This window comes from Nesoenas mayeri, assembly GCF_963082525.1.
Source record: "Nesoenas mayeri genome assembly, chromosome: 13".
Lineage (NCBI taxonomy): Eukaryota > Metazoa > Chordata > Aves > Columbiformes > Columbidae > Nesoenas > Nesoenas mayeri.
The window spans coordinates 13,504,264-13,567,413 of record NC_137550.1 but is presented as its reverse complement, the minus strand read 5'-3'; the positions used below and the strand labels follow the sequence as shown (position 1 = coordinate 13,567,413).

Sequence of the window (63,150 nt, the reverse complement as noted above, 5' to 3'; positions counted from 1 at the left end):
TCTGGAGGGGGATGCAATCAAGCATGTTTCTCTTCTAACTCCCTTAAATATTGAGAGCATCAACTTGCTTCTGCCTGAATGACATTTTTGTTGCTCAGAAGGAGGGAAGTAATAAGAGAAAGACTAAATATTATTTCCAGCCAAAGCTGTGGAATGGGCATGTTGCAGATGCAAGAGAGACACCTTGGTGTCCATGTCCTGAGTCCTCTCACCCATCCTGTAGACTGCCTATGGGGTCTTTGAGAAGTTGCTTGGTTTGTAAATAGTGACCCAAATTTCTTGTTTGCAAGGGCAAAAGGGGTCACTGACCTGTTTTGAAAACACTTTAGGACTTTTTTAATGGAAAACGTTAAGCATCATCATTATTTGTAGCTTAATTTCCAGCACCACTAGTGTGCAGGTTGCCTAGCATTGCCATGGCATCACTTCTGGCAATAATTTAAGCTAAACACATGGCAGGGCTGGCAGCTGAGCATTTCAAGCAGGTAATGAGAGGGCAAAGTCTGAGTCACCTATTCTAGTGGTAGCATGACCATCACTGTCACTGTGTTCTCTATGGAAACACGACAGCAAGTAGTCAGGAGATGTCAGGGAACAAATGCTTTCATGCTTTCAGTGGATTGCTTTGGGGTTTTTTTCAGGTCTAGTTAAATGCACTTGTGAAACGGCTCTTAAGTGGCATTTTGCTATGGGAGGTAAGCTAATATTTGGATGGGAAAAGAGTGAATTTAAGCAGAGATTGGGCTTGAGCTCGGAGAGGCTCTACATTCTTTACCATCTCCTGTACCTAGGCTTGCAGAGAGGATCTGCACTATGGAAAACAAGGCACTAAGATTCATCCACTGAAGCACGCTATGAGGTTTAAAGGTAGGAACCACCTTTGGGACAAAGCTGTGACACTCTGACCCCCACTTTGCTCCCTGCCTGTGCAGGACGGCAAGCACAGCTCCCTATGGTTCAGCTCCACAGAGGAGGGAAGCTGATGTCAAAGCTTTGTCAGCAGTGAACTGCACATCTGGAGGATTCACAGGGGACAGCACATCTGGCTCTGACAGCAGAGGCTGCATACATGGCCTGGTGGATAAAACGTCTGCCCTTGGTGGGGACGCAGGAGTGTCCTGTGGGTGAGTCCTGCTGCCTTGGACACCCAGCGCAATGAGAGACAGCTGCCACTAGACTAAAAGAGGTGATAAACCTCATCTCACTCCTCGGATGTTTCAGTGTATAGTTACTCCGGAGATGATAAACACTTCCAAAGAGGACGGTGAATGAAATGTCCCCATCACACCCAGACCCTGTCCTTTGCCCACCCTCTGCTCCCAAAACCAGAAGCTGCCTCAAGGCAAAATGCCACAGAATAAGAAGCTGACCCCAGGCAACACAGTTACCCCCAAGCCCATCTCCACAGCCTGGGGAGCACAGAGCAGAGCTCAATCACTCCTGAAGCCACCTTAGGGAGCATTCAGCCAAGCTCTGTCCATCCTTATTTATTGCCTCATAACCACAACACTAGTGTAACTGTACTATGATGGGCTGTGGTGTCAAAGTTGCTTTAAGTTTATCCTTTTCCTTGACATTTGGGACATTATATAAATCAGATATGGATGCAGTAGCCTGTGCTATGCTGAGCTGCAAGTAGCACTGTACCTTTAATGCTGAAAATTAACACAACAGCCTATAGGAGGAAGCACTGTCCAGGGGTTGAAGCACAGGAGTGGAAGAGACTTGGGGTTTTCTTCTGTCTTTGGCTGTATGGTACTGGGAGAATAATTTTAAAAGGACGATAAAGAAGAAAATAAAAACAAACAAACAAACAAACAAAACAGAAAAAACAACAAAACATATTCCCACCTAATGTACCTTGTCCTGCAATTCAATGTTTAGTCCATAACTAGTGACCTCAGATATAGAACTCCTTGAAAGTCAGAATCAAAATCAACAATAAAATATGTTTGTAAAAGCTCTTCCTTTTAATGCTGCTGCTGCAGAGCCTGCACGGTGCAAAAGAGTTGGGTAGATGTGGTCCCAGCTGGTTTTGGTACTCACAAACATGCTGAAAAATTCTCTCAAGCTGTTTATGGTCTTTCGTGTGTGTGTGTGTGTGTGTGTGTGTTTCCCATCTGGATTCAACATCTGGAGCTACATACAAAGACGAGATAAACGTTTGATCCAACATAAGTTATTATATAAACTGGGAAGAGGGTTATCACTCTTTTTCCCTATGTTTTCGTAGCTCCACCACAGCGAGGTGGTGATAAATATAATGAATACTAATAAACATCTACTAATTCAGCACATTTAGCCAGCTATTAAGATTTATTTTTTCTGATAGATAATCAGATTAATTAGATTAAATCATGTCCAGGAGGGGGGAGAGATATTTGCCACATAGGCTAAACTGGGAGTATAAGAATTGGCAGCTGGGAACCACACAAGAAACTGCTCCACTTTAATTCATCCATTTTTCTCCCTGCTGCTGTATATGGACTGGTCTGACTGGTCCAGCATCTTCAGCCTGCAGAAGCTGGAACCAGTCCTCCCTTATTCTGCTCCTCTGCATCCTCCTGGAAAGCCAGTCGTGACTAAAGCAGGGCTAAGTAAATCCTGGGCCAGCTTAAGAAAAGCTTGTCTGTGTTCCTGAAACGCACCCGTCACCTAAGTCTTGCTTAAAACACGCTGCTGTGGGAAACCCAGGGCTATGATTTTTCAAAGCCTTCATCAGCTGTAAATAACACCAAAAAACTCAGTTGCCACTTGGGCACGTGCATCCCAAAACAGTTGGATTGGAAGAAGTGGAAGATCACTGAACTGTATGTATGGTCAAGAGAGTCTCCCCCAGCAAACCCAGCATCACCTCCAGTAAAAGCTTCTGTAAAAAAAAGTAGAATATCCACTTCTTGTGCTGCTCCGAGTACCTTAAAAATCAATCTCCTTCTGAATACAAGATATACCCTGCTGTAATTACACTGGTGAAAAGCTGCCTTATTATATATTTTAATATCTAAGGTTGTGTGGTCTAATGGGTCACACAAGCCACCAGCAGCCTGGTTTGTGCTCTATTCCAGTTACAAGTCATTTCATTGTTGCATGACTTGGTTTCCTGGTTTATAAAATGGTGGTTATTCTTCTAATTTCCTTGATAAAACACCATGAGACTACCACCACAAAAAGCTGAGACTCACCATACTCACGTAAACACATCTGTGCCAGAGCACAGCTGCCTCTATACCTGTGAATACATACCCATGGTGTGCAGAGACTGAGATTAGCAGATTATTAAATCAGAGGGGACTGGAGTTAACACCTATAAATAGGCTGAGTCTAAAACGACTGGTGTACAGGGATCTACATTCTCACCAAGTGTGGAAATTATTCATCTGGCTGGTTGGGCCATCATAGGAAATGTCGATTTGTGAAAACTTTGGGGAATGAGGCTCCTATTCTGAAACCTAAGTAAGAGCCAGGCTGAAAATCTGAGTCCTGTTGTTGCTGAGCTGAGCGAAGGGAAATACGGCCCCAAGTGAATGCAGTCTCTCTTGGCTTGCTTGGAGAATAGGTGCCTTTTGCAAGTTTTCTCTAATGGGAGAGAAAAGAGAAATTATTCTGGGAAAAAATGATTAGAACCTCTTCTGCTTCCTTCCTGCTTTTGGGGTGAGCTGGTTTCATCTCTGTTCATGACATGTGAGTCCATTTACCAACTCTCTTCCGTGACTACTGCTTTAGGAGTTGTCCATAGCAAACGCCTTCAGTTACCAGTGCCCGCAGGCAATGCTGATGTCTCACCCAGCTTTGAGGCAGCTCCTCCTGGGAACTCCACCTGCCTGTTCTCCATCACCCCATGGGCTGGGACAGACCCCTGTGCTGTGAGACCAGAGCAAACAGCAGGACCAAGTGTCACCAGAGGCACCAAGCGAGCACAACCTGCTTGAGGGAGATGCTGCAGATCCCCCAGACAAAACTCATCCACAGACAAGCCCAAGTTCGTGTCTGTTGGAGAACGAAAGACACAGGGTCTTCACATCTATTGTGGCCAGGAAGACTGCCTAAATCCATGTGCCCTCTGCTGCTGGGCCAGGAGAAAATAGGATGGAATGAACTTTCAGGACATCCTCCAAGATAACAAATCCTTTGCCCCACATTTAAAGCCTTCTGACAGTAGATGGGCAGAGCTAGGCAGGTTCAGATCAGAGATCTGAAGGCCAGGCTGAACTTGGAAGAAGCTGGAGGAGACCAAGTCAGAGATGAATTTTCTGCTTAAAAGCAACTCCATAAGAGACTCTAATCTGTTCCCGTCCCTCGCAATCAATCGGCATTAAGTAAACACACTTGGAAATGTCGAGCACATGTAAAATGCCATTTCGTCACTCAGGTCAGGGTCTGAATGCATGGGCTTCTCCTGCCACTGGGATTTTGGCTACTCAAGCACAGCTCCACATGGTGTTCACTGTCACCTACTTAACCTTCCTCTGTCCTGGCAACTTTTAAAGGCTGAATTGACTGTTCAGAAAGCTCCTCTGCTTCTCCTGGCAGTTTCCATAGCTCTGTCCCCCTGACATGCTGTAGTGCCTCAAAAAGTGCTTGGGAGTCCCATGTGGCAGCCTTCAAATTCCCAGCAGGGCTCTGGTCTTCAAAACCAGCCTCACAAACTGGAGTCAGATCTAAGCAGCTGTGCTGAATTCAGTGCTGAGCTGCAAACACCATTTTAAGCACGAGGAAATCTCTCTTCTGAGTCTGTGTCTCTCTGCTGAACATGGGCACTACCCATGCACTCAAAGTCATGAGGCACGCAGGGCACATCGCCAGAAAAATAGGCCAACAACTTTCCTTGGCATAGTGCTTGAATAAGACCATGCTTTCCAAAATTGATTCTTGGCTCTCATGGTTGGCAAAGTCACATTGATGCTCTTGTGCCTTGGTCTTTCCATCTGCAAAATGGAAGCATTTCCAAGAGGGCTGGAATTGAACGCCCTCATGCTCTTAGGACACCTTGAGCTCTTGCTTTGTGCTAGCCCATGGCTGGTGGGTTGACAGTGGCAAATCAGGCAAGTCTCTCCTCTGTGCTTCAAGCTACTTGCAAAGGGGCAGAAGAGACATGACCTGTCTGAGGTAAAGGATGATGGCAGCATGAGAAGAAGTGGAAAGAGTGAACCATCCATCCATTTAGGAAGGGTCTCAGCATGATCTCTTTTAGCAAGAGTTGTGACAGTAAAAATCCTAGTCACTTCCTAGGTGAGATTTGATACATTCAGGAGAAGGTTTATATGATGAGAGTGGTGTGATAACACAGGCCAGGAGTAGATGACCTTGGAAGACTCTTCTAGCCTACATTCCTGGCAGATTTACAAGACTGCATTGCTGTTGGCGTGTGAGAAATGGTGTTTTTAGCAGAGACAGACCAAAGCTACAGAGTCTGATGCTACAGCCCAGTTTCCAAGGGGCTGTAGCATGTAGGCAAAGAGTTTTTCAAGCAGTCCCATGAACAGAAACAGCTTGGTCTTTCCTTCTCCTGAGTCAGGAGTGTTTGAGCCATTTCCTTTGCACCTCAGTTGAAAGCAAGCTTTCTGGTATGGTGAAGATGTTCCTCTTGTTCCTTCCTGATTTGCAGGGTGTCCTCACACCATGTTGAGTATATAGAATTTTTTTCTCATTTTCACCATTAATACAGTGCTAGAAACTTGTCTAAGCTGAGAGACATGGAAATGTCTGAGGTCAAAAGCTCTCCCATTTGCAGGAGAGTACAGGGAGGGCATACTCAAGAGCTTGCTTTGGGGTACTCTGGGTTTATTACTATGACTTGCTCAGAGCACAGGGCCAGCAAGCGCACAGGGCTTTTCCAGTGGTCCAGAGAGATTCACAACAGCTCACTCCATTCCAGGGCAACACTGGAGTGCTTCCAGGTCCGAGGCTTCGGAGGACAGATGGGCTGGCGTGTCTTGTTGTACTCCATGTTTCCCCACCCTGATTCACTCCCAACCCCAGGCTGGGATGTGACGAGCCGTCTGTCAGACAGGTTTGCAGAAACACTGGCTGTAATGCAGGCATGTGCTGAAGCAGATCCTCCTATCCCCCTCTACTTGCACCAGCACCATCCTCAGCCTGGCTGCTCTGCCAAGCCAGATGGCATCTTCACCCTGGGGCACCGTGTTGGCAGAGCCCAAAGAACAGACTGTCTGCAATGAGGCTGACATAGGTTCCTCCTGCAACCCGCCTGTCATCTACCTTGGTTTTGACTTGAGGTTTTCTTCTTATCACATCTCTCTGTTGTATGATGCATGCTTGGGTCTTACGGGATAGCACCTAAATATATCCTCTGTGTAAGAAAATCTAAGTATACATGGAAAGTTTTACAGCCCAGGTTGTTTCCAGCTCACTGTCTAAACGATCTGCATCCTAGAAACACAGTGGGCAGGATGTTTGCTTTTACAGAGAGTACCTAAGTACCTATAGGAGAGTGATATTGTGATAAAGCAAAGGTCATGGTAGCTGCTTCAGCAAAAGGTTGAACTGGATGGATTACCAGCTTGTACTGAGGGTGGAATTTGGTCTGGAGAATTCACTTGGGTCCAAAAAGTCCTCCAGAGCGATCCCAGTGAGTACAAGGCAGAGAAACATTGGGAGTGGTTAGTGTGCTGACGTGCCACTTGCTCAGAGGTGCTCTGCTGCTCTTCAGGAATTGCTTCTGCTATGACCAGCCATTCCTGACTCCCCTTCCCTCTGAGTCCTGAAAACATGGAGAAGTATTTCCAAACCTGCTCCAGCATCCTTCCCCGTTGGGCTTTTCTCCGACAGTTCTTGCCTGAAACACAGTGGCGTTTGCAGTCCTACATCATGATTTTAACTTCCCAGCTTAAAAGAGGTCATGAAGAAAAGGCTGCATGAGACATCTTTGCTTTAGGGATGAGTAGTTTCAAAGTGGCCATCCAGTTCCTGACTCCAGATGGTGAAATGAGATCAGTGAATACGCATGTTCTCGTTACTGTCAGCAAATATCGCACAGGATGGAAACGGATCTCCAATACGGTATTTCCATCATCCTTGAAGTCAGTGGTGATGATGCTGGTTTCATCACTGCCCAAGAGGGTCTTAGAAAATCTTCCTGTATTGATGACACTGAACCAAAACCTTCATCATCAGCATCTCCCACATTTTGGGAGGAGTTTGCAGCCTAGTCCTCATCCTGCTACTGATTTCTAACCATGCTTTGCTGCAGAGACATCTAAGCTTTCATAATGAAAAGCCAATTAAAGCACACCATTAAGCGCAGCCTTTTTCCTTCCTTGTCCAAACCTATCTGCCACAGAAAGGACACAACCACTGTAGTGCAAGTTGGCAGATGCTGCTAAAAATGGGAAAGATAAGATGCATAAGTAAATTATTGAAATGCCAGCCTGAAGTCTCAACTGGGACCATAGCAGACAAGGTCAGACATATGTGGCCTCTTACCCACTCAGTTCCCAGCGCTGCAAAGCCACCTGAGCTCCTCACCCAGCAGAAGCAGATTAACCACTTTTTATAGAAGCTAGTGGTGCCTGAAGTTTCCAGGCTGCTCATTCGGACACAGCGAGTCCTCAGCACAGAGAGCAGAGGGTGTTAGAGGAAGAACCGTTGGAGGATCATCACTTTGATTTAACTTCACATGTGCACATGTCTGGTGCCTACAGACAGAGCTTTACAGCTCCTGGAGAAGGGAGGTGAAGGAAGAGAGACAAAGATGTGTCTCAGTGATGTCTGTACAGGTTTGCTGCTGATTTATGGGCATCAAGAGCCTGCATAGGATCAGTGACTCAGGGGTGAGAGCCTCTTTGACCCTCCACTATTCTCATTGACACTCAAAAACCCCAGGGTGGGATTTTAATTAGTGCATAGAGAGGGAATGGCAAGAGGAAAGCTGAAAGAAGCACTGCACTGAGGAAGGGGGGAATGCAGATGGGGAAGAGAGAGGAACAGAGAAGCTGTAAAGGGTAATTTTCCTGCTGACTGATGGTGACACAGCTATAAGACCCTGAATGTATTAAGAGTAATGCAGTGCCACATAAGAGACTTGCAGTCAGGGCTTCTGCTGCCTTTTTAAGACGAGCTCCACTTTGTTTAAGGATGAAAGTTTCCTGCATTTACCCCTCATTTGTGAATGATAACAATGGCATAGTGGAATTTGAAACTGTGTGTGCTGGACCCTTCTGACATACACGAATTATGAGTTTTTTCCTCTAACAAATATTCCTCCCTCAACATGTATTTCTTCTTGTTATCTCTAGATAAGGAACTCATCAAGCAGATGTAGCAGTGTCGGGTCTCTGTGACAACATCCTTGCAATGTGATGTATCACAAGATCATCATCAGAGCAGGGTGCATAACTGTTTTTTTTTTTCTTTTTTAGCTGAGAAAATAATCAAACTATGGAAAAACTTGTGTCTCATTTTCAGTTTATAGCCATTTGCCCCCTTAAAAATACATATTAAAAGACCTTCCAAAGAGTTTTGGAGCGGTACAATGGGGATTTTAGCGAAGCTTATGGTCACTGGAGAGCGGGCAGGACTCCCTGTCTGAGGATGAGGAGGTCGAGGCACTGTGAGGTGAAGTGAATTGTGTCCAAGCTCAGAAAGCTTAACAAACTGGAAATAGCAGCCAAGAAGCTATGCCAGCACCTTCCTTGCAATCACCAGACCACGTTCTGTGTAATAACAGAGTGCACACAAGTAAACACACATTAAGCCTGTTCCTTCCTTCTCTTGGGATGTGGAGGAATCGTGTCCCACTGCTGCAGTTGATAAAAGCCTTCAGAAATCAGAGAGGGACCCAAATTCTTGTTTCATTCTGTTTTGGAAGAACTTGTAAAGGCTGGTTTATAAAACCTGTTGGCAACTTCTTCTGACTTTCCAGACCCCCTCATCACTTCTACAGCACCAATCAACCCCTCCTTCTCTGGAGACCACACTTTAAGTTGCCTCAAGACATGTCAGTAGTGACCTGCATGCTTTCCATCGCAGCTCATGAAAATAATTGCACCAATTCGAGTCTTGGTAATGCAGGTGATGAAGCACTGAAGAGCACAGTGCATTTTCACTTCAATGCAAGGTCTGTTGAAGGCACCAACGTTTCCCTGATGTTACGTCACACGATACAAACACAGGGGTTGGCATGAGAATTGCAGAGGGGTGAATTGTTGCTCAGATGACAGCGGACAGGAATTTGCCTGCAGAACAAGGCTAATCATGCTGAACGCCACCAAGAGAAGAAAGTGTTATCCAGTATTCATCTCTCCAGTCCAAAGGGAGGACGGGCAAGACGGTCTGAGCTTCCTCTTCCAAGATGTAGTGGCACAGACACAGGGTTAAAACATATCTTGATGTAGTTGCTACATGCCTGGAGCCCTTCATGGAGCACAGTTTCTACATGGCTTCCCAAGACCTCAGCACCAGCATCTCCCCTGCCATCCTCCTCTAACCATGTCTGTCCTGGGCTCCCACCCTGACTCTCAGTGCAAGGATGCACAGCCTCCAGGATACCTTTGCTGACCCCAAAATAGAGTCCCCATCCCTGCAGGTCCTGCTCTGAGCAGGGATACAACCTTGCCAAGGGCGCTGGGCAGAACATTTTCTGTGGGGAGCCTCCAACCAGTTGCCCAGGGGCACCTTGCATTTGTTGCCTTCCAAATGCATTATCAAATTCAGGTTATTTTTAGGCTCTTTTCCTAAGGAAACAAGAATAATACGATCACAGTGCAAGTACACATGTGTATACCATGTATGAAGTGTACCTCTGCATTTGTCTCACTCAGATATTTTGAATTCTTTGGGCAATTTCAACTAAGTTTGAAGGAGCACTATAAGGTGTTGGGGAAAACAGCCGATTGGACAGAGGAGAAACAATATAAGTACTTCCAGCAAACTCCATCCTGGGGTGGGTTAGAAGGGGGTGGTCAGTAGGTCAGAGAGGTTCTCCTGCCCCTCTGCTCTGCCCTGGGGAGACCACACCTGGAATATTGTGTCCAGTTGTGGCCCCTCAGTTCCAGCAGGACAGGGAACTGCTGGAGAGAGTCCAGCGCAGCCACCAAGATGCTGAAGGGAGTGGAGCATCTCCCGTGTGAGGAAAGGCTGAGGGAGCTGGGGCTCTGGAGCTGGACAAGAGGACACTGAGGGGAGACTCATTCATGGGGATCAATATGGAAAGGGGGAGTGTCAGGAGGACGGAGCCAGGCTCTTCTCGGTGACAGCCAGTGACAGGACAAGGGGCAATGGGTGCAAACTGCAACACAGGAGGTTCCACTGAAAGAGGAGAAGAAACTTGTTCATGGTGAGGGTGGCAGAGCCTGGCCCAGGCTGCCCAGGGAGGTTGTGGAATCTCCTTCTCTGCAGACATTCCAACCCGCCTGGTTCCTGTGTAACCTCATCTGGGTGTTCCTGCTCCATGGGGGGATTGCACTGGATGAGCTTTCCAGGTCTCTTCCAGCCCCTGACATCCTGGGATTCTGTGAAATAAAGGCTCCCCATGCACTTGCCTTTCCCGCACGTTCAAAGCTTTTTTGCCCTTGTGGGTGCTGAGAGGGAGACTCTGGGTAGCGGCGTTAGAGCCAAATCTGCTTTGCCGGGAGGTGAAAAGGGGCCCCCCGGGGGATCCCCTGGCACGGAGCTCCAGATGAGGGGTGGGTGCGGGGATGAGGGGGAGACCGATCCGGAGGCGGGGAGGGAGGGCGGGGGCGAGGCGGGTCCGGGGCCGGCGGGGGCCGGCGCTCGCCGCCTCCCCGAGGATAAAACGACAGCGCCAGAGCCGGGCGGGCAGAGCGGAGCGGTGGCGCGGACCGTTACGGGAACGGCGCGAACCGTTACGGGAACGGCGCGGACTGGACGGGTACGGAGCGGCCGGGCCGCCCTGCGGAGGTGAGGCGGGCGGCGGGGCTGCCAGCCCGCTGAGCCGGGACAGGCTGTGGGGAGGAGGGTCCCTTCGCTGGCCGGTGCGATGCTGGGGACGGCTCTGGCTCCTGGCTGAGCCGGTGTCCCCGCCGGTGTCCCCGCCGGTGTCCCCGCCGGTGTCCCCGCCGGTGTCCCCGCCGGTGTCCCGCTGCCTCTTTGCCCGGTCCGGGGTGGGGGGTTGCAGCTGCCAGCAACAGCGCTCCGTGCATGAGGCGGGCGGGGAGAGGCGTCTTTGTTGTTGTGTCCCCCCACACACCCCTGCAAACTCCCAGCCGTGCTCTGGGCAGCCCTCAGCCCCTGCCACCCGTAATAAAGGGACCTGTCTCCAGGCTCCTGCCTGGTCTTCTGTAGCAGGGGGACAGCGGCGTATGCATGTCACCAGAGAAAGAGACTCAAAGCCACTGCAGGAAAGGATTTGGGAAGCTGGAAGCCATGTGGACCTGGCTGATCCACTTTCTGATCCTTGGTAGAGGCTTGCCTGAGTCGCTTCTTGTTCAAAATCGACTTTCCCTGGGCGTCCCGATGAGCTGGGAGGAGGTGTGTGGCCATGAAATGCAGGCTTAGCTTTCCCCCATACCCAAAAGTGCCCACAGAGTTTTATCTTTGCCCTTTAGTTTCTCTGAAATTTGCATTGGGATCCTTTTGTGCTGTTCCTGTGAAGCTGTACAGCAGGACACAAGGATGGGCCAAGACTTAGTATTGTTTCTTGGCTGCAGGACCAGTTCCCGGGGGGTACAGGCAGCTACTGCCAACTTCAAAGCAGCCCTAGGGCTGCACTAACGTTACACAGGGGAGACGGCAGAGCTTCAGGCCAACCCTGCCCGGCAGTTGGGGACAGTGCAGGGAAAACCCTTTTCTCCATGGTCTCCTAAATCCCTGCATGAAGCATGGTTTGGATCAGGAGCCTGTCTGCTGTGCCAGGTTTATGTAAGCGCTGATTTGCGGTGTCAAGAGATGGCTAAGAATCAGCTTGCCTTTGGAAAATGTATAAATATATGGCATCTGGCCCAAGGCTGTACGAGTAGCCCAGTATTTGTCTTGGTCCCAACCCTTGGAGAGATTCTGCCATCTCTCACCTGCTCTCAGCTTGGCCTTGAGTCTCTATCGAGTACTTTCCAGGAGCAAGGATGGAGCAGGAGTGCCAAAAGGCACTGTCACTCTGTCCTTTTTAGTGGCTGCTTTTCTGGCAGACCTGTGGGTGCTCCCTGTGTGAGACCATAAACCCCCCTCCAGTGCACTGGTTCGGCAGGTGGCACCGCTCCATAATGCAGTCCTCCCCAGCACACTTGGCAGCTCCTCCTGACCGGCAGGATGCTGGGCCAGGCGGCTCACCGGTCAGACCCAGGGTGGGACAGTCCTGGCTTTCCTGTTGTTAACATCGGTACAGCATCCCTGCACCTTCCTTGGCAAAGGTGCCGAGCCCCAGCCCTGGGAGCTGACTGCTGGGAGAGCTGCAGGTGGAGATGGCATGTTCTAACCAGAGACAATGCTTTTCCGTTCTTGTGGCATGGAAGGGAAAGCGGCATTAGCTAATGCTGCTTATTCCAGGAACCAGAGATTAGGGAAGATAACTGACTTCTAGACTCCTGGAGAGACAGCGGCCTGATCCTGCACTGCTTGCTGCCCCAAAGCAAGTGCAGTCTGGCTTGGGATCGGTGGAACGGTGAGCTGCATTTGCTGGCAGGCTTAACATTGGCATGTTGCCGCTTTTTGTTGCAGGTGGGAAGGCAGCAGTAGATCATTATGGCCCTGGCAGACAACGGGGGCTGTGCCAAACCCAGCGAGGACTTCCCTTTCCCCGAGATAATTGAGCTCAATGTGGGTGGGCAAGTCTACATCACCCGTCACCCCACCCTGGTCAGCGTGCCTGGCTCACTCCTCTGGGAGATGTTCACCCAGAAGAACGTCCGCTCCCTGGCCCGTGACAGCAAGGGACGTTTCTTCGTGGACCGGGATGGTTTCCTCTTCCGCTACATCTTGGATTACATGAGGGACCAGCAGCTCGTGCTGCCTGACCACTTCCCAGAGAGGAGTCGCCTGCAGCGAGAGGCTGAATATTTCATGCTGCCGGAGCTTGTGAAGATGTTGGCCCCCAAGTTCAGCAAGCAGAACTCGCTGGGAGATGACCCATGCCAAAGCGACCCAGAGGAGATCTCCCCGAGCACGGATGCCACCCGCAACCTGACCTCTGCCAGTGCCATGCTCCCCAGCACTGTGGCTGGTGGCCCTGGGGGTGTCACCACTGGCATGGGTGCTGCCGGCACCGACATCCGCAGGGCAGGTTTCATCACCATCGGCTACCGGGGTACGTACACCCTGGGCAGGGACAGCCAGACGGATGCCAAGTTCCGCAGGGTGGCACGGATCATGGTCTGTGGCAAGACGGCGCTGGCCAAGGAGGTCTTTGGGGATACCTTGAATGAGAGCAGGGACCCGGACAGGCCCCCGGAAAGGTACACCTCCCGGTACTACCTCAAATTCACCTTCTTGGAGCAAGCCTTTGACAAACTGGCTGATGCTGGCTTCCACATGGTGGCTTGCAACTCCACAGGCACCTGTGCCTTCGCCCATGACCAGACAGATGACAGGATCTGGACCTCTTACACCGAATATGTTTTCTACCGTGAGTGACACCAAAAAATAAACACCTCGCAAACCAAACACCAACTCTCCCTTTCCTCTCCTGTGCTGGCTGTTGTTGACTAGAAGGTAGACAGACATCCAACCCCTGAATCCCAGCAACCCCCTTTTGCCTCCTTTTGAGTTTGTTCTTGGTTATTTTTCCCCCATTCCTTCCTCCACGTTGAACCTGTTTGACTCTTCCTTGTAGCAGCTGCTGACCAACAGCCTTCTTCCCTGTCTCCAACTTCGCAGTAGCCGCCTGTAGCTCCCAACCCTCCCTGGATGTGTGGACTTGGACTCTGTCGTGTACGTGTTTTGGGTGGGAGGGAGGGATACACTGAACTGTGCTCTGGGCTGGGATTCCTGCAGCTCCCCAGGTACCTGCTGCATATGCTGTATTTGATCTGCCAAGGGGTTCAAGTGGGAAAGTGTTGATTTAAGGACATGGAGAAAGGTGGGAAGCTGAGAGGAGGGTGGGGGTGGAAAGATGAAGCCTGGCAGCACGGATATATTGCCATTAGCCCATGTAAGCAGCTTAGCATTTAGACTGTCAGTGCTGGGGAAGGTTAGATAAAGATGCGCCCTGTGTTTGCAGTTCTGATTCAAAGCATTGCTGCTGCTCTGGGACGCCTTGGGGTTTTTTTGGGGGGGCACTGGGAGGGGGTGAATAGACAAATGCTCTGTTCATGCACATGTTGGGGGGTGGGGGGGAGTGGGGAAGGCTTTACATGCTCTTGGGTGTAAAATGCTTATACATCTCCCAAACTGGTTGGAGATCTGTCAGAAAAAAGTATCTTTATCTTTCCTTGAGAGTATGATAGCGATGTGGGCTCAGAGGGACAGGTTGTGTTGCTCCAGTGAGCGGCAGTTGGGCTCAGCCACGACTTCACAGGTTAAAGGGAATCTTTGCCCACCACTAAAATCTTTGCTATTTCAGCAATCTCTTGTGAAGGTCTCTGCAACCCCAGCTCTCCACAGCCTGCCTGTGGGCCTGGGGCTGGCTGCTGCTGCTTTGCCATGCCTGGGCAATGTGTAATAAAGGAACAAAACCAACTTGCCTCCATCTTCGTGTGCAAAGGAGGTAGCGCTGGGTGTGTGCTGTGGGCACTGAGCTGTTGTGTGAGCAGGAGAACAGCGCTGGCACATGGGCAGGAGCGATATGCCGTAGTATACAGATTCAAGTGAAGAGAAGGAAGGAGGACAAACTTACTGGAGCCCTCTTTCCCTACTCTGACCACCCCCCTTCTCTCTGAATCTTTGCTCCCATCCCAGCTGGGCTTAACTGCAAAGTTGCACATCCCTGATGAAATGATGTGGTCTAGAATTATCTGCTTGCTTGCAGACCAGCCCTGGGTGATACATTCATCCCCATCACTCAAGCAGAGCCTTGTGAGCTCTGGACCAAGGTGTCAGCCTGCAGATCTCTGTGCCAACACCTGCAGGAGCACTCATAGGTGACCTCCGTCCCCTGATGTCCCCAACCGCTGCCTGCTTGCTCTCGTCTCCCTCATACCCACCATCCATCCCTGGTCCTCCACCCCTGGTCCTCCACCCCTGGCTGCTTCCCCAGCAGCCCCTGTGAAGCTCTTGGTGCAGGGAGCTAAAGGATCATCTCACCAGCCAACAGGACTTTTCCTCTGGTCGTTCATTTGGGAGGAAGGCTTGCAGCTGGTTTCCCAAGAGGCAGGAGGGCTGCAGCCTTCTGGTATGCAGGGCAAGCAAAACTTCACGGTAAGGCAGCCCTTGAAGAAGGGGAAGGCGAAAATGGTATTTTTATAAGGGCCCGTTCCTCATTGCAACAGCACTTTGAAGAGGAAATGCCAACCAGCTTTAAAAAAAAAAAGGGAACTTGAGCTCGGTGTGGAGAGAGAGGCTGAAGGGCAGAATTAAAGCCTTTTTAAATAAAGGAAGAAGGGACATGCACTCCACGTTTGGTTGTATTTTTTTTTTTTAATTAAAGTTTTTCTGATCATTATTAATTAGGACTGACTGGAAAAAGAAATTACTGCCTTGTGAGAGACATGGGTGTTCGGAAGTTTGCTTTTCCCCCTGGAAATGAAATGAAAAATGGATCTCACAGGAGCAAGTGTTTTTCGTGAGGGAGAGACCATAATGGCAAAGTCGACATTTAGGTGGTTTTGATCTGCCAGGTTATGTGATCTGGGCCGTTAAAACCAATACACCAAGTGTAATATGATCAGAGCAGAAGAGTTTACTTTTGAATCATTTTAGAGTCTGATGACTTTCATGAAAACTGATACTTTGCAGAAAAAAATACTTTCATTGAGATCTATCTCAAAAAAAAACAACCAAACCAACAATTTTGGGTTGGTTTCTTTTCTTTGCATATGTATAGTAATGGACAAGTGTCCTTTTGCTGCTGCCTGTGGCTGGGAGGAGAACCTGGTCAATTTGATCCATGGTGGCATGGAAAAGCCGTGATTTAAGGTACTCATCCTCCGATCAATCGTGGCAAATCAATTGACCTGGGGAAAAAAAACAGCAGGGGATGGCTGAAGTGAGTTGTGAAGCTCTCCTGGTCTCCAGGGCTTCAAGGAGACGGCACAGAAGGCACTTTCCTGATGTCGCCTGTTTTGCTGGCTTTCCTGGAAACACACCTGCATTTCTGTGTGTTTCCACATCTCGAGGTGCCTGCTGGACCATGGTGCTCTGTCTCTACGTTGGGCTCATTTGAAGCACCTAGGCCTACTTAGCTACCCTTGAGCTTCTCATCTCCCACCATCCAGGATGTCCATAGGCACTCAGGGGTAAAAACAACTCTTGTTCAGTTTCCTTCCCTCCTGCATGTTGGTGATTTTTCTCTTCCCAAGGAGGTGGCGTGACCCTGCTCTTCAGGCACTAGTTTCTGCCAATGCACAACTGGTTTAAGTTGATGCTCCCAGCTAGCACAGAACCATGCACCGGGTAGAGGCGCCGGTGGCAGCACCCTGCTCCTATCTAGGAGCTGTAGGTGAAGATCCTCTGCCTGCATGGCAGGTCCAGGGCTTTGGAGAGGAGCTGGCTGCCCCCAGATCAGCCATGGGTGGCTTTGCTCCAGTGTAGGAGGGCTAGCACCTCCAAGGACAGGCACACGGGCAGTGCACACCACTAGGCAAGCCAGAATGGGTTTCATGTGCATTGGGGGATCACTTACATTGTCTGCAAAAGCCCAGGGCCAGGAGGGATCCCTGTGATTCTTTTAATCTGACCTGCACAGAGCACTCATTGGCTTTTCTGAGAGAAGCCCTGCTGTGAGTGAGAGGTGGGCACTGTGGCTAAGGTAGAGCCAGATACCAGACCGGCCACCAGCTTGGCCTTGAGGATGATTTTTAGGGTAGCATAAAAAACCCAAAACCTCCCAAGGGGTCTCTGTGTGGCATCAGGTCCCTTGTGGAAGAGCGTGGACCACAGTGGGGGAGAGTGTCCTTTGGGAAGGTGTCCGGTCTCACTGCAAAGCTCAGCAGCTGCTGAGATCACTAGAAACCAAGGAATGTTTTCATAAAGGGGGTTTAAGCTTTCAAAGCTCGTTTTCCCTCTGAGGGGTAATGTAACTCACCCTTTCATTTAGAAATCCCCAGAAAATCTTCCATCCCAAAATAATATCCCTCGTTCAAATGAGGCAGAACATGAACTCGGGCTGGGTCTGCGTTCCCAGGCAAGCACCCTGCCCACAAATTGCTGGTTACTCACTCGGCATCTCATTCTGCACAAACACTGCAGGAACTGAGCTTTCCCCATAAGGAGAAGCCAAATCCCATCTGTCTCCATCAAACACTTCTGCCACCCTGAGAGAGCATCCGAAAACATTTTATGTCTGAGGTCTGACTTCAGCCCCTCTCTAAGGAAACCCCATTTGATCCTTCCCTGCCCAGAAACTGAGCTCTCCCCATCCTGCCACCAGCCATAAGGATGGAGAAGATCAATACTGATGGACTGGGAAGAGGATGAGCAGGATCCTGTGGGGTCCAGAAGATTAGAGAGGCTAGAAGAGAGTCACAGAAAACTCTGTTCCCAGCCTAGAAATCCCGTCTTGCCATGGGAAACCTGAGAAGCCCAGGCTGCTCAGCACAACACCAAGATCAAGACTGACTAGATCACAGTGTTGAAATAACGAAGTACTCACTGATCAAGAAGAGAAAGGGTAAAAGCAGCAGTATCTGGAAGCTGGATCCAACCCCTTCTAGTTTGAAAAATAAAACCCCAAAAGCTACCTTTAACAGCATGGGTATTTGCTGCTGAGAAAAACCATCAGAGAGATGGGGGTTCTCCATTTCTTGGTGCAGAAACTGCAGCTTGGATGCTTTTCTCTAGGAAGGGGTTTAACAGAACAAAGGTTTTAGGCTCAGTTTGGCAGCTGATACCAGTTGGCTGCAATGCACAAGGGATGAGACAATCTGCAGAGCAAGCTGTGCTCTGGCCAGCCACGAAGAGATCTCTGGGCCTCCTTCCTGGGGCCACAGGAGAAGCAGGAGAGGGAACGCAGCTGAGCAGCGATGGTTTGCGTTTGCTGGAAGTCCCGAGAGCCAGAAGATGCTTTGGGTTGGGTAAGCTGTTCCGGCAGCCGGTGGGGAGCACTTTGCCAAATGAAGCTAGTTCAACCCGTGCTGACAATTTGTCCTAAGCTAAAGCAGGTTAGACTTTGTGACTTCATGACATGCATGAAGTTTTCTTAAAAGACGTTTGCATTTTAAAAAGTTTTGCATAGTTCTAGGTGATGGATGGCTGGGAGTTATCATCCCCCCCTCCTCTGGGAGAGCTGTACAGTATCTGACTGAAATATGTTCTTGAAAACAGACTAAACCAGATTTCATCTAAATCATATTTGAGTCCACAGTACAACCCCTGCATCCCAGATGTCTGTTCTCTCTCTTTCCTTACCCTTTTCCAGGCTAGACACCCTAATGCATAGTTTGTTTTGCCAACAACATCCTTAAAGTGACCCTAAAGGGGTCCTCAAGGCAGCAGGACAAATATGCCATCAGAAATAAACTTTCTTCCTGTTCACAGACTATTCTAGAGCACAGAAAACTTAACTCAGCCCCACAGTTCCCTACACTCAGGCCAAAATTCGATGATGTGGTTCAGCAGGAGGCAGAGAAGCACACAGCAATTATAGAGGACAAACACAGCTCTTTACTGCATATTGTTAAGTGCCATCCTCTCTTACAGTTCTAATCAGGGACACAAAAAGCCTTTCCTGCCAGCAGCGTGAAGAAGAGCATTTGTATGGAAAGCACAAATCACCTGGCTGGTGTTACTGGAGGAGCTGTACAAACCCAGCTTTCCTGGATTAATTTAGGAGCTCTGGCAAAGGCTGATCAGGGCCAGCAGGCGGGGATGAGCTGATGTTAGGTGCATTAGGAAGAGTGTGACCAGCAGGTCAAGGGAAGTTATTTATCCTCCCCCTCTGCTCTGCCCTGGTGAGGCCACATCTGGAGTTCTGTGTCCAGTTCTGGGCTCCCCAGTTGAAGAAGGACGAGGAACTACTGGAGGGAGTCCCGCAAAGGGCTATGAAGATGATGAGGGGTCTGGAGCATCTTTCTTATGAGGAGACACTGAGAGAGCTGGGTCTGTTCAGCCTGGAGAAGCTGAGAGGGGACCTTATTTATGCTTATAAATATCTCCAAGGTGGGTGTTGAGAGGATGGACAAGACTCTTTTCAGTGGTGCCCAACAACAGGATGAGGGGCAACGGGCATAGATGGAAGCACAGGAGGTTCCATCTAAACACGAGGAGAAATTTATTTCCTTTGAGGTGACAGAGCCCTGGAACAGGCTGACCAGAGAGGTTGTGGAGTCTCCTTCTCTGGAGACATTCAAACCCGCCTGGACGCAGCCCTGTGTGATCTGCTCTGGTGACCCTGCTTCAACAGGGTGGTTGGACTGGATGATCTCCAGAGGTACCTCCAACTCCAACCATTCTGTGATTCTGTGATTCCTGACCACCGAAGTGAGTGAGCCTGGCCTTGTCGTGGTTGTCTCCCATCATCATTTAGAGGATCTCTGTGGGAAGGCAGGGGAGAGGAGTACACTGTGTCCTCTTTCTCTAGACCTGAGCTCCTTGGCATGTTCTCCCCAGGTGATGCCAGAGCTGGGTCCAGGCCACCCACATCTGATGGGAGGAACCATATCAAAGCCACCACAGCAGAGGATAGAGACTGACTCAGCCTGCCCAGGCCACAGCAGCTCAGAGCAATCCCCTGCCCAGGGCCTTTTGCAGAGCTTGACAGTGGACACCTCAATGCCCACCCCAAGGACCATGGCTGGGAAAAACAGCCCAGTTTCACCACAAGCACGCAGAAGGGTGCTGTAGATATGGGGGCCATTTTACAAGTGGAAGCCAAGTTTCAGGTGCCAGTTGAGATGCACAACCTCCATTGCCCAGCCTCCAGTGAGCCCAGTTTGCTCCTCAGCCCTTTCTGAATGTGCAGGTCCCTTCAATGTTGAGGAAGCTGCTCCCAGTGCCTAGATGGTGTTAGTTCAATTTCTTAAAGAAAGATATGTGCAACCTCACACAGTGTATTCCTTCCCTTTTCTTAAAGGACCTGAATCTGTGGGCTAGTTTCATTCCAACTTGTCAGTTTTTCAACTATTAGGAGACTGCTAGTCTCATGAAAATATGTTTTAGAGTACAGCAGACCTTGTCAAATCCCCCTCCCCCTGCCCAGAGCATGAGCTCAACCTTTAAGAAGCAAAACCACTCAAGAAAATAGACTTCGTGCACTCCCCACCCTCTGCAAGCAGCATACTGAGCCTGCACAGGAGCTGGAGAACCCTGAAGTGCACCAGGGTCAGGTTTGTGTTTGATGTACAGGTCTCCTGTGGAGGCAGATCGAGGCACTGAGCAGAACTGGGAGATCAAGGATGCTCAGATGCTTAAGGCTTACCCTTTGAGCCTGTAGAGCATACATTGCACCTCTGCCTTGGGTGGCAGCTTGCCTGTACCAGATCTTCCTTCATCCCAGCATGGTTTGACCAAGGCGTATGGGCATATAGCCCCTGAGTTTAGAGATGTTGAGGGCAATCCCTAGAGCCTGGCAAGGCATCTGAGTCAGAGGTGCCAGGCAGCAGTCTGGCAGATGTGTTGTTAATAGAGGATAACCAGCCAGAGACCTGTGAAAGAGCTGCTTCACCCACAAATCTCTGCAGCAAGTCTCTGCTCCTCATGTGGATCTGGAGGGAGGCAGCAGTGCCTTTGACAGAAAGTCCCTGATGGAGAAGGAGTAGAATTACTGGGACAAATGAGTGGGTTTCTAAAAACAAGAACTTTATTTAAGGCAAGGGAACATAAAATCCAGAGTAAAGCTCAGTGGGAGGGCATGGGAGCCTTGAGAGCAACCTTGGGGATTTCTGCGTGTCACATAACTGCAGAGCCGTCCCAAGAGCGATCTCCAGGGCATGCAGCCTCAGAGCCACCACATAACCCAGCCACAAGGGTCACCAGAGCCTGGCAGCAGGGACCATCCCCCAGACAGGGCTTTTGGTGAAGCCCTCGTGCTCCACAGAGGATGCTATAAAACCTCTGTGCTCCTAGCAGAGCGGGAACAAGAAGGAGGGATGGGCAGGAACAGCCCTGGAAGGTCCCAGCAGAGGATGAGGGAACATTGCCATATAAAGAAGCAATAAAAACAACTGGCTTGTGGGTTTGCTATTCCTCCTCCGCACTCCCCAGCATCAGCTCCTGGCCACGGCCCATGCCCCAGAGCAGGACTGCAGGGGCTCAGCATGCTGGGGTATGGCTGGTGTCCTTCCTCTGGAGGGGCTGGGGGACATCTCTGACACACCACTCTTTCATCCCTAACGTTTTAAAATTTCTCCATCCCCACTCAAAACCAGGGCTGGGCAGGTGACAAGGAGCAGTTTTGGGTGCTGCAGGGCTGGTTACAGCCTTCAGGAGCAGGAGGAACATCCTTGTCCCTGGGGACATCGACCCACTGGCGCTAGCAGGGGCCACCACCATCCTCCCCGGACTGCATCCCACGAGTGGACACTGTGGGCAGGGGAACCACCACCTCTGCAAAAAGAGTCCCTAGCTATTCCCCCCACCCGCACAGCCTGCACCCTCATTTCTCCTTCCATGGACCCTGCAGAAGGGCCCTGCCCCTCCAAAGCTCTCCCTGAGGAACAGGGACAAGGCAGAAGTGACACTGCCAGGATTCTCTTTCCCTGCCAGTGTCTCGAAAGACAGAGACTCCCTAACCAGCAGACAGTGCCCGAGGGTGCAGCTCAGTCTTCTGGAGGGGGGAGCTGCTTTCGAGCATCTGCAAAGACAACACTGCTGCTGTGCCCAGATCGGGACTCCCCTGCACTGGTACAAATACGTAATCCCATCCCACTGACCCCAGAATATTGTTGTTGCCCACCCTTGGGGCCGTGCTTGTAGACTTCTGCTAGCGTGGCTGCCTTGGCCCTCCCAGCTTTGCTGGAAGCTGCAGTTCCACTAGACGTTGAGCTTTTGTTTGGTTTCTAGTTTGTGGTGGTTTTCCATGACAAGAGAGGGCTCAGAACCAAAAACCAAACAAAGGCATAAATGTTTAAAGCTCAAAGACACACACACACACAAAAAAATAAATAAAGGAAAAGAAAAAAAATCTCAAGTTTTCCTTAACCTGATCTTGTGCTTCAGGGTTGGCCAGACAGACAGTGTTTATCAGTACCACATTAGCAAATCCCTGTAGCCAGATAAGCTGATGGCTTTCATGGCCCAAAGAGACAGGGTCCAGCAGAGCAGGAAGGCTTCTGCCATCTCTTCACTGATCCATGGGGTATATTGCAGAGAAAATCATCAACAGGAGCAAGGGAAAAGAGCAAGGATCCTCTTTGCATATCCCTGTGCAGCCAGGTGGGTCTGTGCTTTGCTGGGTACACCAGGCTCTGCTTCTGCTGTTTGGGGACCCAGCTGAGGTGGCAATGGTTTTCTTCCACTGCCGGGGGCAGCAGTGTGGTGGGTGCTGGGGTCTCATCCTGATGTGGAACAGGGATGCTGCAGGGATGGGCACAGGCCCTGGGTTCAGCCTCTCCTATCTCACCCTGCCTCAGTTTCCCCAACCTGCAACCTGAGGCAAACTGGTCCTGTTTGGTCCTTACAGGGAGGCTCTGCTGAGCCAAGCTGTCCTGGAGGTGATGGAATGGACACCCCAGCACTTCCCTCACCTCTGAGCCATCACAAACCAGTGCGATGCAGGGCACAGCCTGCCCACATCTGCTCTCCACTAAGGAACCTGGAACTAGGAAGCACGGCAAAGGCACTTTTTTGGCAAAGCCAAGCTGTTTTAAAACAGTCTCCAGTGGCGACACTCTAAATAAGAAACCTGCCAAGTAGTTACGCTGTTTTACCCCAGCTGGGAATCACTTCCTCAGAGCTTTCAACCAGAAAAAAATCCTTCCCCTCTACAGCAGAACAACAGACTACAGCTCATTTAGTGAATGCAATTATGCCCCATGTATAACTGTTATTCCCATTACACCTGACCCTTCTGGTTAATATACTTTTTTAATCAATTCAAAGCATTAAACGTCATTAAGGACCCAGGAGGATGGTCTTCTCCAGCTGCAAGCGGACAGTACAGGGATGCTGAGGATGGGCACACAAGTGCAGCTGCGTTCTGCCAAGCCTGGGGTAGTTTGAGGGAAGAGGAATGGGAGTAATGGGCAGCAGGGGACAGGGCTTTTCCCTGCATTACTGGTGCAAGCAGCAGTTTAGTAGCTAGAGTTTTTAGTTAACCGAGAAAAAACTAAGAGATAAGTAAACAGGAAACTGTTTCACAACCCACCCATCCCCAAAACTTCCCCTGCTTGGCTCAGCTCCACAGCCCTCTGCCACGGTCGCTACTTGTCCCAAAGTCTCCCCAGGGATGGGGTGTCTCTGTGGGCTGCCTCGTTTCACCAGGATCTGTTTTGCATCTGCTGTCCATGGCAATGTTATGGAAGTGAATCTGGCACCCTAAAAGGCGGAGCGATACCTCGGCGGGTCACAGGATGGGGGGGAACATAGAATGTTCCTGTAGAACGTGCATTTTTTAAAATTCACACACAATGCAGCTGGGTTTCTAGCTTCTCATCTGTGTAAGTGGAGAAGTTTTGTTTGACTTCAGTCACTTTATTGGAGTAACTCCAAACCTGAAGAAACTGACAGTACAGCCAATGTTTCCTGATGGGCGTTCCCAAAATATTATTGTTCTTTGCATGCCTGGAGAAGATTTAACACAAAACCCCAGGGGAACAAAAAAAATCAACAAGGCACCCCACACTGCAGCCTTTTAACTATCGTTTCACTCCAGGGGAACTGAAGTCCCCAGGTCCTAGTTTGGGAAGCTTCCCAGTCTTCTAGAAGCCACCCTAGCAAAACAGGCCAGCAAAGTTCTTCTCAGCACGTCGAAAAGCTGAACACGCACCGAGCTCATCAGGGTCATGATAAGGGCTTGGTGCCTTATGCCAAATATCTCCATGCTCACGTTCCTCCCTCCCCTACTCAATCTAGTGTTGCTAACTCCACCTTCCAGCAAACTGTGCTTTTGCAGGCTACAGAAAGCAAAGACGCGTCCTTGTGATGGGGGTATATTTGTATTTGCCAGCAGTGATGAGGTCTTGGCACTAGGGACCTTCACCGTAGGCAGCTCTTCTCCCTCCCTCCCTCTGCAGGAGCCAAGGTCATCCATCAGTGTCATGTATATGAAGGACAAACCACAACCACCCTGTCTCCTGTCAAGCAGGAGGCTGGCAGGAGTCAGGAAACCATCCATTGTCCTCAGGTTTACTGGCAGACACTGCAGCGGTGCTGGTTCCTCCTGTGGGAGAGCAGATTTCTGGCTGAGCATCCCCTCCTCCCCACACAGGGCTCTGCTGCTGCCCGGAGGGCTGAGCTGCACCTCCCCTGCTCTTGCTGGCCATGCTCCACACAGTCACCAAATACTGCAGCAGCATCTTTTTCTGCTTTGAAGCTGCTTCAGAAGTTCCCAGAAGGCTCCTGTGGTACATGGGCCCACACAACCTCTAACCAACATCTGCTGCACTGTTTCACAGGTTAATCAGTCAGTACTGGGGTCCAGAAATCCTTTCCCTTCCCTTCCCTTCCCTTCCCTTCCCTTCCCTTCCCTTCCCTTCCCTTCCCTTCCCTTCCCTTCCCTTCCCTTCCCTTCCCTTCCCTTCCCTTCCCTTCCCTTCCCTTCCCTTCCCTTCCCTCTTCAAACACACCCTCATTTTTATTCCAGCAACTTTGGATTTCTTTGCATAGTTAATCATTTAAAAAAAAATAGACATTTCACTGAAAACAATTATTTTCCCCAAAAAATATCTTTTGATAAAAAAGGCAGGATTGACTGTAACAACATGAAGAAAGGAGGAGGTTTTTTTATACGAGGCACCAAGAAGGGGCTGCAGTTTTCCTCAAGGAGAGACATGCACAGCTTCCCAGCCCACCCAAGGCAAAGGAGGCTTCCTTGTGTGCTCATGGCCAAAATCGCAGACATCTCCCAGCTACCAGTGGTCACTGTGACCTTCTGCACAGATGTGTGTCCCACCAACGATAAGATCAGCAGCTCTGTGTACTCTCAGATAATTAGCAAGATCTTGGATGAAAAACTTGGAGGGGGCTAAGAACAGCTGTAGTGTAACACGTGTGCTCAGGCTAAGCTCTGGTCCTACCATGTCAGAGTGTGGACCACGTCCTTGGAACTTGGCAGCTGCTCTAGAGAGGTATGGAAAGCAGCAGGAGATGGTGTCGCCTAGGGGGTTCAGTCACCCCCTTCTCCACTCCAGCAGGAAGGGGACTATCCATGCAAGGCCAGCCACAGTAGGGAGGTTGGTTACAGCTGTGGTTGCAGCTTCAAAGTAGGCCCGTTGCCAAAAGTGATTATTTACTCGCCTGAAGCTGGCAGTTCATGTAATCAAGTAGATTGATCTGCTGTAACTTCAGCTTCTTCAGTTTGGATGTCAAAGTCTGGTTGTCCCCAGCATCTTTGATAGTTCAGCAGGAAAACTGAGCAGTGCTGGTGGGTCAGATGCCTGTCTGGAGGTGACATCTAGATATCTAACACCGGGGGGATTCACAGGCATTAGAGATGCAGATGTCACTCCACAGACTCCAACAGGAACCCCGGAGACATCTAAGCTTCTTCTTTGCCTAAGGGACTCCTCTTTATCAATGTGCATTTTAATGTAAACTTGGGCAAGTAGATCAACCATGAGCACGTCGTGCACTGGCCACAAAGAAACTGAAGAGATCTCAAGATGGGTGATAGACCATTGACAACCTTCCTCTGACCCGGGAGGGACCTATCGATCTAGGAGAACAGTCCAGCTCAGAGTAGCATCCCCTTTGAGATGCCATACCAAGACCTTCTGTGGGGTTGGGGAAGCTCTTTGGGGTGTATCTCAGGTTCCCTGCTTGTGCTTAGCAATGATGACACCTACTCAGTGAGCACCAGGTTACCCAGAAAGGCTGTGGCTCTCTCATAGTGCCATACAAAGCCATCACCAATCAGTCCTGTGCCAGGGGCACACAAGTGACTCGGTATCAAAAGAGGGCCATCAAGAAAACACATATCCTAGGCACCAAACCCAGAGAGCAAAGCTCTCTCTTGAGAGGCCTGATTACACACAATAAAATAATGGTGTGCTGGAGCGACCTGTGTGCAAGGTTTCCTGTGTGATAATAATGGATGGTCCTTCTGGTAGCAAAACTGATTGGGAAATTTGAGTTAATGACCCGATGGATGCCTTTGTCAGCCGCTGAACAAGACAAGGCAGCACGCAGAGCCCTGATGGTTCGTGCATACAGTTGCTGAATGACTGTGTCAAACAGTGAGGTCTCCTCATCCTGTCTCAGCACCTGGAGCAAGCAATTACTTACTTTTAAAGCTGTTTCTTACAAGGTTGAGCCATTAGCAATTACTCACTGTAGAGTTCTAGAGAGGTTCCATGTTTGACTTTCCTCTCTTTTTGCCTCTCTGGGCTGGCACGTACCAGTTGTACCCTCAGGTCTGCGGCTGGTGGGACAAGCCTAGCAACAGCTAACAAGGATGTCTTTTTAAAATGAAATTTGTCAAAAATAGGTGAATGCCAGGACCTCGGGGGAAAGGCTGATGCTGTCCAAGGCTTGGAGCATGGGTAGGCTGAGTCTCCTGCTACACTTCCCCCCACAAGTAATCCCCAGCCTTAATTACCAGCACAGACCGCTTTTTTTGGAGGGGTAGAGGAGGAGGGAATTCCATTGATTTGCAATTGCGTTTGCACTCCATGTCTGGAATAACTCAGCACCACCTGCAAAACAGCCTCTTTTCCACTCCCCCTGTGCGTAATTTTTCCAAAGCCCGGAGCCGTCCCCGCGGGGGGGGACGTGGCCCGGAGCCCAGCCCAGCTCTGCATCTGCACAAACAGGACTCGGGGACATCTCCATTTGTTGGGAGGTTTGAAGGGGCTCAGCCGTTCACTAAAATAGCATCCCTACCCTGTGTTTTAACCTTTTGGAAAACACAGCCCCAGCCCTTTTCAGACAGCAACTAAGAAATTGCAGGCTTGGCTCTTTTTCTGCGGCTCGGGGGAGTTTATTTTCTCTCGGGCTGCATTTTCCAGGACTGCACTTCCTGAAAAAAGCCATTTGTCTGGGAGCTTTCAGCATTAGCTCAGCCCTTGGTAATCTGGAGACCCTGGGTCCATGGGTGAGCCACTTGTGAAATGAGTTTGTGGGGCCCATCCCCACTGCAGAGGATGCAGGGACCTTGCATCTAACTGCATCTGAGCCTCGCAGGCAGGGGAGCGAGCCTTGAAAACACGGGAGAGATGACAGAAAAACAAAAAACAATCCCAAATAAATTACTTTATATATAAGACTGGGCCTGCAGCTCTAATGTCCCTGTGGCTGGGATGGCACTAATGCTTTTGAGCTGAAGTCTGGCTGAGTCTACCTGACAGAGCTCCATGCAGCACCCAGGTGCTAGATCCTCCAAGGGCTCCACCAGCTGTGCTGTGTGCCACCAGGATTTGGGTATTTGGGTTCAGATATGGTTTGCAAACACAAGCATATGCGATTCATGTATCCTCATAGATTTCTTAAGTCCTTTTTGTTGTGAGAACAGCAGAAGCACCCTGGATTTCCTCTGTGCCCATCACCACCCCTGATATCTACATGGGAATATCAAACCCTGTGGCCCCTTGCAGACTTGGGGCTGGCAGTACCCTATGGAGTGAGTGTCAAGCACCCAGAGGGAGTGGGAAGAAACTTCCTTACCCACGGCAGCCCAAACCCTGTGCACCTCAAGGTTGAATCCCTCCTGATCTGGAGCCTCTCAGAAGCCCTTTTCCTCTTGGGGAAGACACTTTCCTATTCTCCCTCCATGGGCAGTGGGTCACCTTCCCATCCTGTGTCACGTGCTGCTGCCCCATGTCCCCTCACATCTCCGAGGGCTTGGACACCAGGATGGGGGGAAAGCAGAGAGGCACAGCCACACTGCAAGCAAGAACAAGAACAGGTGGTCTCCCCCAGCCACCCCACTCCATCTGAGGCAGAGTCTTGCTTCCCCATGTCCCCAGCAACATCAGCTTCGTCATCTGCCCTTCGGGAGCCCACAGTGCTCACCTCACTTAGGGAACAAGCTTGCAGAGACATAATATTGCTGTTTCCTTCTTCCCCATGGAATGGGATGGGATGGGATGGGATGGGATGGGATGGGATGGGATGGGATGGGATGGGATGGGGTGGGATGGGGTGGGATGGCTGCTGCAAAGCTGCTGTCTGCTCAAGGTGTTTCTCATCACGCAGCACGCGTGGTTCACAACGCCTAGGCAGTCTGCCAGCCTTCTGCCAGCCAAACTGAATTACACAAGAAGCAAAGCAGAGCTAAATTTATGCATTAAACACAAAACCAGAGAGAGAGGGGGCCGGCTCCCCCGGGTGATCTGGCAGAAGTTACCGCCACCTCCTCCCCTCACTGCCCCTGCAGCCCGGAGCCGTCCTGAACTGCACATGCAAATTAAAAACTGTTGGTTTGGAGCAGTGCAGACGCCCAGAAAACTATTTGGCAGAGATATTTTAGAACTTGTGGCCTCTAGCTGGGTGTGTGACATGCTGTCCAGTTTGGGCAGTTTTTATTAGTAAAAACAGAGCCTGTGGCTCTCTGTTCAGCCACCCCAAGCTGCAGTGGATACAGGAGACTGTCAATATCCTGCAAAATAAAGGTATTTGTTAATATCCCCTCTCTCCCTGTTCACCAGAGACCTACTGGACTCTGGTTTAACCCGGGTAAGAGCAACATGCTGCAAGTAAGAGCATCCTCAGCCTCTCCCCTGGTGTTGGGTGTAATTTTTATTTCCCAGAAACCCCATGGCTGTGCCAGGATGTCACCACAAGCCAGAGCTGGAGCAGGCTGTGCTCCCTCTGGGTCTGGGGTGCGGGGTTTGCCTTGTCCCTGTGCTGTCCCATACTCCCGCTCACTGTGGCTATCAGCCTCCCAATGTGCCAGCTGAAAACAAATTGTTTTCAGCTCCTCAGGTGGCATTTCAACCAAGGCATCCCAGCATTGAGGGGAGACCCTACTGATCTTGAGAGCGCACACAGCAAATAGCTGGGTAAAAACCCAGACTGATAACGCGAGCCCGTGAAGCCAAGAGTGCAACCCCAGCTCTGCGGGCTTATTCACACAAATATTCCCTGACCGCTCACTTTTTGCCACTTCTCCCTGGCAGTCTCGCTGCTGTTCTGAGGTTTCCTGCCCAAAAGAGTCCCTTCTGTAGCTAACCAGGCTGGTTAGAAGTTCCTGCATAGGGACAGGACAAGACACTGACCTTCTGCAAAATAAGATTGTGCAGCAATACACTGAGAAACATTGTTCAGGTGAATTCAGTGGAAGGCAAACACACGGCCAGCTCTCAAATTGAGCGGTGCTCTCCAGTTCACTGACAGAGCAGGAAAAGACGGTCAGCAGGCAGTGCAGGAGCCTCTGTAGAGTGGCTGCAGGTGATATTTTCATTAATAACCCTGCCAATGGAAGAGACGGCATCTGTGTAAAACATGCAGGGCTGGGAGGGCTTGCCAGTGCTTAAGGGTGTGAGTTCAAAAGGGTGGGGGCCTTTCCGAAAAGATGTGTGTCAGGTAGTGATGTGTTTGCAGGAGACACAGGGTATGTTGTTCCTCTCAGCCTGATGCTGGGACTGGAACGCCCTGCCTGCTTTGGGCTGATGGGTTAAGAAGGATGGAGGAAGTTCAGAGAAGAAGCACAAATAATAAGATGAGGTTCAGTAACCACGGCTTATTAGGAAATGTTAAAGAAGCTGGGTTTGTTTAGTCTGGAAAGCAGAAGACGTGAAAACAGTCCATCATCAGGCAAAGTTTAATTATAAAATGGATGGTAATTGATTGTACTGTAAAGTTGCTGCATAAAGGCTGAGAACAGAAACACTTAATTGGGTGTAGTGAATGTTTGTGTTGGACATCACTAAAAGCTCTCTATCTGCTACAGCAGTAATGCAGCACCAGCAAGGTCTCTGGGGGAGAGCTGGTGTCTCCTTCCTGGAAGATTTAAGGTTAGACAAACATCCATCAGAGATGATTCCCTAGGACCCTGTGTCTGCAGGCTGAGAAAGGGAGGATTAATCCAGCCATCCTCTCCCATTGCCTGGGCAGACTGCTGAAATAATTGACTATAAAAGTAGGGGCCGGACCTTTGTGTCCCAAGGCAAGAAGCAGCACCAATACTTCAGCAAGGGTTGGCACTGCATCCAGCCATGGCCTGGAATAAATATCCTGCTGTGCATAAGTCCTGACAGAGGAGAAGCAATAAGTCCAGCAGTTAAAATGCAAATGTTTTCTCAGCACACTCTGGGTTGATGGGTGTACGCAGGGATGTTCTTTGTCTGCATCCGCCACCCTGCTGGGTTAGATCACCCCACAGCCCTGTGAGTGTGACTGAGGAGAGGATGTTGCTCTCTCTTTCCCACCTCAGCCTTATCTCACATCTGGTTTACATTACCTTACTTTCCTCTTCTCTGCCAGTGCCTACCAGCACACCTGCTTGCTGCTGCTGCCTAGCAGGTCTTCTATCAGCCCACAGCCCTATCTGAACTGGCATCTCTTTTGGCTTCCCACAGGAAATGAGCTGCGGGGGTATATGCACAGCACCAAAATTTAAACATGTGGCCATATTATAAACAAAGGGTGGAGGACTCTAGCAGGCAACCGAAAGCACTCAAACGAGGGTCTTGGTGCTACCAGCAAACTAATACAACTCATGCTTATGGGGTTGCCTCTGCTCAAGAGCTCTTCAAGGAGAACAAGATTGTCCTGGCTTTCCAGCCCCTAAGACCCACAACCTGGTCTGCAAGTGCTCAACTGTGTGTGACAGTGGTGATGTCCCCTCCACTCAGCATCTTCTGCCCTCCACCACTGGCCAGTCAGCCCCAGCCTTTCCTGCCCATGGGATGCAGTGAGAAAGAGCGATGGAGAAGGGTCCCTGCTTCTGAGCCAGGTACTTTCTCCTTCACGTCTTCACAAAAAACCTATTGGTTTTCTCCACCTAAACCCTTATTTCTAAGGAGAAGCGATGTCTCACCACAAGGTCACCAAAAACACACCTCTCTACAGCCAGCAGTATCTTTTTGCCCTTCGCCTGCCACAACAAGGCTGAAATCAGCTTTGATGTGAATTTTTAAAAGGAGGAGACAGTGACAGGCTTGTCCTCCCTCGTCTTTCCTGCTGGTGACCCCACATGGGTTTACCAGGCTGGCTTGTCCCTGCATGCCAGCCCTCGCCTGCCTGCATAGCTGGCAAGGAGATGTAATCCAGCAAAGCTGTGTTTGGTGTTTCGTGTCATTTTACATCTGATCTGAAACAAAATCCAGAGCTTTTTTTTTTTCCTTGTGAAGACTAGAATAAAATAAAATAAAAAATCAAGCCATTATTTAAATAATAGGTGGATGGGAGCTCAGTGACACTGATTTATAGGGATTTAGCTTCAACCTTAAAGCCTGGTGGGCTGCAATCTTCTGATTAATTCTTCCACAAACAACAGGGGTAAAAAACATCCCAGTCTTGACCCTGCTCCTGCTAAGATGCCTTGCAGAGTGAACCTCTGGGGATGGGCAGAGGCAGGAGAGGCTGGACCGTGCAGTTTGGCTGCTCACAGTTATGTGACACTGGAGCATTTCCACCCATCACCTGTCCCTTCTCCTCCCCAGGCATCTCCTCCTGCCCATCTCCTTCCAGGCTGCACGACCGTGCCCTCACTATCACTCCTTTCTCAGAAACATGAACTCAGCACTGGATGTATTCTGTAATCAAATCAGACCTGAATGAGGTTAAAGGAAAACCGAAAAGCTTTCTAATAATGAATAAACCAACGGGGATTAAGCGCCCTGGCCCATCTAGAAATGATACGTGGGCAGACTGAAAATGCAAACTATTACATTAGAAAACAGGATCAGGAGGAGAGGATTTAGCAGGCAGGAGTGGGCAGAGCGTGTGTCCAGCTCTGTGACAGTGCCTGGCAGAGACATTTCAGACCAAGGTGGAGGAAACCCCTGCTCTGGGTTTCAATGGCCCCACTCTGGGAGAATTTCATCTGGTGGGTGATGCCCAATACCCTGCAGGTTTGTGTCTCTTATCATGTTCAGTCTTATCTAAACTAATTTTGAAAGGCAGGTTTCCTTAAAGGAGGGTTTCCATAAAAATCCCGTGTTTTGATGATGATGGCAATGCTCACATCAGCTTCCTCCTTATTTCTTTCCTCTTTAGCCTTGACTACACCGGTCTCACCCTCTTCATAGTAAAACTCCCTTTACGCCTTTCACAGTTTCACTGAACGGCTTTGGGCAGACTTTAATCGTGTCTGTCTGTCCTAAGGAGAAGCGGCCAGGACTCTGGGTGAACTTAGAGCACTACTCAATTCCCTAAGGCATTTTTTATCCTTTCTGTGGTTTCTTATCGCCCTGCCCAATGCAGTCGACTCCTTGTGCTGCTTCTGGCTGCTGAGCCAGCATTTCTTCCTCTGCACATCATTACTACGGGGTCTTATATATTTTTATTCTCTCTCCTGAGTCACTAAGGCTGATTTAAAACTCACTGTCGGAAAATTTCAAGCGACGTTTTATAATGTGCACTGCTTTTCACTGCTGGCCATTTCATTTAACCCGCTGGCAGGCTCTTCATTAGTGTACCTGCACCCGGTCCCCTCACAGCTTATCCAAACCTCAGACAGCTGATATTATTTTCTATTCCCTGAAATTTTTTTCCACTTGACTGTTCACCCTTTTCCCCTTGCATTGTTAATAAAAGACTTTCATCCTAAGATGGACGCTCGGGGATGTCCTATTATTGTATTATTTATACATTGAGAATGAACTCTTGATTTCATTTCTTCTTCTCTGTCTCTTAATAAGCTTTTAATACATCGTGGAAGTTACACAATCCCCCTTTGGCAATTGAGTTTCTTTAAAAGCCTCTTTGACGGCCTTTATCAAAAAGCACTCAGGAAAATGTATTAACTCTTCTCTATTATCCACTATTCTGTTGACTTAACATAAGATGAATGGATTTTTTTTTTCCCAGTGTATTAGAAGCACGCAGGCGGTTTTTAATTATTATTTCAATTTGCTTGCTACCTACAGAAGTAGTTACAATTCCTAAATGGATCTTTGCAAACATGCTCAGGTGAACTATTTATTTGCTGAAAAATGCAGGGTTGGGGTTAATTAAGACTAATTGCAAATTCATCAAAAAGTATGGGAAATAGTGCTGAAAAACCCTTTTTTTTTTTTGGACATGTGAAAAATGCATTTCCTTCTGCAGCTTTTAAATGAAATATTCTAATTTCTCCTTTTCGAACAATATGTCAAGTTTAAGTGGAATTTTAACCTGCTTCTCCACATTGTATTAATGGGTTTCTAGGGAAAATTTCTTTTCAATAGCAACCAGCTAAAACCAGAGAGGGAGAGATATCTTGTTGCAGCCCACTGTTCTTCCACAACAAAACCAAATGAATTAACAAACCATTTCATGCTGTACTCCACACCTTCCCCTCCTCCCCTGCAAGCAATAAACAGGTTGTTTATACCCCTCTACAGCTCAGGATTTCAGGGATGAAAACCAGGGGTTATTCTTCAGGCTTCCAAGGAGCCATAGGGCAGTTCCTTCACTCCTCTGGGTGGAAAAGGCATGAGTAGGGACATGGTTGTTGTGATGTTTCAGGCTTGGGACTCCCTTAGGAGTACCATGGGGGACATCCAAAGGCAAGAGGACTCCATTGGTCTGCTCAGATGTTTTCCTCATCTCTTCCTCTGGCCCATTGACCCCTGCACCCATGGGACATCTTTGCAAAACATCTTCCCTTAAAAACTGGCTGGTTCCTGCTAGTGCAAGGGCATCTTTAACTGAAATAGTGCCATGGGTTTGAGCTGGTAAATGCTTTCCTGGATTAAGGGGGATGTCAGCTTACTCTCTACTTCCAAAAGGCATGAAATGCTTTGGAGGGGTGCAGCAGGGCACCTACCAGGGACATTTCAAAAGAAGACCATGTGTCATGTGCCGTAAAACCTGCCTGGGTTCATGGGGCACATTCAAGGGAAATTTCCTGGAAATAGTTTTCCATGGGATGGGACCACAACACTCTTTTTCTTTCCTTGCATCCCTCCCAAATGGGTGTGAGAGGTCACCAGAAAGTTGTCACGTGGAGCAGAGAGCCAGACCCACACCTTCTCCTTTGTTTCTAGGTCCTGTTGTACGAGGCCAACTCTACAGGCAGCTGTCCAGGCACTGCAGCCTTCCAGGTAAATACATCGCAAGGGATGTCCCAGGGCAAGCCTGGGAGTGGGTGAGGGTGCGGGTGAAGATGGGAGTTCAGGTCTGTCTGTGCATGAAGGCATCTCAAGGATTTGAGATTCTGTAGTGTCTTCCCAGTGTTGGTCTCACTGGCCATGAAAGCCTCCTTGGTGGCTTCAGTCCCTTCACCAGACTCTTAGGAGTCACGTTTGTTGGACAAACTGGGTTGGAGATCAGAAGTGGAGCTGAGCTAACACATTTCAGTGCAGACTTTGAAGTCTTCCCAAATCCCGAGTTTTAGTCTCTTCGAAAGGTGCTCAGGGCTGGGTTAGCTGGAGGGGAGGCAGGAAGGGCAGACAGCCACCTGTCATACAAGCCTTTAACATTAGAGTGGGGGACTTTTAATAAGATGCTCCAGTGAGCATGTACATGCATGGAGATGCTGGCCAACAGGAGGTTTGAACGATGCTGTATCTCAGTGAGAGCACAGCTTCCCCCTTGCACTGCTCAGCTTGTACGTGGCTCCCGGCGCTACACAGGCATGTTTTATTCTGCATTCCTCAGCTTTTGGGAAAGGCTGTTGTGCAGAACCACAAATAGTCATTGCCCAAAGGACTTAATGCTCCAGAAAGGAAATGGAAAGGGGTAAACTGCATCTGTAATGCAGAATGGAGGCTTCCCAGGTCTGGATTAGGCTCTGGCAGATTATCCCATGAGCAATATCTTGGCCTCGAACTGTGAGCAGGAAAAAGTGCAAAGGGTGGGAGAAAGGTGAAGTGGGAGGACGACTTTGCAGGCTGTAGGCTTTGTCTCTTTTTTGGGGTGAGGTAGGTTTAGTTCTCTGCAGATTTCTTCATTTCTCTGTGTCTGACTGCTGGAAAGAGATAATGATGCCTTTGCTGTCTGCTCTGGCTGAAGAGATGTATTTGCACATATGGGCTGGACCCCTAGCATAAGGATGGGGTGCTCAGTTGGACCCAAGGGCAGGTCCGGGTACAGAGTGACAGTGGAAATGGGAGAATTCATGCCACCCAGGAGGAGGATGTGAAGAGCACAGGAATCCCGGAAGGACACAGAGTCTGATTCCAGGGACATAAGGTGGAGGGTTTGCCAGTTATCCTCACTGCTGACTCCTTGAAAATAATAACAATGATAATAATAATAATAATAATATAATAAAATAAAAAAACAAACAAACAAACACAAACCAACCAAACAACAACAGCAACAAACTATTTATGAAGAAGACATGGAGTCTGCTACCTCACCTTTGCCTCCAGGCAATTAAGCAAAACTACTTATACTATGTCCTTCAACATCAATTGATCTGAGTGATTCACAAACTTAATTAATTTAATCAAAGGGAAGAATGAGAGAGTAACTAGAGCTGGAAAGAAAAACTGGGATGAAACAGCTCTCTATTGCCATAGATTTAACCTTAGCTATATCCTAAAACTGGTCTAGTTTTGCTCAAATTTAGAAGCAAATTACACATTTAACCAGTATGCATCATGTCAAAATGCCTTTTTGAAATGTTTTATAAGATGCATCACTAAAAAAGAATGTTTAATAGCTCAAGAAGTGATGCTGGCATGCATTTTGATTTTAGCATTGTCCTTTGCGGAGAAAGATGAAACCCTTTGTGTTTGTTCCAGCCTGGTCCAAATCCAGGCTTCCGATCCCAAAAAATCCTTGCAGAAATGGAAACTCCAGCTATTGGCCAGCTGTAATTTTAAAGCAAATGAGGGTTAATGCAGTTCTGGCAGGGGATGCAGAGCACAGGCCCCTCTGCCAGCTCCATTTCCCTTGTTGGAAGTGTCAGGAGGAGGAGCAGCCGGGACAGAGCTGTTTCTCCCCTGTGTCTCTGCTCCCAGGCTGCACCACCTCCTCTTGCAGAGCCTGAAGGATTCACCCAAAACCCCAGAAAACCAAGGAAGGGTGCTGAAAGATGAGAAAACTGCTAGAAAGATCCTCCAAGGCGTGCAAAACCTGTGCAAGGAAAAAACACGCACCATCAGCTGTTCGGCACACCGCCGTTTCTCCTCCTCCTTCCAATCCTATTAGTATTAGAGAGGGATAGAGCTATAAGAGGAAAAGCCCATCTTTAGCAGCAGTGCTGACAGCTTGCCTTCTAAATCTTTAATAAGCACTTGTTTGCACAGCCACTCTCATCTGCTGCGTGACAGCATGTGGAAGCAGAAGCACAGCGGCAGGGCCCTGCTGGAGCTCTGCTGGATGCTGGGCAGGTGTTCGGAAGGTACCTGGGGAACCTCAGCTGTTGAAATGCAGTGATGGAGCCTCAGCAGTGCAGTTCTTTCCTCCTTCACCTGTGTGCCAGGACCTCAGTGCAAAACCGTGTCCCCTTGCAGCATACAGAGGCAATGGCTGCAGTTCCCTGTGCCCTACGATCGAGGGCATCTGTAACCTCAGGAGAGAGGGGACCGGTCTGCCAGCAAAGGAGATCACTCAGCACGGCTGCTGGGTGGCTGAGTTCTGCCCTGTTCATCCCACACAGCTCCCAAAAGGGTTTGCGATGCCCCATGGCATGAATTTGGCTCAGACTTCCACCTCCAGATGTCAAATTGGGACTGCAGATAGTCCCTCTGCTTAACTGGGTACAAAGATAGCTACTCTGGGACATTCATTAAAAACCTTTATAGACCGATAGTGACCCCAAAGACTTTGCCAGTATCTGGATAAAGATCATTGCTATGGGAAGTAGAAGGCCATGTTTACAGCTTAGGACAGAGTCAGGAATTGATGCTCAGAAACCACAATTAATGAGGGTGGCAACAGGCACAGAGCATGCTGGGATTCTGCTGCCCTCTCCTGGATGCTGCATCTTATTCTGGTCCATGGGTGCTGGATCGTGGAGGTCAAGCATGGCCAGGTTGTCTGCAAGAACGGTCCCCAATGTCCTGGCTTCTGGCAACCACAAGCCATAGAAAGGTGCTCAACTGACAGTCTTCCAGAGGCTGGGGCACCCAGTTCCACCGCTTTCCATGCCAAGGTGGAACACGCTCTGGTTGCACCCCAAACCAGGGTGACCTTGGCCAAACGCTGCTTCTCCCTCTGCAAGAGCAGCAATGGCTGCACTGCAGGACAGCCTGTGGAGGCTTTGTGCTTTAAGAGTTTTACCTGCACGCCAGACCCAGCGGTTGTCCAGTGAGAAAGCTCCACTTGGCTGTCGTGTCCATGGGGCAAGCAGTGACACAGCTTTGGGAAAGGGAGGGCTCAGGCTTTGTTCCCACTGGGGCACATGAAGTCGCCACCTCAGGTCAGTGGAAAGCATAAGTTCTGGTCTAAATCCGTTTATCAGCTGTTTGACGGTGATTCTCAGCATGTGGGTTTCGAAGAGTGGAGATATCTGCCCTGAAGATGAGCAGCAGCTTAAAGTGTGTGAAAATGGAGTTATGAAGAGCACTGGTGGGGATTTCTGGACACAGCGCCTGTACCTAGGGGACCTGGCTTGGTTATGGAGGTGTTGTGCCCTGTGCTGGATACACAGCAGTGTGTGAACGCTTCTGTGGGGTATTTAGCACTGAAATATTTAAATCAGAGCAAGGGCGTGTCTATCTGTCACACATGCAGCATGTGGACACATGGGAGACTGGGGAGAAAGTAGGGACAGGAATGTGATTACTCTCATGTGCCTCTGGACTGTGAAGCTGCAGGAAGTGGGATGCAGGCAAGAACAGATGCTAACACCAGATTCAACCTGTTTTTCCTGCATCCTATATATGTTTGCAGGGGACCTATGAGGATGAGAGTGCATGGTGGACCATGCACAGGGCTATGTGTGCATTCACAGGTCCAAGTCCCACTGACCTCACACTCACAGTGCATGCAACAGCCTCCGGACACATATGTGAGTAGCCCAGGGATGCCAATCCCAAATAATCTAGGAGGCATTTCTAACAGATCTACCCCACACAAGCACTTTCTGCAGGGGCAGCAGCCACCGTTGTGGGCAGAGCAAGTGTAAATGAAGCAGCCTGGATTTTCAGCACTGCACGCCAAGAGGATGAGCCAGCTCTGAGCCTCAGTCATGGAGAGGAAAAATCCCTTGTAGAGGCAGGAAATACACTTAGGTCCAAAGCTATATCTGTGCTATATGGCAAATTTAAGTCTCTGCATAGAAATGTCAGGAAAGAAAAAGAAGGAAGAGCTGGAGCACTAAGTTTAGGATAAACAGTTAGGATAAACACTTTTAGGACAAACTATTTCCACAGTTTGCAAAGTCAGTATATACAAAGCAAAATCTTGAAATCCAGCATTAGGAAAGAGGCAGAAGAGCTTCAAAGATAAAGGAGGAAGAATAGCAATACATGGTGGGATGCTGTAAGAGGTGGTCACAGGCACTGCCCAAAGCTGTAAAAGCACCCTAAGAAGGGACCAGGAGGCACTGGGGAGGATCACAGCAGATGTTATCCAGACCACTCCACACCCTGGGCAAGCGTGGTGCTTGGGGAGGTGCTTTAGACTCTGGGGACAACCAGGAGTGAACCACATGAGTCACCACATGCCACCCTGGCCCCTTCTGACACTCCTGGTGCATCACTTCCCTTCTAAGTTTCTTCTTTGCGTTTTGATTTTTTTAGGTAGCTCCTGGCTTAACCTGCCTGTTCCCCAGCCTTCAGAAACAGAGCACAGCCCGAAAAAACAGATGTCTTCTTCCGAGCCCATCCTGGACCTCAAGACAGACACAACAGAAGCTCTTCCAGGTGAGAAACATGCCAGTTTGCTGTCCCGGGTGCCTGCAGTCACACCATGCAGAGCCACACGCTGGTCATCTTGATGGACCTGCCCTTAGCAACAGGCGCTCAATAGGGGTGCGTGTTCCTGCCAGCCCCATGTCACGGTCTCTCCCTCCTCCTGTTGTATCTCATTCCTTCACCCCAAATGAGCTGATTTGCTCCTGATTCATTATGCCAGTGCCAAGCTGGGCTAAGGCTTGGAGTCAAAGACATGTTGGCTTGCACGTAGCTCAGGGAGGACACTCCAGGATGGAGAACCTGCTGGAGAGGGGCAGATGGCACAGTAAGGGCTGTCTCTTCTGGAGGAACTGTGACTGGCTCTGCACCGCTAATAAAACACCTTTCCATCAGCAGGGGAAGGTGGGATGAGGGCTTGAGGTTTCGTGTATGCAGGATTCATGGTTTTCATCACAGCCTGCTTTCACCCCGCTATGCAGCCTGGGGTGCTCTGATTTAGCCCCCTTGATCCTAATGCTCGGCTTTGTCACTGGAGGGTGGCAGGGCAGCACCTGGTCCAGGCAGTGTGAGACCTCCACTCATGAGCATCAGCCCTGGGCAAGGTGGGCCTTCCAAGTCACCCCTCTCCCCCCATGAACATGTACTGTTGCGTACTTGCTATATGTTTAAATAAGTCATAAGTCAACACTGGGGTGCTATAGGCTCTCCCATGCCCAAATTTCCCATACTAAGCTGCTTCCACAGCTCAGTTTCCCACTGTGCATGGCATGGCAAAGAGCAGATGTAAGGGCTGAATCATGTCTTCTGGTTGCAAGCATTTAGCTCTTTCCAAAAACAGAATGGGAAGTGATCACTAATCGTTCTTTCATGCATGAGCACACTTGATCTGCTCCTGAGGAACTACAAGACAAGCTCTGTCATTCCCTGATGCTGGAGAAAGTAAAAACACCTATTTGTTATAAGTTCCTAACAAGAGACATAAAGATACAAATCCCAGTGTGGGGACCTGCTGCTTTGCCGGATTCACATGGTTTTTGTTTGCTCATTTAGACGGAACCCAGCAAAGCAGAAACCTGACTGGTACACATTCATTTCTGTGTCTTCTAACCATATAAGACCTAATGTCCTTTCACGATGTCACAGCCAATGACTAGGAGAGCCCAAGAATCCATTTTTTCTCCCAGATACCAATGCCAAACAATTTCCGTGCTTCATTTTTTTCATTTGCACAACTGATCTCCTCAATAATCTTTTCAAAGCTGTGGATGCAGGCAGAGCTCTGTCATCCCACCTCAGGGGCACGTCCAGTGATGATCTTCTGTGGCTGGGGACAAATTCACCCCAGATAGAAATAGGTGGCCTAAGAAGATTAGACACCCTCAAAGTCTGCCAGTGACTGTCAGGAGTAACCTGATCCCTCTTTTAAGTACATGCTGAAGCTAGAGCAAAGTTAAGAAATATTTCAGCTGTGAGAGAAACCTGGTAATTCTTTAAGGACACCAAGAGGAGTGATAATAACTGATGCAATAACTCACACTGCAACATCCATTTGGGGTTTAGCGGTGGTTTGCTCCAGGTAGACATTCCCAATATTAATCTATGCCCTTGGAAAAACTTCCTGGCCTCTTCCAGCCTGAAGGGCTCAGCACAGGGGTGGCTTTTCCCTGGCTGCTGTTGTGCCCTGTGGCCTCTGAGCTGGGGAGGCAGCTTAGGCTGAGCAGGAGCGGCTCCTCTTGGCAGAGCAGCACCTCTTGCAAAGCATTTGCCATACACAGTCTTGATGATTAATTCTGGCCAAGAAACCAGTGGGTCTTACCCAATATTGATTGGCTTGATAAGAAGTGCCCAGTGAAAGCTGCTTTTGCTTCACACGGTATTGAAACGCCTGCCCTGGGCCAGATGTTCTGCTGATGTAAATCAGAATCACTCCATTGGCTTCAGTTCCAGCAGCGTCCGACATCTGAGGGCCTGGCTCTGCACCATCACCGGAATTTGACCTCTCGTGTCTGAATTTGTTCTGCTTTGCCAAAATGAAATGTGTTATAATTCCCATCCTTGCCATAAAGCTGGAGTCACTGCACTCAAAAAGAATGATCAAATGAAGCAATCACGCCAAGCCTTGGTCCAATAAAACTGCTGTCCATCCTGTACTTATTCACCACCCCTCAGCTGGCCGTGCTTTAGAAGACATCTCACAGTTCCTCCAAAGCAACTCCTCCAGCAGACTGCATGCATACGCTGCCCTCACAAAGGACTTTGCAAGGACCTGGGACATCCCTGCACCAGGGGAAGGCAAAGCTGCTGCTTACCAGAGCCTGCAAAGGCAGAGAGAGTTGGGAGACCCTCACGGAGTCTGAATTTGCTGCTTCTTCCCCCACCTTCTCCAGGCGTGCAGAATTGAAACAGCCTAGTGCAGGTGCTAAATTAACCAGTGACATTATATTTGGTTGAATACCCACTGCTTATGAACAAGGAAGAAAGAATATTTGGACTGCACAGATCCACACTGCGCAGGAGACCTTGCTTAAAACCAACAGCAGAGCTCGTAACCTTCTCAAACAACAACAGAAAAGATATGTTTGGGAAACATAAGCGATTTCTCAGGGGTGGAGCTGAAAGGCTCTGTGTGATTAAGGCCACGGAGGCACGCAGCGCCTGGCGGTGTCTGCAGCTCCGGGAAGGGGAAATACGAGGAAGTAGGAGATTAAATTGGGAACAGCAATTAGCCTGCTGATGGATATCGTGTCAGCCTTCACTGAGGGGCTTAGAGAGTGGTGAGGGCTTGATTTAGATCACAGCAAGGGCTCGGTCCTGAATTAACTGCAGAAACACACGCTTTGTGGTGTTTGTCTCCAAACAGACCCTGGGTACTGACAGAAGTCACGTATAACAAAAGGTGGCTGGAGTTAGATATGCACCTGTGATTCGTGGCAGACAGACTGATTTAAATGCAAAAAAGGTCTGAAGAGCACAGCATTCGTATGCACATTCTCCTGGGCTGTCTGCATTTCTCCCCTGCACATCTTTGCAGGTTAGAGGCATTTCCACGTTGCACCCGTTCCTGCCATGTGTGTATATATTCACAAGCACTCAGCAATGCTTATTTTATTTAGAGGAATGCTCTTAAGGGTATTTTGTTTCCTGCAACCACACTGCCCGGTACCATGATTCTGCAAGCTAAACATCCTTGCAAGAGGTGAAGTTGTGACCTTCATAACCACAGGAGGTGAAAAGGGTGACATTTTTTAGCCCATCTCTGTCATTTATACACTTCCCAAGCTATTCTTAATGTCTTTATCACCTGAGAGGCATGCAGGAACAGACCTACTGTCCACCTAAGGCTGCTGCTGGGCATCAATGATCCATGGCACACATGATACCAACACCAGCTGATAACACTGACCAGCTTTCCTCCACCTTTGAGAGCTGGGCATTCCCTCCAAGGACAGAAGCTCATGCTTCAGTCAGCACTCAGAAAACAAAACAAAAAATGCACTGAAATCCATTATTCCTGAACCTACCTTGCCTCCTCCTGACAATAAAAAACAACCTGAATGACAGGAAAAAAATCTGGATTATTTTTTCAAGGCTGCAAGGTTGGGTTTTTCAAGAGGTGCCCCTTGCTGTTTAGGTTTTTTTCCCGCCACAACAGCAGGAATGGATTATAAGAATAGCAGCAAGGGACAGTCAAGCTAGTACTGCCACCCAAACTATGAGCTTTGGGCTGAAGCCACTCTCTGTGCCTTCATATCACAGATAAACAGTCTAGCTGGTGCTTTCTGCTGAGCTTGCTACTTTCTGCCAAGGGATCCAGCTCTGGCTCATGGGCACCACCAGAGCTGCATGGCAGGGCCTGGGTACCCGCCTGAGAGCAAAGCACCTTGGCACGGCCACACATGAAGCTCTCGCTGCTATCCACCAGCCGGATTAATGCCATTAAACAGACATTTTTAGAGCATGTAAAGCAAAAGCAATGCCTGTCCTGATAAATATATGCATGTTGCTCCACAGGGCGTGGAGAGGACCTTGGGTTTTAGCAGGGAAGTTGAAAACTAAAGGCTGTTTGTCTGTCCTGGTCCTGGCACTTCCAGGTCCTGCCAGGGTTGCCATAGCAGTTAATCCGTTCACAACCGTCACCAGTGCCGCAGATTGAGCAACAACTTTCGCTGGCATAACTGGTGTAACTGAGGCTCTTGGGAATACAGAATCTACTGCTATGGGCAGATTAGTTCAAAGATATTTATTTATGTTGAGCCTTGTCCTTCTTTGATAAAATAAGGGGAAATAGAGCCAAACAGGAAAGCAGACACCAGTTTTCAGGCTCAGCTTGACTTTTCAATAAACCTGAGACTGACAGGGTCTAGGAGCTTGCACAGAAGCGGCTGCTTTGCACTGGGCATGGGCGAATTGTGGATACACCCTGTGCATCCTGGTGACCACCCAGCCTGTGGTGACCATGCCTGACCACCACACAACTCAAGGCAGACACCGGCTGGCACCTCCCGGGGAAGTTTCTCTTACGTATAAAATCCGCAATTATTTCCATCAACACCTGCTTTCTGGACACACTCCAAGATCCCCATCAGTACTAACATTTTGAACAAAGAGTAAAATCTGTTTTCTGTTTTGGGGCAAGCAAAACTTGGGTTGAAGTGAATCGTTTAGGTCCCTGCTCCCCTGCACACACACATACACAAACTAAACATGCTCTTCCAGCCCTTGTTTTGAAAGTGTTACTCATATTTGTGCCACAACACCCTAAGTTTAAGAGGCTGGAAAGGAGTTAAATAAGCTTGTAAAGGAACCGAGACATTCCTGTTTGACCCCAAACAATATGTTGTTGCGCTTTTTTTTCATTTAAAAACTGGAAGGAAAAGAGTTATTTAAATAAAGCCAAGGCATAGAAATGCTCTGAGATGCACAAAGCTTTGCTTCTGCCCATGGTGCAGGTTTTCCTCTGATATCCAGCTCTCTGCTTGGCTGCCTGGTACGGGCCAAAGAATGCTTTTGTTTGGGACAAAATCTCCTTTTCTGTTTGAGGGAAATTTGGGTATCTGCAGCAAATAGCTGGAAAGGAAAAGCAACCTTTGATGCCAATGCAGCCTGAGCTGAAGAACCCCCATTTGGCTGGGGAAGCACCCCAGGAATGAACCATTCTTGACCTGCCCATGTGAGGACCTCACCACAACCCTCGTTGTCTGGAAACTCTGATGAAGAGAAGCAAACCCAACAGTTTGAGCCCCATCCCTGGCTCCTGGCACATGATGAGCTCGTCTCCCTGTCAAGCACTTAGGAAAAACAAAATGCTATCCAAAAAAGCAGCAAGGGGTTGGGACAGCGTGTGCTTCTCCCTGCAAATCGTGAGCTGGAGCCCATTAATTGCACCCAGCGGGACATTTATCAATCAGCACCATGGGGCTGCCACCAAAGTGTCATTTCTGCACTGTAATTGATGCTCTAAAGCAGACAGAAGCATCACAGAGGAAGCAAAGTCCAAGAAAATTAAAAAACAATGAGAAAATCAGTCTACATAACACATCTTTTTTTCCCAATTCAGTAGCTGTGAGGTGCACTTGGAAGAGTTGTGAAGTGTCCTAAGATCATCTCAGGAGCTATACCCTGGTATTGCCAGACACGGGCTGGCCCCACAGAGGCTCTCACTGACAAGACACGCCAAAGTGAGGGAAGCTTAGCCTGAGGGAAAATGAAGTTATTTGTCCAAAGCTGCAGAGAGCAATGGCAAGTAAATACCCTGGAAGACCTAGACTGCCTCAGAGTCCAGAGCATTCATCATCACGTTTGGTCCAGGTCGGACTTTAGCCAAAAGGGACTCCACACTCTTGAAATCACTAGTACACAGAAAGAAAACACACACTCGTCCTAATAGCACACTCCAACCTTTTAGTTGGGGTCAGAAAAACTCTGGTCTCATAGACAGGGTTAAGCACAGATCCACAGACCTAAGTATCTTGCACCAGTCATGGAATATCTGGCCAGTGTAGAAGAGTGGCCAAGATGAACATCCGCCCCTTGATATCTGCCTGTCGTTGGATCCTGCAAATTCCAAGGTGGAGCCAACTTTCCTCACAGAACTTCTGCAAATTCACGTTGCTTTTGGTTCCCCTCCAGTTCTTTGCTGTTTGGAAACACATGTGCCCATGCAGGTGAACTTGTGTGCTCTAACACTTGGCCAGGATGCTTGGCCGGGAGGAATCACGTGTTTCAGCACCATATGGGGATAAAACAAATACCTGCTGAGGTCTGCATTTCTCAGGGAGTGCAAGATCATTTCTACAGATGTTAGTCTGAGAACCAGCCAGAATAGGCTGAGATAACATGCCCTTGGTGAACAAGATAGAGCAAACGTAAGTAAATTTTTATAGCCAATTAATGAGTATTTCCAAAGACCAGTCATTAAAAGTCACTAGCTCCATTATGCAAAGTCCCCTGGCTACCTAGAGATGGCCTAAATGACCTCATCATACCTAAATTAGCAGAATTGCTCAGCTGGTATCTGCAAAAATCTGGACCAAGTTGTGCACTGACATGGGGGACCATGCACTGGAGAAGCACAGGAATGGCCTGAAGGTCACCTGCTTGGCAGATCCAAAGCAAAGAAATTATGCCCTGGCAAAATTCTGCTCTAGAAAGGGATTTTTCAGTGGGGGTCTACACCACTGTCCTGCTCTCCCCAAGCTCAGCAGACCCAGATATTATAGATAATACAATGGGAACATAGCAGGAGCAGAGAGATTGCACGAGTGTGGAGGTTACAGGTTTGTAGCCTGGCCAGACCATGCAAAGGAAACCAGCATGGTCTGGTGCAGAGAGTGTGCAGGAGCAGCACCGAGGAGACTTGGATTTGTTCTCAGCCTGGTGACCTTAACAAGTTATTCCACTTCTCTGTGCCTCAAATGTGAATAATGTGATGTAAAATGTGTTGAAAGCTTTAGAAAAAAAAATGCTATACCATGCCAGTTACAGTCACTGGATGTTGCAGGAACTAAGATACCAGGGAAGAACTGAAGAGATTTTAATTCAGTCTCCAGCTAAGCCATAGGCCTCTTGTATGAATTTGGGTGCATCAGCTTATGTTCCCCATGCCTCAGCTCCCCATTTCACAAGTGCAGCTGTGAGCCTTGCAGATAAGATTATTAAAGCAGTATAAGAACTTAGAGACTTTATTCCATCACTCAAAGAATTCGGGGCAAAGATACATCCTTGTAACTTCCTGGATAGATTTGCTGAAGAAAATCCAGCCTTCAAGGCTTCTGCTGTGATGGATGATATTTGTGCTTTCCACCCCTAGTAATTTCAGTGCTGGAACTGTTCAAGTAAATGTCAAAAAAAAAAGAGGAAGGAAGAGGGGGAAAAAAACCCCCAAAACACCTCTATTCCTGCAAAAAGTTTTCAAGGAAAATGAAAATCCACCTTGACATTTTCTGCTTCCATGGGGGCAAAGTGTAAGATGAGGAATTTAAAATAGAAATACTTTATACCCTGTTTCATATGTCTGCTAGCAGATGTACTTAAAAAAAAAAAAAAGTCCCAGCAGGTCAGGAATTCAGACATTTTAGAGAAAAAATCTCTGTTTTCAGAGCTCTTTGTTTTTGAGAAGTGGAGCAGTGGCTTTGCACAGGGGTTTGGTGGGTGCACCCTGAAGCAACCTCAGCTGCTCTGGGGTCCTCTCTGCATCAGGTCCCCCGTGCAGAATTCCCACCCGGAGACCTGCTCATGGAGCCACCACTGAGGGCTCTGATAGCAAAAAGTGCCTTAAGGGGTAAGAAAAGGAGAAGAACAAACCAACAGAGAAAAAGGACAGAAAACTCCCCCAGGAGAAGCAAGGAGGGTGTCACTAGGATGGCCTCTCCCAGACTGCTGCTTTTGAACAGGATTCAAACTCCCTTTTGATTGCTTTCAGATGTTAATAGCAAAGATTGGGCACATCTGGGCAGGGCAGATGTTGCAGCATTAAATGGTCAGGTGCATTACTGGGCAATACTTATCATCTGCCTAAATGTTGGTTACTCACGGTGTCTGCTCAGTCCTGCGTGCTCCCGTGTGCAAAGTCCTACATAGAAAACTACAACATGAGGAGGGGAAAGGGGTCAAGATAATTCATGGCCCAATGGCAATTGCTCCCTATAAAACCCCATGTAACAGCACTTCTGCAATTCACATTGGCCATGACAACCGGAGTGTTTCTAACGCAAGGGCAAATGTACAGCCCCAGCAGTACAGAGGTGGGTATAGGTGAAGTACTGAAAACTCCAGAGCATTAAATGAGAGGCACTGGTGTGATTAGAGCTGTACAACAAACATTTTTTTTAAAGTGCCTTGAAAAGAAGCAATGAAAACCACTGCCAGGTTAACACCACCACTCGGAATAACAAATCTTGTTATTGTGATGGGAAGAAAGTCTCCCAGTGTCCTATCCAACAAAAAAACAGCTGTGCAAATGAAAACAATGACAAGAAACACATCTCCCTTCCAAAACTTTTAAAGAGCAGGAAGGTCCGTGTTGCTGCCAACGATATTTAGAAAAACAGGAACTTTAAGGGGAAAAGAAAAATACACTTGCAAAACAAATCCCTGCTAAAACAGCCAAATTGTGAGAATGTCTCTGCCAGCTGTCGAGCAGGGTCTGGCAAGCACAGACCTGAACCCACCGTGTGCTCAGAGCCCTCAGACACCTGAGGACACTTCTGCTGTCCCACCAGTGGGCCTGTCCCATGCCCACGGCACCTCCAGAGCCCCACAGACACATTTCCAGCTTCCTCTGCATCACTCGGGTGTTTCATCCCCAAAGCAGCTTTGGTTGTGGCTGTTGGGACAGCGCCAGAGGTGACAGCGTGCCTTGAGGAGGGATGTGTGGGACAGGTCTGCTGGACTGGGTGAAGACCCCTCTCACCTTCCTGTCCACACTAGACACGGGTATCAGCAAACACTTGTCCAGGTTCAGCTGTAAACACACGTCTTTCTTTGCAAACCTGAGGAGGGGAGCAGGGAGGCCCTCTGCTCAATGCTTTCCTAGCAGTTTCCATTCACTTTTCTCACCAACTGTTTTTTCCCTGGCAGCTGGTAATTGAGACAGAGTGGCTGTTGCCCATGCAGAGTCACTGCTCGTTTTACACTGCCATTAACAAACAAAAGGGTGTGCAAGCCCTGCCTGAGGTCTGCGGGAGGCTGAGCAATTGCTTCTTCCATCTCAGGCCTCCTTGCATCTCAGGTTTCTTGCCTGCACCGTTCTCACACCACTGCAGACCAAACCACAGACCACAGGAAGCCCATAAGCTTCCCAGGACCACCCAACCCCACCTGGGGCTGGCCCCAGGGCTCAGCCAACCCAAGGCTTGGAGAAGGGCTCACCAAGGTGGTGACTCGGCTTTCCCTGCCCATTTGGGCACCCCGCAGGGACCCCGCTGGGATTGCCCCATGCCCAACTGAGCCAAGCAACCCACACCCCCAGCCTGGCTGCACCCCAGCCTTGCTCGCGGTCCAGCGGGTCACCAGGGGCTTGTGCAAGCTCCCACTCCTCACATCGCTCTCTGCTTTCCTTCCCCAGCCCATGGTGACCCAGAGGAGCCAAATCAAAGCTACAAGACGAGGCAGGACCCAGCCAGCCTCACCAGTGGGGACAACTTTGAAACCTCCGGCAGCTGCAGTGAGCCCAGGCCAGCTCCAGACACGGATGAGACCCTGCCAGCCAGAGACCCCCAGTCAGAGGCCAAGGATCCCAGCCCCACTGACTCATTGCCATGGCCAGAAGCCCCTGAGGAGTGTCCAGCCCGCCCCAACACCCTGGACTTCTCCAAGTCCTTGAAGAAGCTGGAGGAGGTGAAGCAGACAGGGCAGAGGAGAAACAGCGACCAAGCAGCTGTGAAGGAGAATGGGGTGGAGGTCAGCCCCGCCGCGGCGGTGAGCGAGGAGAGACGGGCGCTGGAGTCCGAGCTGGGGAAATGTATTGAGGAGTTCCGCAAGATCAAGATCCCTGTTGCCTTTCCCAACAAGAAACGGCAGTGGCAGAGCGATCTGCTGAAGAAATACCAGCTGTGAGGGGACACCCCGTCCCCCATCCTGAGGGAGGATGTCCTCCAGTGCATTGAGTGTCTCCACCAATGTCCTCGGGTAGCAGGTGGCATACACTACCCATGCTCCCAAAATGAGGAGTAAAGGTTGCTCATTAAACCCACCCAACAGTCAAAAGGGTTACAAGTCTGTACCCACAACAGAGTGTTCCTTGCTGTGGGCATTGGGAAGGATGTATGATGTCCTAAGTGGCATAATCATGGGTGGAGGGGCATAGAAAAAGGAAGGAGGCCCAGAGTGAATGTTCAGGGCCAGAGGTACCATGCAGCAGAAGTTCCCACATCTATGAGAATGAATCTTCCTGGTGTTTCAAGTAATAAAATATAGTTGGTATCAAAAATTAATTCCAGTCTCCTCATCTCTTTGGTGCAGATGTTTGAACTTAGTTGTTCAAAACTGTACAAGTGCTTTAAACATTCAGTTCTTCTGAAATTAATGGAAGTTTTATATCTGACTCCCCTATGTTCTTGCCAAAACTCCTCCGTTTGTAATGTTTGCAACTGGATTCAGCAAAACCTTCTTTTCGTGAGAGGTCATGATATTTTGCAGCTATCTTCCTGTTCTTACACAAACACTTGAACACTGCCCAACGTTGCGTTTGGGTCTGCAGACAGAAATGAGCCAGTGAGAGGGAGGGTGCTGCCCCAGGAAGCCATGGCCAAGCCAGCCAACATTGCCCCTGATGACCAAGGAGCCCCACCTTGAAAGGAGAATGGGACCAGCTCAGATGTATGGGGCTCCTCCACAGGATCAGTCACCCTCTGAGTGATCACCTGTGGGTCAGGATCAGAGGAGGGGGTGGGAAGGTGACTTTGGGGTGGGGGCATGTTACAGACCACTCCATCAGGGTGAGGAAGGGCACAAAGCCTTTAAACAACTCGAGGAAGCCTCTGAGTGACAAACTGATCTTATGGCAGGCTTCAGCCTCCCTGATACCTGCGGGAAGGACAACAGGTCAGGATGCAAATGGTTCCTGGGATGTTTCATGGATAACTTCATGATGGAGGTGCTGGATAAGCCTACTGAGGGATGCACAGCTGGATAGTGGAAAAGACCCAGCTGGGGCTGTGATAGTCAATGGTAGCTTTGGTCCCAGCAACCAGAAACAGTGTGTTTCAAGGTCCTGACAGGACCAAGGAAAGTAAATAGCAGAATACAGACCTTGGCTGACCTGAGCTGTAACAATGCTCCTCAAACTGTTCCCTGTCACCCATGGGACCCCCAAGAGACTGTCCCCCCCATCCTGCATCCCACCACCTCAGCACGTGCCTTGTCCCCTAGCAGGTCAGAGAAGTCCATTGCTCTGCAGACAGCAGCTTTCCTCACCCGCAATTCCTGGCCGTGGCTCCAGCGACAGTTCAGGGAAATCCCTGCACATCCCAGAGAAACTACCTCATGCTCCCACTGTGATCTCCAAGCAGCTCCTCAGATGGCAAATAATCTTTTTTCCACTTAAATGAAAACAAACGAAACAAAAAACCTCCTAAGGGTTTGCTGTGGTGAGGCTCTGCCAGGAGAGAGGAGTTGCTTGGCCCCTTGGGGAGTGGATGGAGAGGTCAGATCCACATTCTTCTTCCTTTTATATGCAGCCACTCTGGGGAAGTGTTTACAGGAACGTGAAGAGCTGGAGCAGCACAAGATAACACCAGGGAAAAGCTGGCAGCCAGCAAAAGGCTCCACGAAGCGGAAGGAACCACATCATCCCCTGAAGAGGCCTTTCAGTTCCCAGGAGACAGACAGACATGGAGCTTGTAAGAGCAAAAGCGTCATGGGAAGGGGCTGAGCCAAAGGCCATCAGATCTGGAGCCTGTCCATGGCTGCGCTGGAGGCAATTCCACAGAAAGAGCTGCAGAAGACATTGCTGGTGCTAAAACCAGCTGCGCAGCATCCCTGCAGCTGATCTGGCAACTGAAGGAAGTTGCCATCTCAGCCTATTTTCCCTGAGACTTGTGCCTTGGAGATTACAGCTTCTCGCACTGAAGAGCACACTCCAGACAGGCTCCTCCACTTGCTCTGATCAGCCTCCAGTTAGGAAAGTGAAAGCCCTGCCCCAAACCTGATTCCTCCATGGCAGGGGCAGACTGGCTTTTGGGAAGGAATGGGAGCCTTGTTCCCAACCAGAAGCCCTTGGAGGTCCTTCTGCATCCTTCCTGATGCTCTTTGATGGCACCCATCATGCCTGCAAGTTGCTTCTCTCATTGTAAACACTAACCAGTGAAAAGAATTTGCCCGTCTTAGAGTCAGACGGTTGTGCACACACATAGAAGACAAATGAACTGCTCTTACACTGGGTGCCGGCCAAAACGAATGACCTCTGGAGAAGAACTGTGGAGCGGTTTGTCAGGCTGCAGAGCAACAGCAGCCTTGCCTGGTAAACAGTGATGAAGAATCACCAGCACTGCTTGAACCACTGGGACGGAAAACCTGTGTCCTTAGCCCTGAAGTGGGATTTGCCTTTCAGGGGAACTGAGTTTTAAAAGCATTTTGAACCTCCAGATTTGCAAGTAGTGACCAGGTACCGACTTGTGAGTTTTCTGCTTACTGCAGATGGGACATCTGGGAGCTCCTTCCCTAGGGATGGAGCACAGGATAAAACCCAGCGTGGCATGAAGATACACATGGGGGTGAAGAGTGGGTCACAGCAGGAGAAGGAGCCATTTCCAATTCATTTTGCTGTGCATGTTTTCCAAAAATCACACCTGGAGCATTTTCACCCCTAATGAGGCATTGGCAGAGATCATTCATTGTTGGGTATTGTGTAACCAGGTAGTTCAAGGCTTTTGAGTTATATTGTATATATCCGGCTCTATTTTTACCTTAATCTGCAATTAATTAGAAACTGGAGCTCACTGGAGCTGTAATTAATGTTTACATTTCCACATTAACTTCCATCCCAAAGGTCTCAGGAAGCTGCATGTACCCTACTGTGTCCATCCCGTACACCTACACTGGGAGAAAACAGGGCTCACCTGCAAAGTGACACAAATGCTGAGGAGCTTTGAGAGATCACAGGGACATCTCACACACGCTGGCATGGATACACACATGTACTCAGAAACACATGTTCCTGACACGCTCAGAACTTCAAAGAAATTATTAGCATTGATGCTTTCTAGGGTTATAACTTCACAGCAGAAATTCCCTTGACCTTCCTCTGCCCAGGAGTCTTCATGCATTTTTGCCCTATTGCATGAGACCACTGAAAAAGACTGGAGGTCACTGATGTGCTATTTAGCTCAGCATCCTCACCCCTTCCCTGGAAAAGCTGCCACTCGCTGATGTGCACTTGGACAGGGCCTGTCACAGCTTAAGCCTGCTGTAGGAACAGAGGTGCCAGCCAGAGATAGATTTCTGTATTTTGCATATCATGCTAATTCTACCCAAGTAAGGCTGAAATATGAGAAGGAATTAGGAAGGAAAAAATGGTTATACAAGAGTGCCAAGAAATAACAAAAATTTGATGTGTTTAAGGAGCCAGTGTAAAGTGTAAGGAACAGTTAATTATTAATAGCATCATTAAATTCCTGGGCTAAACGATTAGATCCAGCAAGCCATTCCGTCAGAAAAGGCATCAACAATCAAACTATGAAAAGCCAATTTGCATTCTCCCCCTCACCCCTTAATTGTTCTGCAGTTCTCAGCTGGAAGTGTGATTCTGGAACAAAAACCATGGAGGGCTTTTTAGGGAAAACCCATTGCAAACTGCTGGGGAACAAAAGCACTGCAGTCTTTGGCAATGTTTCACATTGAATCTCATTGAATAGTGTTGAAGGGCTATCCATCCCAGCTCTGGGTGCTCCAGCCCATGTTTGATCCTCTCTGCATCCCCAGGGATGGACCAAATTGTGCACAAACGAATGGGAAGACACCCCTACACACTGACTGCCCTGAGCTGTGATCAGGATCCTTATCCCTCCACCAGTTACATGCTGGAAAGACAGAAGCTTGAGCCCCAAACCACTGGAAATACTCCAATGTGGACTTCTGGGTTAAGGTTCACTGGTAAATAAAGGAGTTTGCTGCCTACACCAGCATCACCTTAAATACGACGTGTTGTAATTTTTCTGTGCTTCTTTCCTAGGCTGCAATAACTCCTTCTCTTGAGTCTGGTGGGATTAGGAATGAAAAGAATATGCTAATGCAGGCCACACAAACACCTTGCTGAGACGTGCTTTATGCATTTGTATGGCAGAGGAGCAGAGCCTCCTGTAGCATTAATACCTGTACCATTAATGCCCATACAGTTAATACTTGTAACATTAATACCTGTATAATTAATACCCATATCATTAATACCCATACCATTAATACCTGCTGCTCGGCTGCTGGCAGAGCCACCTGGGGAAGCACAGCTGGGTTCAGTGTGGGGCAGGAGGAAACCAGCAGCTTTGAAGCACATCTGCTCTGAGCAGTTACATTGAGCTGTTTGTCTTCACCACTGAAGACAAACACTGAGGAGGAAACCAAGAGCACTTAGTGCCCAGGGATCATTCTGCCTAGAAATAACCCCATTCACAAAGGCCGAGGGCAGAGCTGAGTGGCACATGTTTAAAGGGTGGCTGGAGAAGCCAGGAAGACCAGGAGTCATGGTGGCAGATGTGGTTACCACCCTTCCTGGATGGTCCTGTGCTCCCCAGCAGCAACAGGAGTCCCGGCCTCGGGCTGGTCCCTCGCACAGGGTGTTGTGCAGCAGGGAACAGAAGAGTTCAAACTCTCTGAATCCTGCCAGAAGTGCCTGAAATATTTATACCCATTACACACAGGGTTCATTCAACATCAGAGAGCGTTGTTAGCCAGCCAGGAACAGCTGGTAAAGTGAATCATTCCTGTTTATCCTTCAATATTTGTACTTCTTTGTTCAAAATGGTGTTCTCTTCTGTTTGATTCATGGATTTTGTTTTCATTTTCCTTGTGTCCCAGGAAACTCCTGATTTTCCTTTGCTCTCCTCCAAAGCTGATAGAACACAAGGCCCGTTTTCTCACAGATAGCTTGGTCCTTGACATCAGTGAGTACAATTTCTTCATGATGAGGATGGCAGAGCCTGTCCCAGGCTGCCCAGGGAGGTTGTGGAGTCTCCTTCTCTGCAGACATTCCAACCCGCCTGGACACCTTCCTGTGTAACCTCATCTGGGTGTTCTTGCTCCATGGGGGGATTGCACTGGATGAGCTTTCCAGGTCCCTTCCAACCCCTGACATTCTGGGATTCTGTAACATCAAATTTACACATGCTGGGGACAGAGCCTGGCTCACCCTCAGCAGAGCCCTGGGCACGAGGTCTGAAAACCAGGTCTTGTTTCTGCAGTTGACCTGCTGTGTGATGCTGGAAACATCAGGGGTTCGCTGTTTGTGCAGTTATCCTCCTCCATGCTGATTGCGGGTCCTGTTTGCTGCCAGCTGGAAGCGTGTGAGCGGTACCCAGCTGCTGCAAGGTCATGCAACGCTTCCCATCTTGGTAACGGTGCAGGAGAACCAGAGGTCACTGGGATACAACACTGTCCCCTGCCAAGGGAATAAACATCTCAGCTTCTTCTCTCTTTTTATTTTCCACAAATGCCTCAGCTTTGCTTGAGCAGCAGGAAGCCATTAATTACCCAGTGACAGTGTTCCACAAGCATCCCTTAATTGAATGCCATTATCCCTTAATTAATTAAATACCAATTAATTACCAGGAACATTGCATGACATGTAACAAATGCCATCAGCTAGTTGAGATGGAATAATTTAAAACCTGGTGAGCAGGGCCCAAATAATAATGATCAGGAATTGTCCAGCATAGAAAACTGTAACGATCTGAGTGTCATTTGGCTTGAGGGAGATTGGGACATGTTTGCAGGGAAAGTCCCTCTTCAGACTCACATCCCACCAGTGAAGATGGAAGGGCTTTTGCTTTTCAAGCAGGGGGAAGCCCAGGCAGGCAAGGCTTCAGCTGCTTTCCTCTGGCACTACCTGCAGATTCAAAGCTGATCCAAAATGTCCCAGTAGCTCAAGTCTCCTGCCAATGATGCTGAGTTAAAGGAACTGAAATATTTCATGGGCATATAACGGTGAAATAAGTGGTTGTCTCATTTGGTTGTGTAGTATTGGTATTTGGCAGAAATTTCACAAGCAGGAAAATGCAAAATGTGGAGTTTTCTTTCCAATCTGGAGCAAACAGAAACTTTTTTCCCCCCATGGAGGAGAAACATGGAATTTCCAGTAGTAAACTTGTAGGATGAGCTTCTGCACACCACGGCACAAGGGATAGCCCTGCCTCTGAGCACAGGGACATGAGACACAAGGGATGTGTTATTGCCATTTACAGGATGAAATCATCAAGGTTAAGCTCCTTGCTCTAAGCCACACTGGGCAGCAGGAGTAGATCTGAGCCTTGAGCTCTGCCCCCCAGTTTGCCATCTCAGGGCCACCGTGGGCTGGAACCTCTGCTCCCTTTAGCAGCCCTGGTATTATGGCTGGAGATGTTCCCTGCACAGTGAAACACACTTATTTTCTTCTTCCTTGGCCATGCATGGACCACACCTCCCCGGTGTGGAAGGCAAGCAGCCCCCATGGCATTCGCCCTGGGCTATTGCAGATTTGCAGCCCCTTGCTCGTGGCAGCAACGGGACAAAGTCTGGAAGAGGAGACAGGACAAGACCCTGAGGTCTCGCAGCTCTTGGCTGCACAAAAAGGCAGCAAAGCCAGGCATGGGCTTCCCCCATCCCCAACAGCCTGGCAAGTGGGATGCTCCTGCCTGCACAGCCACGCAGGAGTTAAAGCCTCTGAATCCTCTGCCAGCTGAGCAGAGATAATAGCCTTTCTCAGACGAGTGCTTAATGGCCGCAAGGGAGGATTGTAAATGGATTATATTTTTATTTTAAACTAGCGGTAAAGCCAGGAGCAGATCCAGAAAGGGGAAACAAAGGCACATACATAGATGTAAAAGGAAGAAAATAGAATAAGCAGCCTTCCAGAAGCACCCTCCTGTATAAATATCTCTGTTTCTAAAGGTTGCCATCAGACACCTCACATCTGACCCAAGTGCCTGCAGTCTTTCCTTTGCTCTTATCTTGCAAGATCATCTTCATTGTAGGACTGCTTATGAACTCACTCTGCCTCTTTCTTTGGGTTCAGAAAGGTCCTGCTGCCATCAGGAAAATCAACACATTTCAATAAAAGGTTGGGGTGGGATTCAGGGAGAGCAATTTCTAGTTTGCAGCACTTTACCCACCTCAGACCCCTCCTCAAGATGCTTTTCCCCAGGCAGGCTGGCGTTAGCCCTGGACAGTGGTGTCCTCCCAGGTTTGGGAAGGGAATTTAGCTGCATGAGCAACTTGCTTGCAGGTGACAGAGAGACTCACAAGTAAAGAATTAGGTTCTTTTTAGCACAGCAGTCTCTGGAATGCCCTTCAGAAAATGTTGCAGTGAAGCACTTGGCTTTGCAAAAGGATTGCAGAGGTTTTCCAGGCTGTGTCAGAAGCGTAGACACATCTTTCACCCTTTTTCACAGCAGTGGGGCATAGGAGTCTTACCAGGCTTCCCAAAAAGCCTCATACGCACCGAGTATGTAATAATTTGTATGTATTGCCTGCAGAGATGGTTATAATGAAGTGAGCTGCCTGGTGCAACCAGACAGTGGGCAAATGTGATTGCAAACACTTGAATGACCATAAGTACCACAAGTGAGTTCATGCCAGCAACTCCCCCGATCTTTTTCGCATCCCAAAGGTATTGAAAAGCCACCACCAATGCTCTGCCCAGCAGTGCTGCCTGAGCCACAGCCACATCAGGCATGTTTTACAGGGGGCGCCTGAAATATTTAGGACTCGGGGAACTTGAAACTGCTTATTTTCATTTCAAAAAACAAAGTATCTGATCAAAATGGTTCATTGTGCAGCCATCGGGGAGAAAAGAAACCTGCTTCCGTTTAGTGCATACAGTGATTTAATTGATATAATGATCCTAATGTTCTACTACAGGAACGTTGCAGCCTGAGTTATGTCAGAGAAACTTGTTTTTCCCTCTTCTGCAATTATGATGATCTATGTCTATTTTCCAAGCACTAGGAGATGAAAATTGGGATCAATGAACTTTCCAGAAATTATAAATCAGTCAGAGAAGAATCTTGTGTTAAAAGGGACAGATTTGTCCTGCTGGGGGGTGACACGGGCAGGCAGAGCTGAGGCTGTAAGGGGGTCTTCAAGGGGACAGAAGAGCTCGATGGGAATCCTGGGCTTGGCCAAAGTGAGCCCAGGAGGTGGAAGGGGAACAAAAGTTTCTCTTCCTTCCCATGCATGAAGTTCCCTTTGCTGTTGATGCTGTGGGCACCTGGCAGGCAGGAGCAGGGTTCCTCGCTCCTGCGGGCAGCCTGCATTCAGGAATGATGGATGGGTCTCATAAGCAGAGAGGAAAGAGAGATATCATCTTCTGCTTGACAGAGTCTAAATCACTTAATTCCTATTACATTAACACCCAGAAAACCCAATGGGACTTTGCCTACATAAGGAAAACTTATTATAGCCTATAACTAACCACCATTAGTTACAGGCAGTGTCAGTCTAAACACTGCAGGGAAATTAAGCTGTTTGTTTAATGCTTTTTCCATGCTCTCTCATTAGACATAAACAGCTTTGATCTCCTGGGACTCACCTCACTAGGCCAAGGCCAATGCTTTCATCTATTTCTACGGAGGGTTGTATTCTCATCTCTTATTCCTGCTGTTCTCCGCTCTCACCATTTCCCCACAGAACAAGCATCACCAGAGCACGATGCACTGGTGCAACACTGAGGTGCTCAGCCTTGGAGCCTCATCCCGGTGTTTCCTCTGGGGACATTGCTTGTGACAGCTCCTGGAGAGTCCCCATCCCACCTCTGCAGGCAAAGGACCTGCAGAGCGAAGCAGGCTTGGCCACAGACGTGGTGGTGGACACATCGCTGAGGACTGACAAAGATCCCGGCTGCTAGTTAAGTCTCATTATTTCACTAGCTAATGCTATGTAATTTTGCAGCAATTATATATTGCCCACAGGAAAAAAAAAGAAGCAAATTTCAATGAGGTGGTGCAGTGGGACCCACTTGCTATTTAAAATGCAGGAAGAGCCACACGCTGTAGCTGCTGTGTAATTAAATAAAACTTGCTCAGTAGATGAGAAAGCATTTATTGAGCAGCTACTTGGTCCTCAAAAAACCTTGCCAAGAAGTTTCCAGCAGAAGGGTTTTCCGCAGGAGAGGCAGGAAAAATTGAAGCATCTTGCGGAAATCCACTGAGAGGGACGAAAATCAAAGCGAGTCACTGCCACTCCCATTCTGGATTGCTGGTGCCAAACCAAATACTTTTTGCTTTTACCTTATTTTTCTATTTAATTTACTTGAAGTTTGATGCTGTGATGAAACATGAAGTTTAATATTTATAGGCTAGGTATTAACATATGTATAGCTTAATGCAACATTAAGATACAGATACAGTAATATATAGTATCATATATCATATCATATCATATATAATACAATATAATACAATACAATACAATACAATACAATATAATGTAATGTAATGTTATGTTATATTATATTATATTATATTATATTATATTATATTATATTATATTATATTATATTATATCGAACTTCACCCTTCCTGGAGTGAAGCACCTTTACCATTACCTTACTCTTTACCATCCTTACCTGAATCAAAATAGTTGGTGTTATCAAAATGAAACAATTGGGGTTTTTCAAGGTGACAAGCACACCTCCTGGTCTCTTTTTCTCTGGTGAGTTCTGCCTGTATCCCTCTCTTGCCTTGGATGTCTTCATTGCTATTTACAGTGTCTCGTGTCTTGGCATCAGGGTGATACTTCAGAAATGCCGATCGCTTCTGTTTAACACTTTCCACCAAGGGGACTTGGAACGCTTTCCAGACACTCTTGATTTCACCTTGGACTCTGCTCCCATTTTACAGCAGCATAACCTGAAGTGCCAAACATCACCCTGCAAGTCACTTTTGTATGAAGAAGCTGGTCAAAGAAGTGAGGAGCTTTGTGGAGGAGCAGGTTTGGTGCTGGACGCGCTCCTGCCCCAGCCCTGTGGATGAGCTTCTCCAGCAGGTCCCATCCCTCTGCCAGTGCTCCTGGTGCATCCCCAAAGTACTTGCTGTCTCCTTTATTCCTCTAGTGAATTTTCTGAGCTTCCCATGTACCTTAATGCCCACAGCACTGTGAGACATTTTAGACCTGTATGGTATTGCCATGAACCATACGTTGACCTAAAGAAAATGGGAAGAGCAATTGTAACTCCAAAGTGCCAGAAAATATTTAACATTCAAACTTGTTTTCACCCAAAGATGTGCCATATTCAAATATAAAGCCTCTTGTCATCAGCAGCTGTAGCTGCTTTAGAATCAAACTGTTCATTGCATGCTGAAGCAACATTGTTGGCCAAGAAACCAGTTTGTGGAACAGCCCTATTTTTAGTTACTTTTGCTTTCTCTGAGAGGCCACAAATAAGAGGATGTGGACATTAACACCTCGTTAATACATTAACTTTCCTTTTAGCTATAGCTTTATTCAGCATGGCTGTAGATAAGAGTAGCAGCAAACAATCATTGAAGCTTAAAGAACATTTTTTAAATAAGTACCAAGGCCTCATATTTGTTCTGAAACTGTTCTATTTTCAGGGAATACTGTTTAATTGTATTGTATTGGATTGACTGACATGCAGGAGGAATGTGAAGTTAAGCAAAGGCAGGAGGAGAAATCTCCCTTGGGCAGACAGGTCACAGAATCACAGACTCACAGAATCCCAGAATGTCAGGGGTTGGAAGGGCCCTGGAAAGCTCATCCAGTGCAATCCCCCCATGGAGCAGGAACACCCAGATGAGGTTACACAGGAAGGTGTTCAGGCGGGTTGGAATGTCTGCACAGAAGGAGACTCCACAACCCCCCTGGGCAGCCTGGGCCAGGCTCTGCCACCCTCACCATCAAGAAGTTTCTTCTCATATTTAAATGGAACCTCCTGTGTTCCAGTTTGCACCCATTGCCCATTGTCCTGTCACTGGTTGTCACCAAGAAGAGCCTGGCTCCATCCTCCTGACACTCCTCCTTTCCATATTGATCCCCAGGAATGAGTCCCCCCTCAGTGTCCTCTTGTCCAGCTCCAGAGCCCCAGCTCCCTCAGCCTTTCCTCACACGGGAGATGCTCCACTCCCTTCAGCATCTTGGTGGCTGCGCTGGACTCTCTCCAGCAGTTCCCTGTCCTGCTGGAACTGAGGGGCCACAACTGGACACAAGATTCCAGGTGTGGTCTCCCCAGGGCAGAGCAGAGGGGCAGGAGAATATCTCTTGACCTGATGCTCTCACAGGCAGGTCCTGATGCTCTCACAGGGAGGGACCAGCTGTATGGAGCAGGACCGAGAGGAAGAGCAGCCAGGCTGAGGACCAGTGGGAAAAAATGGTCTGGAAGCTGCCAGTTCCCTCCCCGGCAGCTGTTGTGGCAGAAGAAAAGGTAAAATTACAGGCAGCAAAGGTTGGGTCTGTGTCTGGACTGTCACAGCCAGCAGCAGGTGGGGAAAATGCAAGAGCATGAAAGTCCATGTACAAAGTCAAGGCTCGCAGCAGTGCAGGGACTCTCCAAGCATCCCACAGAAAGATTTATAGCTAAAATTTACTGCATATTTCTCACACGCTGATAATGGTTCCTATAAAAGCCAGACACAATCTTGCTGGCAGGTATTATAGGGGCAGAGTTTAATGCACATAAAAAGCAGATGTGTGTAGGTGGGGCTGCAGTGGAGAAGGGCTCTCAGCAACATTTGGTACTTTTCCTCTGGTGACAAGAGCTCTTCCAAAACATATAAGTTATTTTGGATGGTTTTCTGGCCAACCTGCAAGGTTATAAGAAGGAATTACTTTAACCTGAGAAAAGTACAGACAAGTTGGGAAGTCAAGAATAATTATGTTTGGAGCCAATGCAAAAGATATTTAAAATGAAATGCTCTTTCAGGGCTGGGTGTCTGTCTGAACGTCCGAGTTCCTCTTTGGACAGCAGGTTTCTCCTTCCAGGGGAGGGAAGGTGACCCCACAATGAGCGTTGCAATGAGGTTCCCACACACCAGAGGGTGACGGTCCTTCAGGGACACCCTCCTCATCCACACCATGGCAGTACCCATCTATCCATCACATATATCTTCATAAATAATCATCCACTGTACGATCTATGGGAGCAAAATCCCCTTTCTACTAGGGTTTTTTTTTTGTAGTATCCCCATAAAAATACCTTCCCAGCTCTGCAGAGCAGAGGAACGGGGACCTGCTCTAAGGTCCTGCTTAAGGGACACTTAGAGATACTCATCTTCTCCCAGCACTGTTCTCCCGGGGCTCTACGCTCCCCTCTCATGGTCACTGTCTGCCCCTGACTGTGGCCCATGGGCTTGCTCCCAGGGTCTCAGAAGAAAGACAAGTAAAAAGCAGCAAAGCTTTTGGGCTTGTCCCTCAGAGTGTCCCCGTGCAGCCCTAGCAGTGGTCATTAGAGCTTGAAAGGGAGTGTTAAAAATTTATTATGCCGGCATTTTCTTCACTGAGCAGCCAGGAGAAAGGCAGGATCTTGTAAATCTCAGCAGACCAGCCCGCCTGTAAAATCAGATTAAAAAGGCAGAGCCTGGTGAGGGAGGGAGGGAGGAGGTGGCTGGTGTGTGCAGAGGGGCTGGCGTGGTTTATATGGGAACTCGGACCCTCTTGCATCACTTGATTCATGAATCCATCAAATACTATGAAATCAAACCATGGCTCTTGAAAGGAAGTTTTAGAATAAAGGGACCCCATCAATCCAAAGAGCATTGTCCCTTTAACATTTTAACAACTGGCCGAGAGAAGCACAGTGTGTGAGAGACATTAAATGTCTCCCCTGTTAATAAAGAGTATTTACGGCAATACATTTACTGCCAGCTGACATTTCAGTATTGAGCACAATGGGGTGGTTATCACTGAACAGCACTTTTTTTCCCTCTTTTATTGTAAAGGGAATGTTAATCTGATTTTTTTCAAGTGAGTGGCTGGAATTAAGGGACAATTCAAGGACTGTAAGGAAAACTGGTCTCAGGAGGTGGGGAGCTGGCCTAGTTTCTTCGCTTCTGTGAGGAAACTGGGGCTTCAGGGGGATTCTACAGGAGGACTTGGGTAGCTGAGATGTAGAACAGGGCATGAGGTCGCACTGAGCACCCAGCACACCCATACCCACATTACCCACCTTGTACACCTTCAGCTTGATGCTACGTATTCTTCTAGCCTCCACCCGGTCACCCCCAAAAAAAAGTTTAACACCATACAGTCAGTGAAGTTTTCAGGGTTTTCAGACTTTGGATGGGTCAGACATGGTCAGGATGAACATCCTACAGCACAGGCCACAGTCAGCTGTCCTTCCTGGCTTTGAGCCTGGTCAACAAGCAGAGAAACACCCAGTGCACAAACAAAAGGGTGGTGAACCAAGGGCTCTGAGTGCTTCCTCGTGCCCTTGAGTCTGCTTGTCAGCTCACCACAGTGATGTGACTGTCACTGGCAGCATGGAGACGTGGTTGCCCCTTCCATCTTTCTTCTGGGGAAGGAGCGTTCCCTAAGCCCAGCCCAAGATCCATGAACCAGAGCTCTCGGTCGCTTATCTTCCAGATGTTAGCAGCAGCCCCAGCCTCAGCGTTGGAGTGGCAAAATCCACCTCAAAACCTTACTATGGAGAGAAACTGTGCTGAAATGGGTGTCCTGGGCATGACAGCTTGATCCTTGCAGGAAACAAGGGCATGATGAGGAGCAACAGTATCTCCTGTGCCAAGTGCACATTTGGGCTCAAATAACTCCGGAGTCACTGTGTGGATTTTCCAGGCAGAGGATTACTGCAGTCAGATGGATTTGGGGTTTTATCTCCTCTGCACGTTTTGTGCCTTGGAACTCCTTGTTACATATTTTTAAACACCGCCCTTTGAAAGCCCTACCAAGATGTGAAGAAAGGAAACAGTCTGGGATGTACAGACTGACCATCAGCCTGGTGAGTGAGGAGAGCATCTGCTCACCCTAGGGCTTTGTGCATCCTGACGTGAGCTGGTGGTGG

At 48.7% G+C, this 63,150-nt stretch overlaps 1 protein-coding gene across 1 annotated transcript; it reads left to right on the top strand.

Moving 5' to 3' along the window:
* The first annotated feature begins 10,791 nt into the window (after positions 1 to 10,791).
* On the top strand, positions 10,792 to 13,831 carry LOC308045509 (BTB/POZ domain-containing protein KCTD12-like). Its single transcript, XM_080352817.1, has 2 exons — positions 10,792 to 10,878; positions 12,631 to 13,831. Exon 2 carries the CDS (start codon positions 12,655 to 12,657, stop codon positions 13,540 to 13,542), a length of 888 nt encoding a protein of 295 aa, XP_080208943.1. The 5' UTR covers positions 10,792 to 10,878; positions 12,631 to 12,654; the 3' UTR covers positions 13,543 to 13,831.
* The last annotated feature ends 49,319 nt before the right edge of the window (positions 13,832 to 63,150 follow it).

Bases quoted from the DNA above. Each gene is read 5' to 3' on its own strand.
- LOC308045509 (XM_080352817.1), top strand. From the start codon at position 12,655: ATGGCCCTGGCAGACAACGGGGGCTGTGCCAAACCCAGCGAGGACTTC.